The sequence below is a fragment of the Cyclopterus lumpus genome, chromosome 8 (assembly GCF_009769545.1).
Source record: "Cyclopterus lumpus isolate fCycLum1 chromosome 8, fCycLum1.pri, whole genome shotgun sequence".
Classification (NCBI taxonomy): domain Eukaryota; kingdom Metazoa; phylum Chordata; class Actinopteri; order Perciformes; family Cyclopteridae; genus Cyclopterus; species Cyclopterus lumpus.
The window spans coordinates 15,478,472-15,550,560 of record NC_046973.1 but is presented as its reverse complement, the minus strand read 5'-3'; the positions used below and the strand labels follow the sequence as shown (position 1 = coordinate 15,550,560).

Genomic DNA, 72,089 nt, shown 5'->3' with positions numbered 1-72,089 from the left:
AATGTATTTAAAGAGCCAAATAATAAAATCAACCTAAACGCTAGCGTATGATGAACAACTGCTATTGCACAGCAGCCGCCTCAGAAGATGCAGCCAGCCAGACCAGGAGAGGCCTTTTACTTTGTGAATGTTATTTATGTTTTCTTTTGTTTTGTTGTTGGGCCGAACAATGCCCCTTAGCTGTGATGTATTCACAAAGTACCACTCACTGCCTGTCGAGAGCTATAACTTAAATGTCGCATTTTTATTATTAAGCTGACGTTTCTCGTTTTTTTTATTTTTTATTACTCAAAACAAACGGAAACCATATTTCTTTAGTTTTGACAACCAAATGCTGATGGCAACCATCTCTAAAAGCCAGTGTTGAGCCCCGGGTTACGTTGAGGGTAAGGTCATGAGTTAGAAACAGTACTTTGGTAAGGTTAGGCTAATATCGAGTTTCTTGCGTCTTCTTTTGCCCCCATCATAAATACCACCACTGTATTTTTGTTTTTTACATCACTGTACCACTATATCCATTTTGCCATATTATTGGGAGATAGCAAATGTACGCAGCTTTTATCTGTTCAATTTGAGGTCTAAGTTACAGTATATTTTGAAGTGCGTCTCATCATCTCCTAAGAGACCAACAAAAACAACTCTCCAGTGCATTTTCAGCACTTGTTTGGTTCCTAAAGATTTTACAGTAATAACCCATCCGTCGTGGTTAGTCAAATACTCAGTGCCGTGCTGCGGAGATCGAACACGCCCCATTCAACAGCAGCGCTGCTAATTCAAGTGAATAATTCCGCCACGTCTGGCCATGAGAATTATCTTCCCGAGCGAGAGCGATCATTCTTTATGTGAGATGTGTCTCGGTTGTTTGACCATTATCGTGATGCACATATAAAAGATACAGCTGTCAAGAGGCCAAATGGGGAAGCTAAGTTCAGTACTAGGTCAACAACGAAACAACTCACGGTAAAGTGACAGAGCTGTCGACAATAGCTGCATTTCAGATGCACATTAGGGAGAATCATTAGGGGAGTCACGGTGAATGTCATATTAGGAACCCCTGTGTTCAAAAACACTGCAGTGCTGAAGTTGTTGTTATTATTATTCTTGTACATCCACAGTGTCACCTTGGCTATCTGTTTCTTGAAGACAATACAATACATTCAACTGAACTGCCGGTTAAATCATGCATTAGTTCAAATTCATGAAATAAGACACTAAGTAATTCTCCCGTCTCTGGTGAATGTTTTTTGCCTACAACGCCGCTCCTCCCTTATGAATCATAGACAGTGGAGCCCAGAAACTAAGGCATGCACATATTGTGGAGTGCTAATTAATGTCCCAGCTACCCCGTGTGTTTGCAGTTTGAATGAGAGGAAATGGGGCCAGCTCTCTTTTCAATGGAGCTGTACTCGGGTTCTGATTGTTGAATAGGCAAGCATAAATTGAAATTGTCCACGATGGTCATTGTTGAACTATTTGAACAGCAGCTATGAGAGCGTTGAGTTAATGAACGGGCATCACAAAGGATGTTTGTATTCTTTTAAGCATAGCAGCCTCTCTGATAGAAGCAGTATGAAAACGATATTTAACGAAGCACGCAACGATGCGTGCTTGTGATGCTCTTCAATTACAGTATGTTGCATCGCTTTATGGATGGATTCGTTCATTTAAGCCACGAGCCTGCGAACGCGCCCCGACTTTTGTTCACACATTTCTACTTAACGCTCAACATGTGTTGCCACTATCACAATGAAACAAGGGGTTTTGAAGATAACCAGAAAGCAATCAACATTTGGCAGCACTTGTCAACCAGCGAATGATTTATGTCCGATCGCGAGCTCCGGTTTGCCTCTCCTCCTGCCAGTCAGCGCCTGGCGTGTTGTTGCGAAGCAGAGGTGCTGCTCAGGGTTTGATTGGAGTGGCGTGGAGCTGCGGCACATGAAAAAAGAGCCAGTGTCACCTTGTCACTCTCGGGCACGCTGCCAAACGGCCGACGGGGTGTTGGAGCGGGCATGTTGCCGAGGAGGGGTGTGTGTTGAGCGCTGTGGTGATGAATCATTGTGATTGTGCTGCTCCACTCCTCCCCTCCCCCCCAACCACGTCTGTCCCACACCCCACCCTCCGCCTCACCCCATCACTAACACTGTAATTATCCGCCTGTGGAGGGCGGGACATCTGCAATAACACCAGAGTTTGAACTTTTGTGTGTGTGTGTGTGTGTGTGTGTGTGTGTGTGTGTGTGTGTGTGTGTGTGTGTGTGTGTGCGTGCGTGCTTAAGATGAGGGTGGGTGACTCACTGAGGAAAGGAGAATAGTGTTGGAGAGGGTAATTTAGGGTTGAATTGGTAATCCTGTCATTCTGTGTCAGCGAGCGGCTCCATCCTTTTTATTACTGAGTCGTTTTCCGAAACAATTCAGCAGTTCGCACTCCTCCTCGCTCGTCATAAAGTTGGGAGCAGGTGCAGTAGCTCTTGCATTTTATCCGCAGCGTTCGGTCGGAGGACCTGCACGGTTTTTATCTCGAGCTCTCCCCGAACCCAGAGCTCTGCCCCTTAGAGGCCCGCGCCCACTCCTCAGCCCACGACTGCACTTCCTCGCGATCCCGCAGCAGATCAGGCCGGGGGGTTCATGTCGGCCGCATCCGATCAGAGCCTGAGGGTTGAGTGTGAAGAAGTCACGCACAGTTCAAGGTCCGCACGGAAATAGACGCTCCCATGGCAGCGGGGCTGTCACAGTAGCCAACGCTCTGTGGCGGAGAGCTGGCTGGAGGTGACCCTGAGGGACTCGTGGTGTTGTTGGCTAAACACGTGCTCCGTTGCAGCGATGGCTGCCGGCCATCGGGAGTGATAGTGATGGTTTCTGATGGTCGATCATCCAGCAGCTCTGGACTTAGAATGGAGCGCTGCATATTCTGTCGCGTTAAACACCCGCACAGATTTAGGAAGTAGCTGGTTGACCCGAGACCATTTCCAGACAGTTTCGATAAAATGCTCTGCACTTTTTGACAGGTGGATTATGTAAATATACATGTTAAGGTTTGTATATTTTGCATGTGGCATCACATTCTTACACTACAGCCGAGCTACTTATACACAAGAAGGATGTCACTGGGAGTATATGATTTGTTCTCTTACAACAAATATAACTATTAATAATACAACTATTTATATTTACTTGATAACTATAACTCATAATTGGCATTCATTTGGAAAATAATAGACATTTACTGGTTCCAGATCCAACTTTTGAGAATTGTTTGTGTTTCTCTGTGTTATTATCATTGTAGACTGAATATTTTGGGTTTTTGGACAAATAAGCAGGAGACTGAATAGTTAATCTAATTCTAAAAACTATTATAAAGATGATGATTATTATTAATAATACAAATAATCTGAATGAAGACCATATTTGCCATCCGATTCCAATAGTACAGCATGAAGTCTGTTCTTGGGTTTGACTTTTTATATGATATGAAATGCTGTTTCACCTCTGAGGCTCAAACTCTCTGTTGTCGGCTGTAATCAACAACAAACCATAAACGCTACATGTCCCGTAACCCCATCTATCTTTAGATTGGGTTTGAGAAACAAAATGTGGGACTGAAACTTTCAACGCTCTTTCCTTCTGGTGGTCGAGCCTCAGCAAGGTCACTGAACTGCAGCGCTAATTATCACCTGAGGGCGCTGGCTCTCCTCCGGAGACTGGGAAACCCCCCACCCCCCCGCCCCCCTCACCTGTGCATATAGGACCCGGGGCGAGTCAGTGTCGTGTGTGTCGCTAGCATGTATGCAGGTCACACGTATGTGTTGGCTTACATTACATGTATTCATGGGGAATGCATGTTCATCAGCATGTGTGTTTTGTGGATGTGATGTGAATGTGCATCGTCGTGGTGCTGAAGTCTACTTAAGACAGCTGCGCTATCTGTCTTGCCCCCCCCCCCCCCCCTCCCGATTCCTGTGAAATGAGACAATGTGAGAGACCAGCCGACATCTCATTTGAAGACTAATTAGGTTATTCGGAGGGCGTGCATTGCATTAATGGTTTAATATGTGCTCTTTGAGATGATGAATATTGAGTCACATTTATTCTGCACGGGTGAGTGAAAATACATAGTGTATTAATGTGTGTGTGGAGGGTAAATGTTCCATTCAGGTCCTGGTGGAGGCAATCTGAATATCTCAGCTTTAAAAATGATCACAATGTAATTGGCGGGATGGACTGTATTTTAAACACTGAGCATTGTTTGCTGACACACAGTTGATTTCTCAAAGACAAAAACAACCAACAACAACTGTGAAATCCGTTTCGACTGCAGAGGCAGAAACATCTGTGAAGACAGGAGTGTGAAGATACCAAAAATAAATAAAGATCTGTCTTGTTGTCTCCCCTCTCCAACCCCCTCACATGACAAGGTTAAGCGAAGGTTATACAGCTGTAATGTGATGGCTGACTTTGTGCTGGGTTAATGTGTGGGCCGTTAAATAAGCAGAGCCACATGAGGGCAGATGACACGCAATACATGTTACCCCGGCTCAGCTCGCCCGCTAACACAAGAAGGGGCCTTGTGTTGACATATAGAGAAAAATGGAAGGAGCATGAAACAAAACAGAGATAGAGGTGGTGAGGGAGAAACTCCCAAATGGGCCGAAGGGTAGCAGGAGAGAAGGCAGATCCTCCACACGACCTCCATGGAAACCCAGTGGTGCTGCCTGGAGCACACACATTGGCATGGCATCCAGAGGATATGGAAATTCACTCATGTCAGCCATTATCATATATGGCAGCTCATGGATTCGATATTTCCTGTCAGCTGAGGTGGTATACTCAACCATGAGCACACTGCGGCGGAGCAGAAAGTTCTGAAATAAAGACAAAGGGGTGAAAAAGAGGGGGAGTGAGGAAAGAGGAGACTCCGACAGTGATAACTTCATCGTATAACCTTCTCTGTTAAGCCATCAGTCTTTCTGACTCATGTAATTAGCACACAAACCACAGGGATGGAAAGAGCTAGCATCAATTGGTCCCTGTGAGACTCTGGTCTCAGCCTACAAATAAGATATTGCCGCATAGGCAGTATTTTACTGAAAGCAAAGAATAGATTGGTCTCCTGGCAGACACAGCAAATATTTCATACATGTCTGCGGCTTAGAGCCCTGTTGGTATTAGTACGCCTAAAAGTTGTTGGGAGCGTGTATTCCTCATGAGAATACTTTCAATTACTTCAAACACACACACTCGGGCTCTCGCAGGGATTTCCACACACATGCCACCAAGAGACACAAAAAAAACCACAGGAAACAGGTTGGCGTCAGCGAGGAGAAATGACACGGCGACTGATTCTTTTTGGTTTTGTTTATGGAATCGGCTAAATCCGAACCAAATCTGTTCTATTAATGAGGGAAGTGAGCGTGAGACTGCATGGAGGCCTCCCGCTGCCACCTTAGGAAGCACGCAGCTCCACACAGGACAGCACACCCATCCTCCCTGGTAGATAGGGCTTGCCTGGCCCCCAACCCCCTGGGGCCAGAGATGGACTAATTGAATAACTAACAGAAGATCAGATATTTGGCTGACTCCAGCTCATCAGATAGACAGGAATGCTTAGACAGCGCTGCCTGATTGGTGGACAGCAGACTGTATGGAAGCTCGCTGGAGAACACAAGAGCTGAAGACTGGAGCTGATGATGGGTTGTACTTGTAGACTAAGCCACAGCACAGATAGTATAAGAGCAGCGGATGAGACAAGAGGCAGGGAAATCTCACAAGGGGACGATTTACCACCATTTCTGAGTTCTTCTTATCATTTAGCTTAATGACTTTAATGATTTGTAGTAGAAACATTCTGAAAGCAGTTTAAAGGCTTCGGGAATCAAAGGAAAGCTTTTCGAGGTCTGGGAGTATTTTGTTTTCTTTAAGGAGGGTGGGGTGGGGGGGCAGTCCACACAGGGCTGTGACTGCACCACCGCATCCCAGCTCTTTGTCTTTGTTCCTGTGAAAAGGACAGGACATGTGGTGGCAGTGTGGAGGAACTAGTTTACTTATTCATCAGGTTTTCAAGTTGTAGCGGACGCAAGGTTTCTCAGGGATGATAAATGGCATCCGAAGGCCCAGGTGGATGGGGAAGGAGAGGAGGTAAATAATGGAACAGCCTGACAAACAAAGGAGGCTCCATGATGCATTGTCTGAATGTGAAACAAAGCCACAGGTGTGGGTGTGTGCGTGTGTGCGTGTGTGCGTGTGTGCGTGTGTGCGTGCGTGCGTGTGTGAGCAGGACTGATGGTTGCTGAAACATTGTCTCTCCATCGACCGCCAAGCCCCTGCAGGACGGTTTAGGTGGCTTTTGAAGTGAGCCTTGCAGCAGCACCTCTGTGAAGTGAAGCCTGAGCATTTGGGCAGGGATAGAAAATAGAATAAATAAATATATAAAGGAAGGAGCGTCCCCACCCAGAGTGGAAATGTACCTCTAATGCAGCAGGAGGAGGAGGTGGACAGGAAAGCTATTAAGGCTAGGCAGGGCCTGGGGTCCACTCAGGTTTTACACCCCTATTCAGTGTGTATTCCTGATACACTCTCTCTCTCTCACACACACACACACACACACACACACACACACACACACACACACACACACACACACACACACACACACACACACACACACACACACACACACACACATCCTCTCCACCTCCTGTTCCAGCTCCGTTCCGTCTGAACTCTTTCTCAGCGCTGAGCTTAGCAGACTCAAGGAAACGGTTCATTTAAATGTACATAATTTGCTCTCGGAGGCTCACTCTTGGTCTCACTGTTCCCCTGTGGCGCCACAGAGAAACAGCCCAGGAGAGACAGACAGAGAGAAAAGATTTCATCATGGAGGAATCCAGTGGCCTGGACAGAAACACAGGCTGGTAAAAGCCAGGCACAGTGAGAGCTTCAGGTACACTGGGCATTTATCCCCTGGAGACTTTGATGCCAATACATGTTTTCATCTAGTCTCAGCAAAAGATTTCTCATACTGGAAAAAGTCCAAACAAAACCCTGAGCATCAACTACTTCATGAAGGGTGTAAAGAAAGCGTCTAAAATATGTCTTTGTTTATGGCAAGCGGGATCAATACAGTGGTGCTGCATGAAGCAATTGGTCGACAGAAAAATAATAATACACATTTAATATAAATAAATGTTGAATGCATTTAATCATTTTTCAAGCTAAAATGTATAAAAAATGCTAGTTTTCAGCCTCTAAAATATGATTCCTGCTTTCTTGCACTTCCCTAAATAGCCACTCGAGGCTGGACCCAAAAGCGAGTCAATCCACAAAGATCCTCACGTTGAAGTGACCAACTGTGGAAATACAATTGACCAATTTTCCTCTCGTCTTATAAACTGAGCGATGAATTGATTAAGCGTGAAAATAATCTAAAAAAACTAATCGCCAATCGAGACGAATACATCTTTGTGAAGACAAATACAAATGCAAAAAATGGAAAGACCAATAAGTAATACAGTTGAAGAGGTAAAAGGAGGGAGACAGGAAGAGTGGAATTGGAAGAGCGTGAGAAGAGATGTGGCCTTTGTCAAAGTCAACACTTGGCCTTTTGCGGATCAGAAGGTGATTGTGTTGGCCGTGTTGCACAAGCCAGTGTGAGAGAAGCACACGGCGCCAGATATCAGGATATCAGTCATCTGTTTGCTTGTTTCCGTGTGTGAGGGTTTTCATAACCTCTGGATTTATACACACACACTGACTGCATTAGCTCGATGAGTGGCGGATCCTCGAGCGTTTGTCTGTTCTTCAAGAACAAAGCAAATAAATCCTCATAATTGATTCTATTTGGACTGAGTCAACTCACATCAAATCACGGGTAAACAAACGAGAGGGATCTACGGGATTAAAGACGTGCTTTTTGTACATCTTGTCAGCATGACTTTCTGTCATTGTGATCGCGGATGAACCAACAATACAAGCGAAACCGTGGCCAACTGAACTTGAGAAATTGGACCGCACTGCCAGTATAAGTGTTTGACTCGACGCGACTTCCCCAACCGTCCGAACGTCGCACTGACACAACTTGCTGTCCTGTGATCGGGACTCTTGAGGGCGTCGTGGTTTTCACACTCCGTGACTGACCCGTGACAGGGGGGGGGTCACGTTTGACTCAATGTCAGCTCCTTCGTCTGGAATCCTCAGCGGGGGTCTCCGAACTACCTTTCGTGAGAGGTTGCGCACCGTGGCGCAGTGGTGCTTGTTGACATTGTCAGCACACTTGTTCACACAACAACCCGCTCAAGCGCCGAGGTGCAACACCGGGCCAACGTGGAGTTCCCTCTGATCTGGCAGATTTGTCTGGGAGCTCCAAAAAAAAGAATTTACGGGAGAAGAAAATGTTGTTGTTGTGTCGTGAGAAATATAGGCATTAAGGGCAGACGCTACAGACGGAACAAAACTAAGAACTAACATGTCATGAAATTTCCCTCAGTTGATTACTTTCTTTAAGTCAATTATTTATAGTATTATTAAGTGCGATGTAAAAGTATGTTTGAATTTCCAAATGTGTCATTATCTTATCAAATATGCTCATTTTCATACATGTACAGTACAGATATTAAGACATTATTTGAAGCCGGGTTCAAAATACTCATCTTATTTATGAGAGTCAAAGGTTTTTACAGAGGGGATTTTTCTCAGAGTACGTAGAAAAACTCATTTGAGAAAACGACCTTTCAAATTAACCTACTGTAAATATCACTACATTTTGCAAAACACTCCCGGTGAACCTCCTCAGTTGATTACTTATATAAAATGTCAAAACTATAAAACGTAAAAGAGGAGATATTGACACACGCACAAGACAATGCACAAGACAATGCAGCAAAAATAAACACCTGAATGTCTTTTTTGGATGCTGTCTTTCCACTACTCTGAAAGAAGACATTATGGAAATGTGGAAATCAAATATAGCCCAAACTCTCAAAAATTGACCAGGACATCGAAAAAAAATATATGTTTATGTCTGCAGTATCTCACCTTAAGACCGAAGGAAGACAGGTGGGGAAATAAATGTGTTCATCAGTGAAAAGGTTCAAGAGTTATTAATGTGCTGGTTCACTGCTCACAACTTTGCAAGGTACGGCTGAAATAAAACATAAAGCTGGAGCTGGAAAAAACACCCTGATATGTGCTGTCAAACATTCACACTTCTCTCCCGAGCAAAAAAAAAATATATATATATATATATATATATATAGCCCACTCACCCTGTTTGGACAAGTGAGAGGGTGCTTTTTAAACTGAAAAACCCATATGATCTCTATTGTTTTGTCGCTCCTATATTTATTCCACTTCTATTTTCAGTCTTTCTTCTCTCCACAACAACGAAGTGTTAACCTGCAAACTCATCCCCTCCTGTGGCGGCTTGATGATAAATGAGCATATTAGACTTTTCATATAAAGCACGGAGAGGCAAATGTCGTCTGAATCACAGAGCAGCAACTACTAACAACTAGATAGAAACTGGTCGGGTCATGTGTCGATGACTACTCTACAAATGCCAATGAAGTCATGGAAATTAGATATTTATAACTTGCCATATGTTAGATATATAAATAAACCCTGAATGTGTTTTTATGTCATCGGGTTGTCTGTCCATCTCATGAACGCGATACCTCGGGAACGCCTGCGAGGGAATTTTTTGCTCCAAATTTGGCACAAACATCCACTTTCACTCAAGGTTGATCTGATTAGAATTTGGTGGTAAAAGGAAGCTGTGACCTCACAAAACAGGTTTTTGGCCGCAACCCAAGAAATCATAGACTAATTATTTCACACAGTTGGATAATATGATAAATAAATGAAGAAGTGATGACATTTTAAGACAAACTAAGTAATAACATTACTTCGTCCATCGAAACCCTTACATGTTGAGACTATGTACTATATATATTTTATAATATAATATAATATTCCATACAGTGCAAAAGCAATGCTCCTTTTCTACCTACGCAGATCAGTGTGTGTCCTGGGATACAGAACACTACTGTAAAAGACGCTCGGCCAATTAATGAAGATTCATTACCTCTGTTTGCAACTTTAGCTTCACACATCTGAGAAACATTTGCTCGCATTAAAAATGTTTAGGAGGCATTACTTAAGTAACCAGATGGTGTAGATGTGTAAATACGTCTCACAGTTATAAGTAAATATGCAATATGCAATTTGGAGTCCAAAAGCAACTCTCATATGGTAAAGCCAATTTGTATATACTCTCTCTATGCTATGTATATTAGGATGATGAGCATTTTCTCATCTTATTAAGTTTGTAACTTTAGTGCAAAATGAGCATAAGAGATTCAAGTGAAAATAAATGTATACTGAAAATATTTCCAGCTATTTACTGACAATGTTTACATGCATGCACACAGAATAATCAGAATAAGGAAATAGTTTGATTTAACTACTGATATATTCCCATATAAATAATACTTATGAATTCATATATTCTGAGACATTTGAGTTATTAAGTGATTCGTTATATGATTCCATTGAAAGACAATAAATGTCCATTTTTAATTATTGCCCAGCCCTATAATAAATAACCTGCTGTTCAACATTTGACTATAAGTCTCATAGATTTGGCATTGCTGTTTGAAGATCATGACACTGACAGCCTCTCATTAATGAGGAGAAATGTGATACAATCTCTATTTCATATACAAATGGCAATGGCATATGACAGATTTTGGTCTGTGCTGAACATTGTGCAGGAGGAGAAGGCGCCTGACGGAGATCGTGTCACAAATGTCTATTATCTAGAGCTGGCTATCGGTACTTCATATCTTAAAGTATCTACCGAAACAACCCAGTACCCAGTAGCATAACTCCTCTATTCAAACCTGTAATCGATTTGTACCCAGATATAGAATATAGAATATATTTAGAATCCTTTAACGTGACCATTGCTTGGCCCACTACCTCCGCAGCTAAACCCATACGGCCAGGATGGCCTGCCTACTATGCTTATGATTTTTGATATCAATTTTAAGGATGCTGAACTTGACTTTACATTGGTAACTGCTGGCAAGTGCAAGGTTGTTGCTAAGTATAGTCATTTATTACATTTCCATAATAATTAGTCGACATACAAGCCTGCAGGAACAAAGTCAGCAGCTGCATCACACAACCAGAAAAACACTGGCTGGCAACTGTGACTTCAAAGTACAATTTATCATTTAGAAAAAAGAGAAAAAAAGAATTGATTATAGTCATTTCGATTTTTATTGACAACAGCTCTATTTTTACACTCAAAAAAGAAAGTGTTACATGATCGCTTGGAGCCGATATGTTCATGCATTGTGTACATTTGGCTGCAATTACATATTGCAATAATACATTATTTGAACACAGTATTGAATAAAAAAAAAAAGATTCAATTAATTTTGCCTGCTTGTTCTTCCAGTTAATTGTCTATCTATTTATAGGGAAACATGTTTGGAAAATATATGCAGGAAAAATACTTCTACATGTAATGTATGTAATCTGTAGGTGGAGACCATTTGATATGGTCATAAACTCAACAATAAAGTTATTTTTCTCTTTTATTTCCAGATTTTTTTCCAACTAATCCAATCGTTCTTGGCTCTTCATCTAAATTTCCAGCAAATGTCACTGAAATCGGTTTAATTTTTGAGATATCCTGCTAACTAACCGCATTACATCGTACTGTGATACGATCCGATACAATGGTCAATTAATAAATACTACCTTTGAAAATCTACTCAGAAGTACTTTAAATATACTTTGGAGTCCAACACAAAGTCACCGCAGAGTACGGCCTAAAAATGTGCAATAGTGCTGAGTCTACAACTCAAAAAAACAAAAGCTTGGATTTATTGGCTATTGAAATGCAATATGTCATACGGGTGTTTCTATATTTCTGGTCACTCGGCACATGTTCAACCAAACTGCACCAGGTTCAACCAGTTTCAGGAGCAGCTTTGTCTGTCCTCGGTTTTGACTAACCGAGCTGCATCAAAAGTTTTTACATGCTGTAAACTGGCCTGAGAGTGGCCTTACTGAAGACTGACCGCAGATCCCCCAAATGTTTTGTTAGAATAGTGTTCGCATTGCCCTCTTTCTCTGAGTTTGGTGTCATTGACTCATATTCTTTGCAGGATAACGATCACTGTCGGAGTCTATTCAAGTCACGTGGGACGTTTCTCCCCGTGCATGGGAGGGTCGTGTCAAGGAGGGCATCCGGTGTAAACCGAATATTTAATGTCAAATCCAATATTCAGATCGTAAAATCTGATTCCCGCACCGGACCGGGTTACCAACTAGATGGAAATATGTGGACAGCCCCGAAAAAGGAACAGCCGAAAATAAAGAGACGGGTATAGTGTTATTTTCGGTTAGTTTTTTTGTCGCCACGGAAAATATTTTGCAGCATCTTTTTATAGCAAACGCCTGTATGAATTCGTACTCAATTAGCTGTAGCAAATAAGCTGGCCTTTGGCTGAAGCACTCCAGTCCTTGCCAAACCTTTGCTGGCTGTCATGGCAACGGGTGACACTCTGACATTTTCAGTCGGGTGCGTTTATCACCTCACACCTCGCTGCTATGTGCGCCTCTGACATTTTGGAAGGGACGTAGCTGGCGCCAGGCACCGAAGCAGCTCTGCTGCTGGCGCTGGCGGTGTCCATATGTGTTTTGTTAATAAACATCATTTATTAAATGTTTGGATGTTCATGTGCACGGTATGTATGCCGATCAATGTTGACATGTGACTTGTCCCCGCTGGAGCTGATTTCTCACTGAACTTGTTGCATCTCGTCGCTATACGCGTCTTCACGAGGGAAGTGTTGAATTAAAAAAAAAAGATCCAAACAAGTCGTTGTACCATGTAGGTTATCCATTATGGAAACATTATGAATAACTCAGCCGCTTTTGCATGATTCATCTTATCTCATATTGGATGCACGTGTCAAAATAAATCTCTATTCTATTAATGTGTGTACGTGTTCAAATGTGTGTGTGTGTGTGTGTGTGTGTGTGTGTGTGTGTGTGTGTGTGTGTGTGTGTGTGTGTACAGTCCTTGTACTTAAGCCTCCAGCCCAGTAATTGAAAATTGAATAGAACAGTAAAGTTGTTGGCTCATGGCTCATGGCCTAATTTGGCAGATGGCTCACTGAATCTCTCCGTGGAACCATTCCCATACGTGTGTGTGTGTGTGTGTGTGTGTGTGTGTATTTCTTGCTTGTGTAACCCCTCAGAGACAAAGACTCCTCAAAGCGTCCTCTTAACGACTCAAGTTTGCATCAGGATTGGAAGTAGTGCGCCAGGTACAGGTGTGGGGATAATGCTGTTGGTTTAGTTTTTGTTCTGTCCTCCCCCGTGGTCTCCTTCACCTTGCAGGGGCTCATTGCATCGCCTGTTTATTTGAAAGGTTTTCTTATACCAATCATTGGTTTAATGCATTCGGTTAAGGAGACGTCATCTCGGAGGAACAGCTTCTATTTTATTTATATTGGTCTAATTCTATAGATGATCACGACTGGTGGCAAACAAGCCAGAGTATCCAAATCGCGGTATTCGGAGGTCAATAAAACGTTGGTGATAGACAGATGTTTACAACAGACAATACTTTCACCATTCACCTTTGTTTTCTCTCCGAAATGGGGCTTGTCTAAAACCTGTATGCTCATCTGACTCCTTGTTTTTAACTTTTCCAGAGAATTAGCTTGTTGAGAGGGAGAAACAGAGAGAGAGAGAGAGAGAGAGAGAGAGAGAGAGAGAGAGAGAGGGCTGTGTTTACTTTAAACATGTGGTATGCGAAAAGAATAATGAAATTGTCATGCCAGACCCCCCCCCCACCACCACCACCTTTAATTGGCACGTCTCCAGAGCAGACACCACAGACAACTGATCGCTTATAGCGCGCGGCGGAGGGGAGGTGCGAGATGCACGTGGCTCTGCGCGCGTGATAACGAGACGCCGCTCGTGCACCTGGATACCTTTCACTTGAGCCTGAAAGGTCATTTTCAGCCCCAATCTATTCATTTGTTTCCACTCATGTCGTGCGAGCGCTCGTGTCTCTTCGTGCTCATCGGGGGCCTCGCCACATTTCTTCGGCAAACTCCTGCTGGTCGGGGAGCAGGTTGTGTGTGAGCGTCTCCCAGCGCGTCTCGTGGCGAATGCTCCACGCTGACACGTGTCTGTATGTGTTAATCACAGATGTCTCTCTCTGGCCTCCCCCAAGACCTCCCATGGCTCTTTGCCTGTCTCCCTGCCCGGAGCGAGCGCAGCACAGGTGACACAAGGCGGCGTGACTAGCATGTCACACATCCATCAGAAAGCAGCAGGAGAGAGCAAAGCCAGCTAAATGTGGGTGGTTATTACTCAGTCCAAGCAGACTGCCCCAAGTTATGCAAGAAATCTGTCGGCTTTTGTGTTTCCTCAGAAGTTTGGCATGATTACGTATTTTACGGTTGCGCCGTCAGACGTCCTCGAGAGGTTCTGTGCGTTATTCACGATATCTTAATTTACCAGCTAAGGGGACTACTTCTCTCACTTGTCAATATTTATTTTATCCGCATGCTAATGTCTGAAGCACACCATGTAACGGCGTATCCTGGCTGCGTGGGAGTAATGTGGAGGGTAATATCTCCTCTTTGACATCTGGCTTCTGCAATTCTGACCTTATCCACCTCGGCGCAGCGCCGTGGACCCTGCAGCTCGGTCTGATGTCCGCTCACGCACGCAGCGGTGCACGCAGCAGTGGTGCACGCAGCGGTGCACGCAGCAGTGGTGCACGCAGCAGTGCACGCAGCAGTGGTGCACGCAGCAGTGCACGCAGCAGTGCACGCAGCAGCGCACACGTGCACACATACAGATTTGCTGCAATTAGAGTCACATGGTGTCAACTTACTGCCTCCCACGATTCGAACCAATGAGGTCATTTTGTAGATGAAGAAAACAAATACTTCCATTTCTGCAAGTTGCCCATGCACTCCACAACCCGTCCGTATCTTCCTGGAATCAAACAGTAGATCGAATCTGTTTCATACTGTATAGTGTCCTCAACTCTTTCCATCTCGTACATCGCTGTTGTTTCTTCAGATTCCAAGCCGTTTATTTCCTGTTTGCATGCGAAAAGAATTGACTTGAAGCAGGCAAAGTCATGCTTGTTGTTTCAGATGATGGAATACATCTAGATTAATTAAAATGACAGAATAAGTGACTGCAGCACCTACTACTGTATCAAAAGCAAAAGAGTATTTTCACATAGTTGTAGTCCTCATTCTACTCAAGCGTTTACACATCGGGCTGCTGTTTGACTACAAAGATGTTTGTTTGTCTTGGCTACATAATTGAATTCCATTAATGGAGCAAGCGCTGCCTCACAGCCAAGAAATGGTTTGATCTTTGTTTAAAGTGTGTCAGTTTTTTAGCCCTATTAGTAGTTTGTTCTTCTTTGGGGTGTGTGCAAAACACTGGGGAGGCAGTGCTTTAAAAGGCCACTAATGCACTCAGCCTGCTGAAGGGGAAAAAAGGCATGTTGGATGTTTGTTTGTGCTTTTTTATCTCTATTTACAGTGAGGTCTCTGGGGATGCGGCACTACAACATGTGAGCATATAAGGCGGCGTTTTCCACTGTGAGGGAGGAGGAGACGGAGAATGCGAGGAACATTTACCGCATTGCATCCCGTCGGTTTCTGCCTGCGGCGCGTCGGGGGGGCCAACGCAGGCCGCGATCAAACATTTACAAAGACTGAACGTACAATGGGGTGTCGAGCGTAAGACAGTCCTGGCGAGAGAAAAAAAGAAAGTATGGAGGTCAGAGGTGTCCTGAAGTTCTGTGAGTTAACTTTTCCATTCTGTTGTGGCCAGTACCACGTTGATGCAGTGTGAAAGAAGTGTATAGAAGGCAGCGGAGCGGCGTGGTGGGGGTCACGGGGTCACGCGGTCCGAGGTGCAAATAGGAGTTTCGGGAGCTCAGCTCGGGCCGCCTCCCCCCCCGGCTGAGGGAGTGACTGCAGAGTACACCTGGCCTGGCAGCTTCAGACCATTCAGGGACAACTGGGAAAGGCCTCCTTCTCAGACGCAACCCGAACTGACAAAGGGAATCATGTGCGATCGCGGGAGCAAACAGAGCGAGGTTGACACTGTTAATGTGTGACTGCACTATAATGCAGAGGTGTCTGTGTGTATCCGTGTGTGCTTGTGGGTGTTCATACAGGAGAGGCTGTGGGGCGGCAGGAGCAGGCCGGTCTGGTAACAGCTGTCTGCTTCCCTAACCTTTGTGTTTGTCATACCATGTTAAAGACACGGCACGGGGAGGAGAAGAGAACATCGGGGAAATAGAGAAAGTGAAAAAGAAAAAGGTCAGACTTGAACATAGAAAGAAAAGGATGGCGCTCGAGTGTCCGAATAATAAAGTCATCAACGTAGACGGAACACTTTTGTAAACGTTAGCTTGCCGCCAACATTTTCTGCCAACACGTGCGTCTTTGACAGAAGGTTGAAACCTTGGCGTTAAAGACGCTTAATACAATTAAATATAACCATCAAGATCACATTAATCAACACCTTGATTTAATCAGCGTAAAACAAATGAGAGAGCAGAATTCAGAAGACTTTATCTCACACCTTACTTGATTAAACGTTACAAACATGACGTTGGCATGCAGTGCATTAGAATAATTACACAGAAAATATTGAGCAGAAAATTGGGATTTTGGACACTAAATTGCCATTTTGCGTTATGAATGACAGGTGTAGAGTGGACACACCTGGGCCCAGTTTGCCCTCATGAGGAGATGCAGGTGACAAAAATATCCTGTTTTTAGATGATCAGCGAAATCATTGTTTTCTCACTGGAGTTCGGTGGCTTTGAGGAGAATACATTGATTGTATGATTAATAGTTTTCCCAATCACTGTTGATTTGATGTGTTATACTTTCAGTTCAACACGTCGTGAAACGGGCCAGCGATAGCTTTTACACCCGGGTGTCTTACTTCCATCATCATCGGAGCTGGAGTAGATAAATACCCGTGAGCGCTGCAGAGTCATTTGTATCGTGAAATTGTAACCTTTCCCACTGTAGACAAAAGCCAGATGTTAGTGGGTGTTAGTGGGTGTGTGTGTGCAATGTGTGCAATGCTATATACTGCCAAATGTTATTGACAAGAGAAGCAATGTACTGCATTAAAAAAGTAACTTATGAACAATGTGTAAGACTGGGTCAGCATTCAGTCCAATAGACATCTCCTCTCTGCACACACTCCTGGTTTCTGGATATTTTTGGCATGCACACTGTATTATTCTTCATTCTGAGAGTCGAGCTGCGACAATGCGAGAGCCACTTTCTTCCATGAGCCGTGTTGCCTGCCCCCTTTTGCGAGGCGGATGCTTTTTCTTTTTTTTCTTCTTTTTTTGTCAAAAGGCAAACATGAACAGGAAATCAATTTTCCTTTTTGCCCCTTTACTTCTTTCCCCTTCTGCCTTTGCGAGACGCTCTTACAGCTTCAAGTCCATTTGTGTTGAGGAGCGGCCACTCCCCACGTCTGTGTCGAGCAGAACATTTCAAACAGAATCTGACCTGATGTCAAACACTAAAACACAGCTGGTGGAAACTTCTTGTTCGGGCGATGGGTCCTGTTTTTAGTAATAACGTCTTCAAAATGACTGTGGAAACGATTTAGTGCCATCAAACGGGACGTTCTCATTCCCACCAGTGTGCATTAACTTGTTATGTGCTCGAGGGAAATGGATGAAATAATACAGAGAGGGGTGACTGGCTCCCTTAATGGCAAAGTAGTGCGGACCAGCATAGCAGCCAGTGTCACATCCCATTCCTGCCAGATCTGAAGAATGTCCAGTCCTTGACACTTGTCCAATCCGAGCTAGCTCAAGCTTTCTCCTCCAGCTTCACACCGGCTAATCTCTCCTGACACCTCACACAGCCCCGACAGGGAATCACTCTACCCTGAAAACAATCCAGGCCCCCTCCCTCTCCGCTATAAATCGGCAACCAGCCCCCCTCTCCTTCTGTCTGTCTTCCTTATGTTTTCTCCTTACCCTCTCCCTGCCTATCTATCTATCTATACCTTCCCCATTACTTCTCTCTGTGGCCTACTCTTTCTCTTGTGTCTCCATCTGTCTTTGTCAAACTATATTCCGCTTCTCTTCTATCTCGCCCAATCTTTCCTCCCCCCTGTCTTTTCTCCTCCGTCCACACTTTCTCGCCGGTTATATCATGCCTCTGTTGATGAGAATCTGGGAAAAGACGCAGTGATTGCCGATTGAGGAATAGCCTGCATTTCCTTAAGGACTCATCAGCATTCAAGAACAGCATTTTACTCCACTGTGGGATGTTGCTAAAGTTGGAGGGTCTTTATCTCCGAGCGCACCTTTACAGATGGAGAGAAGCTCCAACGGATCACTTTAGGAGCATAAACACAGACATCTCTCCCTCGACACCCATCCCCCTAAATATACTTTCGTTTTTGGAGAGAAAAGAGCGATGAGGGACTTGCAGATAAATCTTTTTTTTTATGTTTGCACAAAATTCTCAATTTAAACAGGACGAGAAACACATTGTCAGTCATGTTGTTTGCACTGTAGTTCGTTAGTCTCTCAGAGCAAATGAGATTCTTTACAGATCGCTTTCCCCTAATTAGCGTATTTGGGATACAAGAATTCTCGTGAGACAAGTCACTCAAAAAATCCCATTTATTATTTAAATGTATTCAACAATTCCAAAAGATAAGATAGACAAACATGTCATAGATTTCATTTACAAGCTGTTTGTTCTTCTCGTCATATCTATAGCGGCTCCCCACCTTACAGAGCACAATCTCATTGGCTGCTGAGGAAAATATCTCTCATTGGCTGTAGCACAGAATAACTCTGAAAAAAGAACAATGGCACACGGCACATGCTAGAATGCACACGCTCACTGGTTTGCACATACGTACCCACACGTGCACACACACACACACACACACACACAAACACACACACACATGTGCAGTCATGATTGACCGAGTCACTCACCCAATCAGTTTAATTCTCAAGCAAGCTGCCAGGCCGCCATGTTGAGTAAATATTACCATAATGCATGTGTGTCAGTGAGTATGCAGCTAATGAATGGATGAAATCCAGTGAAGCTCAGTCACACTGAAACAGAAAACTCGCCCACTCACTGTTACTGTGCTTGAACGCCCCCTCCACCTCCCCACCATCTCACTCACTTATGAGTCTCTCTCTCTCTCTCTCTCTCTCTCTCTCTCCTTCTTGGTGACTTTCTCCCCCCTCGCCCCCCACTTTTTTTGTTTTTGTTTTTTTCTTCAGCACGAGAAGGCTCGGAGGTCAGCACATAGCACAGAAGAAGAAGGAGCTCTTCGACTAGGTCAAGATGTTGCTTCAGCAAAAGCACCTACATAAAAGTAGAACATTGAGGAGACGATTTTAACTTTTTAATCTGAATAGCAGCGGGACATCACTGTGTGCATGCGTGTGTGTGTGTGTGTGTGTGTGTGTGTGTGTCTGTGTGTGTGTTTATGCTTGCGAAGAGTGTTGACGTGGTTAGTAGTAACGATATTGTCATAATGAGATGTTTCCCTTTACCGATACATTGGGAGGTACAGTGCAGAATGTGTTGTTATTCTCCACATAAACATTATATATTTACCGTGCTGTACCCAGCGATGAAGAAAATCACCCACTGCCACAAAACACTGACAGCCTTAAAGATTTCTTATCCAGCTGTTAGATGTCTGAGCTGCATCACAAATAACATCTCACAAATCCACTGTCTCAGTCAAACAGGATATCTTCACAGGGGACAAATATATTATTTAGCTATTATTTTTTTATCTCCTTTTTTGTAGATTATTATGCATGTCTACAAAGTAAAAACACACTCTAAGGAAAAATTGCACGGAACAACACTACGAGTTTGAGTCGATCGAGTCCGCCTGTCGCCGCTGTGGAGAGAAGAGGTGAGGTCGTCCACTTTTTGCAGGGGTTTTCATTGTCGTTGATAATTCTGTGCAATGGAGCAGGTCTGAAGAGGAGAGACACTGAAAGCGAGGAGCTTGTGGCGAGGGGTGTAGAAAAAAAAAAAGGCCCACCTCCACCCCACGTCCCACTCCCCCCCCTCCCCCCCCCACACTTAGTGTGTCCTCAGGAGCTTTGCATCCAGACTCGGCTACAGAGCCTGGACGTCTTGGCTGATGAATACGAAGCAGAGGTGTCCATGATGATGGAGTGAATTGGGAAAACTAGAAAGCATTCCAGCTCTTAACACACACTCAACCATCTCCCCCCCCAACCTCCCCGACCCCCCCCCCCCCCCCCTCCCCCCCAACTCCTTTCGCTCAATCTCTTCCTGTCTGACTGTCTCTGTGTCTGTCTGTTCTCAGTCGGCGTAGAGGATGAAGCCGGAGAAGGTGCTGTACTTGTTGTTGTTCCCTCCGTGGGCTTTGCCTCCGTCCAGTTTGATGTATATCTCGTCGCCCGCTTCCAGATGGAGGATGACGCTGTTGGAGGCGTAGTCGTAGTTCTGGTCGGCATCTTGGGCGATGGCGCTGGCACGAACCTGGGCGAACACGGAGGAGAAATAGGCTTGTTAGCGACAGCACACATCGGCCCAGTGACTTCATTCATTTAGGAAGACACCACAATAGGTTGTCCTCCTCTCACACCAAGGCTGCACAATCCTCTAGAAAATCATCCGCATTTTTTGGCAGAGAAATACACGTACTGTTCGGGAATTAGAAGAGTTTTTATTTAGTATTGATTTTTTTGCGTTCATGAGAAGACAAAGCACATTTCACGTGAATAAATTCCTTCCAGAAATGTCAGCTCTCCACCAAAAGCTAGTCTTCCATGGTGTAAAGATATTGATATCTATTGATATGGTTATTAGATATTCTGATGACTGACTAGAAAACAAATGAGACCAAAAACTATAAACCAACAACCTAAAAACTGTCACATGGTCTGAAAGCATCCCTGTGCTGCTGCACCACCAGAGAGTCACATTCCTGAGAGAGAAATCTTTTGAAATACAAAACATCAAAAGGTTTTTCATTTTGAAGTGATGTGAGTTACTGGACACAATGGCACAAATAGTTCTTCATATAGATATTAAACCTACAGGTCCAACCAGAGGGTCAGTCAAACCTCAGGCCTTTCTGTCAAGCAGATTTATGGGTTCAATCAAGCCTTCCACGGAACACCTAACACTCAACCTTGGAACAAAAGGTCCACAGGAGGAGAAAGTCTCAGAAACGCAACAAAAAGGCTGGCTTTGTGGTGGAAATGACGAAAACATTTTAGAAAAGAAACATAAGAAATATTTTAAAATATATAGTGAGGCCTAACAAGAATATTTGGAAGTAGTTTGCATGTAGAGAATTGTTTTGTTTATCTCTGCTTTCGTGAGTGTTTGTGTGTGTGTGCGTGCGTGTGTGTGTGTGTGTGTGTGTGCGTGTGTGTGTGTGTGTATTCTGCCAGTCCGGCTTATAGGAGATTTTGGAGCGCTTTCTAAATAACCTGTCCGGGTGAATTTAGACCTTCACGATGAACATGTTCTCTCTCTCTCTGGGGAGGAAAGTAGCTGCGATACCAAACAATGGCTGTGTTTTCAAGCGTGTGAGTGTGTGTGTGTGCGTGTGTGTGTGTGCGTGTGACAGAGAGACTAATTGTACATATTATATATAATACAAAATAGCTCCTGTGGCATCTTTAAAGAACTGGTTGTCATCTTTTTGCAGAATACAATGAGCAGACAATTTAAGTAGTGTGAGTAGACATACAACTAACATACAATGAAGGACTGGATACGGCACACAGTGTGTGCCTTTGTCTGCTGAGGCCTAGTTAAATATGATCCTCCACAACAGTCTTAAACATAAACCTTATTCTGGGCCGACACAACGAATACTGAGAATGATCAATATCAGCAGAACCAGAGATATCATCTTTTTTTATTCCATGCACTCTTTTTGGTTGTCAAAATCTGGCGCCTACATTACCCACAATTCAACGCTCTAATGCTCTACAGGTCTGATAAACTCAGTCCGCTAAACTGACATCACTTGAGGCAATTTATCAGATTTTGCTGAGCCACAAAAAGGCTTTATATAATGTTTTCTCACATGCGTAGTAGTCCAGTAAATAGACCCGCGCGTACACAGACATGCATTCAATCAGATGATCGGCGGTTCGATCCCCAGCTCCTCCGGGCCATGTCCCGTAGGCTGTGCCATCGGTGAATGAGTGGGTGTAAATGGGTGAATGACATGTAGTGGGAAAGCACTTTAAGTCGTCAGAAGACGAGAAAGGCGCCATACAAGTCCATTCACCATTCACCATTACAAATTGGACATGCTGCAGGAGGATGAGCCTTAACATTCAGACAACCAAGGGTTTTTTTACGGCCAGTGTTCTATATCAACTTCATCTTAGTCCAGCTTGCAGGATACTGTAGCATCAAAGACCAGACTGAAGGCAAAAAGCCCCCAAAACAAGCAGGAAGTAAATGTGTCAGCAATACAGGCCTGGCAGAGCCTCTCCAGGCTGGTGGGTTTAAATGGGCCATAAACTGCTGATAGTAATGGACTGTAATGGAGGGTTCAGAACTAAACATTGACTTAATTTACATTCATGTTAATCTGCCAGGTAACCTTTGGTCACTTAAAACTGGCCATAAAAAGGGTGGTAATTCCTAAACGGTGCTCTTATTATAGATGCTAAATGAAAATGTTCACGTTAACCTAATAGGCACTGTTTCAGAGCAGAGCAACCGAATATGTGCCACTCTCCAAATGCTTCCAGTCTGTGCAGAATCTCAGTGCTATTAAACAATGGCTAACGAGGAGAACTGCTTCAGGCGTTGCTTAAATAGAATCCTACAAAAATAAATCATTATTTTCTCTGGAGATGAAAAGAGAAAGCACTGTACATGATTTAGAGTACCCATTGGTTAAATAAGCCAATTAGTCACTTAACATGGTCAGTAAGGTTGAATCAAAATCAATAGTTTACGTGCACTTGATGTATTTTCTTGTGGCTCATTATCGGGTCTCCAAAGTCCATTGTGGCCATTTCTTTTGCGTTTCGAGCGGGTGTCGACAAGCTGACCCAACAGGCGGCATCGAGGATGGCCAATAATCAATTGGCCTATTAAAGGAGCACACACAATAAGCGTATTGACAATATACAAGCGGCCGAAATGAGCTTCCTCCGTAGGGTGGCCGGGCTCAGCCTTAGAGATAGGGTAAGGAGCTCGGACATCAGGGGGGAGCTTGGAGTCGAGTCGCTGCTCCTTCGTGTCGAAAGGAGTCAGCTGAGGTGGTTCGGGCATCTAGTCAGGATGCCTCCTGGACGCCTCCCATTAGAGGTTTTCCGGGCACGTCCAACTGGTAGGAGGCCCCGGGGAAGACCGAGGACACGCTGGAGGGATTATATCTCCCGGCTGGCCTTGGAACGCCTCGGGATCCCCCAGAATGAGCTGGAAAGTGCTGCGGGTGAGAGGGAAGCCTGGGTCGGCCTGCTGAACCTGCTGCCACCGCGACCCGACCCCGGATAAGCGGGTGATAATGGATGGATGGATGGATGGACAAATGTTATGAGAGGCCAGCTACTGACACAGATCTACTGCTTCGTTGTCGCCAAACCTAACAGGGAGCCTCTAACCGGTTCTCCTCACATTAAAATATATTAAAAATGAATATATTATTAGATTTTTGCCACAATTCCTATCAATGATTTGAAGATTTATTTCTGTATTTTTAAGTTTTTCTATTGGAGGTTTGTTAGTCCATTTTTTGTTTATTATTGCCGGGTTTTAACTCTACACTTCACTGCGTTAAGTCTTTTTCTATGGATTCTGTCAAGCTACGTTTCATTCAGGGAAAGACACAATTGTTTTTCACGCACTGGTCACTTTAAAGAATTTTTTTTTTCTTCCAGACTAGTGGAAAAAAAAGACACATGTAAATGTTTATTTTGCAAAACTGTCTATTTGCATCTGTAGATTTCTCTGTCCCTTTCTGTTACAGCATGTGATAGACCACGGCAAAGTAGTCCTTCCATTTAACGGCAAGCTGGTACAATATATAAAAAAGTCTGCTACAGAAAGCAGACCATTTCTCAAGAGAAGCATGTGAGAGTCTTAAGTGCTGTTTCCCCAAGCGGCCCAATGACAAACAGACACCAGAGGCCAGAGTGAGCCTTTGCTGCACCGCGACTATGAAAAGCATTGGAGTGGTAAGGTGCTGTACTGTGACTCCTTACATTGAAGCGAGCAAAGGCCGGGCTGAGTGCTGCAGTATGTTGGTAACATTGTATTACAGAACACCTCATCTTACTGCAGGTCTGCTGACATCCCCATAAATCAACAGTGTGAGTGCTGCCACAGTGTTGAGAAGAACAACTATTTATGGCCAATATTCATATGGTTCAACATTAAATACAACACGGAGCGTGTGGACTGCAACATTTTCCTCAAACTTTTTTCACCGTAATAGAAATATACCTTTCGCTCAGAAATATAGCCTTCAAATTATTAAGCATTTAGTCGTAAAAGGAATATTTTTGCTAGATTTCTTGTGGACTCGTCAGACGTTCTCAGAATGGTTTTCAGAGAGAGAACAACGTTTCTTTCTCAGTTCACCGCATCGCACTATGAAGCAGAGAGGAGTGAGGTCGACTCTCCTTCAGCCATCTCAATGGGTTTTTTGTTCGTGATTTAAAAAATAAAAACTCAATGTTGTAGCGGAAGATGAAATGAGCAATGACGGGGCTTTACAGAACCTCCAGTGTGACCCTGACGAATTGAAAAAGAGCGTTTGTGCACGACATTGGGAGATTCATATATTCATATACAGCAACATATCAGTCCCAATGACCATCAGACTTTACTTGAAAACCCTATTTATGTTTAAAAGAGTTCTGGAGGGTGTCTGAAACTTTTGAACATGCCATTGATAGTGAAAGTCACGTTTGTATTAATGTGAGAGTGCCGTACCGGCTAATCTGAATAATTAAAACGAGGAGAGGTTTTAAGATGAAGGAATAATATGGAATATTGTACTTTTTTTATTGTTTATCCTATTGATTAAATCTAGCGCAGCTCATATCGATGTGCAAACAAAGCCTCCTGTTCTGATTCTGAGATGCCGGCGTCCAGAGCATATTAATATGATTTGATGCTCCCCGAGCGTGCAAAGTCAACAACATCCTATTAGAGGGTTTGCGCCTTGGGTTGGCGAGGGAGCGGCTGACAATGGCTCAGGAGGATTTGTCAGTTGGGATTTTAATGAAACTTTTTGAAAATATTTGCTTACCAGGTGTTCACACATGGACCTGGGAACCTCTGGCAATGTCACAGATGTGTCATACCTTTAAATTATTCTATTCATTTGCTCTTTGCGGAATTAAAGCCATCTTTCTGTACATGATTTGTGTTTTTTTCTTTGATAAGAGGAGGACAATATAAATATAACTTTTTCCTTTAGCATAGACCGAATGAGCAACGCCCTGATGAAAGCAAACTTCCCTGGAATCCTTCCAGTCCTTCCACAATGATATTTTCGTCTTGTTTTGTTTCCTTGCACTAATGGTTTCTTATCCTCTTCTGAGACTAACTGCCTAGTCTGGGCCTCCTTTGTTTGCTTTCAATGATCAGCGCGCATGAATAAAGCCTCACTATTTTTGAAATAATGATCAGAGAGCTCCTATTGGAGCTGTTTTCGCTGCACACTAGGAACTTAGGGATATGAGGTTCAGAGGCCGGGTATGGCAGAGAGATGAGCGTGACCTTGACGCTGAATATGCAGAGGAACTTTGACAAGGCAAACAAAGCATGAGGCTGCGAGCGCCGGCTCCAGCCATGGTAAATGGGGTGTCAGGCGATGTTGTCTCCCCTCTGGCTGCGAGCGCGTGTTCGTATCCGTCACTTCGTCAACATGATGGCTTTGATTGAATAATATTCAGAGTGGAGACACAGAACAATTCAAGGCTGTGCTTGGGCTTTATAGATAATGCGTGCCAGGGAAAGTGTGGATTCTCTTATCGTGTGCACTGTATACAGTAGCTGTGAATATGAACATAGCAGTAATACAGGCGTTTATGTCAGGAGACTGAGATGAACTTGCCCCACATTTTGCCTCTGTTGCAAAGGCATTCTACATTATTTTTCCCCCATGCAGCTGCAGTGGGCTTCGGTTTCAAACCCTTTTTTAGCATGCTGTTCATGAAAAGCGGGACAATTTGAAGATGTATCTGTTGTGTCTGGTGCAGGAGGAGCAAGTATAACGTCCCACTGGGACATCTTACATGAGGCTATGTCGCCGTGACAAGGACATGTCTCGCTGACAGGGATTTGTTGACTTGATGTTGAGCCTCCATTTTGGATCAACGGGTCTATTGGTCCTCTTTAAATCAAAGTGTACTGCCGTCTAATTGTGTTTGAACATTCCAGCCGTGAACTGCATGCCTAATAGCAGCTTAGATAGCTTGTCAACGCTATTGAGTCTCGTTCAAGACACACACACACACACACACACACACAGACACACACACAAGATGCAATTTTACAGAACTAATGAGAACAGGAAACTACAATGGGGTTTGCGAGAGAATTTTGTCAGAAAGCGGCAGGTCTCCCCTGTGTTACCGGTCTATTTGTCGGCAGAACTTAAGTGAAAACATGATAAGAGGAATGAAATGGTAAGAGGAGATTTGCCATCTGTCAGACGAGAGTAGGAAAAGGCTTCCTGAATTAATTTCACCAGCTGTTCTTTTTGTACCAGCTCAGCCTCCTTTGAAACAGAATGACTTTGCTGCACAAACTTCTCGCTGTTTATGGATTTGCTGAATGGGGAATCTGGTATCAGGCATTAGTTCCTCACCAATATTCAATCCAAATACTGTAGAAACCATTCAGAGGCCAGAACAACTGTGTTGCAATTGTATCAGCGGGCCGACAAAGAAGGAATCAAGACAGCTCCTCTGGAAAGAGCCACTGAGGCTTGTCAGAGGAACCAGTGGTGGGGAAAACTTTGACCTGCGATCCAGCCTCTTTTCTCTGTTGTGTCTGACTCATCACGCTCAGTTAATTACTGAGATACACACCGCTGTGTGCCTCCAGCCCCCAACACCCGAGACCACAATCACTGCTCCCGGCATTGTCTGAAAAGAGACTTTTACAGCAAAATGTTCAACCTTTGTTCACACTAAGCCTGTTTTTCTTTCAGTGTGCTTCCTAGTAACCCTGAGGCACTGAGATTTCCCCTTTCTTCTTAAACGAAAAAAAAAGAAAGACTCCTTTAAAATGAGGGGAAGAGAGTTTCTGTACAAGTGTTGGATGAGAGGCAGACTGTCAGCTTTGCTATGACATGCATTTTTCATACAGTAGCTGATTCATCCTCTCTCTTACTGTCTCACCTGTTTTCTTCTTCTTTATTTTAAGGGGAGAGGTAGAAGGTGTTAAACACATTGATTTATGTAGCAGACTGTGAGTCATTTGAAGCCATTGACTTGCTGCTTTCCCGTGAAGACGGAGAGGATAATTGTGGGTGTCACTGAAGACTGAATTCGGGGGACGGCTAAATGTCAGGGGCGTGGGGAGAGACGGAGAGAGAGATGTTTGCATAAGAGGGCCAGGGGCACTTGTCCATCTCCCATAGGGACCTCATTATAATGAAGAACTATTGTGAGTCAACACCATAGCATCCTTGAGTCAGTCGGCCACAGGAGACAATCCATAGCCTATTTCAGACCGTATGTTTTCGCTCTCACGAATACACGAGACATTATAGCAGTATTTCATGAGCTACTTAAGCTGAGATGCCGGAGCGGTGAGTGTGTGCACTAATGTCTCTCTATCTGTGGAGCTCAATGTAAAATGTTTTAAAGGACTACAATTATTACAAACAAGTGGTGGGCAGTTTCCGAGGCAAGTTTGGAAACTTCACCAATAAATGATTTCCTTGCCCGTTCCTGCAGATGACAGCCTGTGTCATCTTGACATTTCCAATCTGTGTGGTATTTCCTAACAACATGGGCCAATTTTCATTTGATAGCCCTCGCACCTAATTAGACCAGCTCTAATGTTCCACTCGGCGGAGTGTCAAATCCAATGTCCAATTACACCGCAGATCAAGGCCAAAGGTCCGCCTCCGCTACCTCTCGGGCTGATTATAGAAGATATGCCACAGTATACATCACACAGAAAGAAATGGGTCTGTCAGAAGGAGGAAAGAGAGACGCACGCACACGTACACAAACGGGAATCAATACCGCGGGCAAAGAGGCAGAGGGACTGAGGGTGGCTCTCTCAAACCCTGTCTGTCTCTTCCAGACAGAGTCTCTCTGTTACAGCGGGCGGACACACAGAGGCCTCTCAGTGCCGGAGTCACGCCACGATGAAGAATAGCAGGTCTGAACATTACCAGAATTTAAAAATCAATCAAGTCCAAGTGTTGCTGTACGTGTGCGCGGATACCTCGTTTGGACGGAAATTGCAAAACACCTCAAAATCAATAAAGAGCCCGGCCCATTTTGAGTGACAAGCTGTTGAATGTAATATTCACACCTTTCATTAGAGTTTATAACCAAATCAAAGAGAGCAGGCCTGGTCCAGATGGCTCTGTTCCTACTTTTTTGATGTTGAGATTGACACCACACGCTAAACACAATGCATCGGTTTCACCTGGATACACAGCAGCAGGATAAACAGTATTGTGCCCCCCAGTAGGTGTCGATGATGAACTGAGGGGTGTGAGAAGGAATTGACACGCGACTGAACTTGAGCAACATTTAAAGGTAAAAGAAATAATAACAAAAACAGCATCGCTTCTCTTTTCTTTGAGACCAAAAAACAAAATCTAAGAAAGGGATGCTTTAACGTATTCTGTTCTAGAGCAATGCATCACTTGAAGGCAATGAAGAATACTGATGGCATTGTGTGTTCACAAATCGATTCTGTGATAGAGCAATCTGGATTTCTGTTGTGCTGCTTTTTAAAGAAAAAAATTGAAAGAAGTTTTCCTTTTTAAGATGAAAACGTTATGCTCCTTTTGAAAAAAGTGAGCGTCTGCAGACCTGACATAGAGGAGAGATGGAGGGCAGTGCACAGTCGGGGTGAGTTGAGGCATTAGGTTAGGAGGGTGTGGTGAAAGGGGAGGGAGGGGGGGCTCTGCATGTGTGTGTGTGTGTGTGTGTGTGAGCATGTGTGTGTGAGGAGGAGACTGCAGCGGTAATTGCTAAGGAAGAGCCATGTGCACGAAGGACGTTGAAGCTTATTAAAGGAGGAGACAGAGTGATTATTCACTATGGTCCTCTTGAGAGGCTGACGCTGAAGTCATTGCTTTTAATTAACTCTGAAACGGTTTTGCGGATTAATAACAATATTAAGAAGGGAATGGAGAGTGCAAACACGTCCTGGATCGGATTCAAGCTTTTTTTAATTACAATTAAATAGACTTGATGGCACAATAGCACAATAACTATGCCTTGGTTGTCCTCTTTTCTTTATCCTCCTCCTACTGCATCCATTCAACTTGTCTTCATTGTTGCCGCTGCGTCTCCCGCGACGTGTCCGACACAGGTTATGACAAAGCATCGATTTACTGGAGAGGTTTTAGGATCGGTTGGAATATTTGGCACTCTGAGTGAGAGAGTGGGCGGCGAAGAAGCCAAAAGAGTGTGCGGAGGGCAACTTGGAAAGTGTGTGTGGCAAAGTGTGCCAGCGCTGAAAATAGATTTCCTTTTTGTTTGTTTACCAGGAAGCTCACTTTTTGGTCTAGCTTGAAAAGTGTCAAAGTTTTGAGGAAAAGTGCTGGGATTCTTGTGTCGCACTCTGGAAGTGGAAGTGGAGGAGAAGAAACAAAGTAACCTATGGATGCTGATGGGAGACACAGCTTGTAAGAGCCCCTTGAGTGGGAGGAGCACACGCTGGAATGAAACAGCACTGCAGGGCCTGGAAACCCATCGCTTCACTGAAGCCAAAAGATGATAAAATACGAGTATTGTCTACAATTCTCCAGTCTCCCCTGTCCCGACCCACAGTGTGGCTTTTTTTTGCAGCCTTAATGAGCTGAGGAAAGCACCAGTGTAACTGTAGGAGCTTCACTTTGACTCTCGGCACCTCATCAATGATGTATCGTAAGTTGGCCAAACATTTATAACCATTCACAGTCACTTACACAGACTGAGGCTCTGGGGCCTTCTCCATCAGCCAAACACTCGAGCTAATAAACACCGCGGCAAGAGGACGGCGTGTTTCTGCATAAGCTGGAGAAATAGACCCGGTTACCACTTTATGAACATTACGCGGGTCTCTGGAGATGCACATTGCGTTCGTCTAACTTAAGTACCTCCGCAACCTCCTCCTGGGAACAGAAGGCGTTTTATAGGAACATATGCTCTTCTTCCCCGATTTATATATCAACGCTTTTACGCCCACCCATAAACATTACTGTTGAGTGAGACATTATATATAGAAGGCATGCAACTCCCTTTTTCTTGCTGGTTGTGAACTTGGCGAGGGTAAAGGAATTGCCCTCTGGTTGCCTTGGTGAGACTGCAGCTTCACCCTACACAGCCGATGTCAGCTCTTTATTTATTTATGATTTATGATTTATGATGTGCACATATACGTATACTTACACTGTAAGACCCCAATATATTTCTGCTTTAATCTAATTATCTGTCTATTGATGTGATTTTTTATATGAATACATAAAGAAACTTGAGAAAATAACATTATTTCACAACCAGCAGATGGGGAAAAAGGTCGCAGAAGCTGCTGGGACATGATTTGAAATGCCAGTTGCAGGATCAGATTTTAACTTTTATTACATTACATTTATTACGTATCTCATCTCATTGCAGAGCTCTGTGTCTCTGACTGTAGAATAACTTGACAGCGGTGAATCAGAAATCCCAAAGTGTTCATGAAAAGGGCTACAAATGATGTGTTCCCTGTGCACTGTATCGTAAGTGGGATCTCACTTATGGTGTCATATCACATTACAGTACTGCATCTCCATGTGTATAATTCCCTTTAGGTGTAAAGATTATGGTGGAAAGAAAGTGCAGCTGAGAAATAAAAATTAGAGAAGCATGGCAATGTGTGAAATGCAATAGGCCACCCCTCAACTTCTACTTCCTCTTGATTTATTATCACATAACAAATACACTTTAACGCAGAATTAAATCTTTAATAAAATATGTTAATGCTGCATGTTTTTTGAGCATATCACTGAAATTGTACTTGCTGGATCAAATGTAAAAAACGTATTGTAGCATAAGCCTTTTAAAAAAAAATGTAAGTGGTTAAGCAGTTTTTTCATTCATTCATAAATGTTTTCCTTTTTCACGTTTGTCATAATACGGCCCAAAAACTAAAGGAAAAGCAGTTGCAGCCAGAGCAAAGAAAGAGAACACCCATCTTGTTCTACCGGCAACACGTATTTCAGAGCAACTTTGAATGACAAGAGATCTGACGGCTGATCGGAAGGCACACATTAACCAACCTGAGAAGACCCTCCGGGGCGCAAAATAAAGCCCCATTAAAACGATGCATCAAAGAAGCCGAGAATAGATCATGTCGACGACTTAATGCATTTAACGCGACTGCAAAGACGGATGAGTGCAGCGCGGTGGACAGTCAGCACAATCCGGTGGACTGGCACACACACCGGTATGTGCACAATGTCGAAGATTCCCCACTTCCCATTCGTTTTAAGCCACTAAAGCCCACATAGTCTAAAAGTTATATGAGATAAAAGTAACAACATAAACGCAAAGTAAGAGCTTGCACACGCCGTTTTGTCTTTGATAGTAATAATTGTAATAATAATAGCTTGACTGTTAAAAAACAACAACTAGAAATTAAATAGAATAACTCGTAAAATACACGAAATGTCGTAAATTCCTCTAGATATCAATCGAAATTTAGAAAAAAAGCGGAATTGCCAAAAGTTCTACATTTTACTGCGTAACGGCAAACAGATCGGCGCGCGCTCCCCCCCACGCCCACCCACCCGCCGGCTCAACCCACAAACTGTGACCGTCCTTTGGAGCGCGGAACACGGCAATGTCAGGACGCATCACGCGAAGAGGGGACGCGGGCTGCGGCCAGCCAACACGTCGCTGTCTCCAGGCGCGCCGAGCGCCACAGCTGTGCGCTCTGGGCTTTGGAGGCACACGGCAGATGCGCACGCTTGCCTCACAATGTCACTTTTTATTCCCTGGTATTTTTTTTGCATGATCGGTTTCCCCACGGTGTTGATTTGTATTTTTTTTTCTAAGAGAGAGCGCCTCAGAGGAAGCAGCGAGGGACAAGAGGAGAGCACCAGGGCAGTCAGGCAATGCTAACACTAAAGGAAACTCTTTAAAACTTTTAAAGCACTAACCTGGCCATTCTTGCAAAGGTCTGCCCACATGCTGGTGCCATCTCCTCCTCTCATCAGCACATGGTAGATGAAGAAGTATGTGCCCGGTATGCTGCAGATGAACTTGCCCGCAATGCCATCGTAGTTGTTGCCTAGGTTGGTAACCACGTCGTCAAACTTGAGGATCTCGTAGCCTTCGTGGGGGTTCTTAAGCCCCGCATAGAAGGCCACCCGAGGCACTGTGCTGTAGGTGGCCGTGCTGATAGCTCCGTTCCCCCCCAGACCCAAAATCCCAGTCCGTCCCTGATCCCCTCTGTCACCAGGAGGTCCCGAGGGTCCCGGTGGACCCGGTTCTCCCGGTGGTCCCGGTGGTCCGGGCTTGCCTGGCCTGCCAGGCTTCCCCTGTGGGCCCTGCAGTAAGGTGGAGGGTGGAAGCACGTTGCCGTGGTCGCTTAACGCCTCTGCCTCAGCCTGGAGACCGGTGGAGCTGGTGCTGCTGGCCGGAGTGCCCTTGTTCAGGTAGGGGTCGCACACCATACGACAGGTGCCCAGCATCTCATAGTGGCTGGCATCGGTACCCACGGAGCTGACGAGCACGGGGATGAGGACCACCAGCACCAGGACCAGCATAACCCCTACGGCAGCCGCCACCAGGGTCTTCCTCCCGATGCTGAGTCGGGGAAGGGGCTGCGCTGCCAGCGTGGGTCTCCCGGGGGCGGAAATGGTGACTGCTTGGTGTGGGGAGCCTGTCACCGTCGAACGGGATCCAGAGATCCCGAGAAGAGCTGCAAGAGGACCGGCGAGTGTGTGAGGGTGAGACAGAGACCCACATACACTTGATACTCCTCACTGTTCCGCTCAGTCACATTAAAGTAGGCATGCAGTCACTCACACATGCAAAAAGACCAACGGAAACCCAAGCATACACAGGGAGACATTCAGCCCGTACTTAGAAAACACAATCTGACTTGTGAGAAGAAGCAAGAAGGATGCAGATCCCAGAGGAGTGGAGTGAGAGACAGAAAGAGAGAGACAGAGAGAGAGAGAGAGAGAGAGAGAGAGAGAGGATGAGAGTGGGTGAGTGTGAAAGATACAGAGCAGCCACTGGATATGTGTGTGCATGTGTGTGTGTGTGTGTGTGTGTGTATGTGTGATGAGTTTGTGGTGCCGGATTCTCAGGCTTGGCTTTTTATACGGCAGTAGCAGCGGAGCCCCCCCCCCCCCCCCCCCCCCCCCCCCTCCTCCCCTCTGCTCCCCCATCGAGTGAGAGGTTGGTGTGGTTACGTCCCCTTCTCTCTCTCCGGCTCACTCAGAGGAAGAACTCTCATCACACAGCATTTCTTCTCCCTCCTTGTCCCCAGTCTTGATGCCCTTTCTCACTCCTTGGCTTTCTCCTCTCTCTCATCAGCATCCAGACTCTAAAAATAAAGATGGAGCCGTGGAAAGACAATCTTTTTTTTCTTCTTTTTTTTCCTGGAGGTGGGTTCTCGAGAGTCATGCATATATGTGCACAGACACAAGGCAACATGTAATCTGCTATACCAGGCAGTGCTAACACCTTCTCCAATAAAAAAAGGTGCTAATTACAAAAGTTTATGCCAGGAAAGGGATTCATAAGCCAACAGCTTGACCTGCATAATATAAATTAAACATTACAATAACACATAAGAACAGTTTTTAATGGTCTTAGTGGCACGTCACATTAAGGAAGCACTGTTTAAAAACGTTTTAATGGTCTTGGCACATCACATAGGGTCACTTCTTCCGACAATGGCGCTCCTCTTCGATTATTTTATTCCCCTCTTCACCACCTGAATGCATTGACACCGTTTCTTACTGGTGTCTTTTTTTAGTTATTGATTTCGTGTTTTTTTTTTATCAAATCAACGGTCCTGGTTTGGAGAAGAAAAAAAATCTATATGCAGCAGTGATGTCATTTGTTTGACATTTTCATCCATTCGAGTGATGAATGGTGAAGTAAGAAAGCAAATGACACAGAATGTAGATGGCAAACAAACATAGTCATCATGTGAAATATGTGTTGTTTTTGCAGAGAGGTCGGTCTCCAGTGTTTTTGGTCTCGATACAGTTCAGAACACAAAATGGACAAATCACTCAAGTTGGATGGAGAGAATATGGCACGTCTGTCTATGAACAGCTGATTGGTAAAAAAGGGTCAGCCTCACAGAGTCAATGGTAACAATTGATATCTCTGGCTGGTACAGCTGGTAGCTCAACACCACACACAATCTAATGAAGATTAATAATGAGGTCAGAACAATCTATATGATATAGGGTTCTCCGACCTGTCCCTATAAGAGAACCTCTTTCGGTTCCCGATAGGACCTTTTTTTTATAGGTCCCGCTTGGAACCCTGTAATGGGTTCAACCTATACCCAACAAAAAGAGTTAAAGCTAGAACCATTTGTCTGCCGACATGAAAAGTGAATGTATGTAGCTTCCCCCCCTCATTTTAAAAGAGACAGAGAGAGAAATAAAAAGAAGACAGAGTGATTGTGCGAGCGGGAGAAGAGAGAGGGACAGCGCTGCATTGCTGTGAATGGAAGACAAATTATTTTCTGATTTGTTTCATAGCGCCTACGTTCTGAAGCACAGATAAATAACTATCAAACAATCAACAGACGAACGCTCTTAGTTTAATTTTCTTCCTCAGCATTTCATTAATTACACTCAGAGTCTTTCAGTATACAACAATGCAGCATTGCAAATGTCATTGCAGTGAGACAATGTGCAGTGTTTACCCCACGTGACCACCGGCGGCCCCCTGCCACAGTCTCGTCTTTGGACCGCTTTAGAAACGCCGACAACAATGGGCCGAAGTTCTTTGAAAAGTAGTCCCAGGACTAAGATGAACCTCTTGATGGAAACATGGCTTAAGGGTGTTAACCAGAGCCCACCTATGTTGCCTCAGACATTGCATATATCGTTCTCCAACTTAACCATGGGTTTAGTTTAACAGGTTAGCCTGGGGCTAGGGGAACCACGGTCAGCAGCCGCGGGCCTTATGGGGGGGGGGTGAAAAGGGTAATGGATAAAGGCTTAATGGAACCTGACAAAGAGTTATTGTAAGGTATATATATATGTATATATACAGAAATACACATATGTCCTATATGATGATGCATACAAGCCATATACAGTATATGCTGTTTGTTCATAGTAGTTGTTTATCTTTTCTATAGCTTTTTATGTTATGACGTGAACACATTTTTGGATTAATGGGACGATGTGCCTTCAAGGAGAGTCAACAGGATTTTAATCCACCAGGTGTTTTCGATGATCAGCTCCACCTCTCTGTTTAAAGTTGTACTCATCAGTGGAATTAGAAGGTGTAGTCATTAGTTGGAATATAAATGTGCAGATTCTTGGCTTTCACATGGTTGCCCATTCCGGGTTTAGATCGGACTGTTTGTGCCTGAACTGGATTGAGCTCTTGTGACGGATTGAGATGGATCAATGAGCAGGATGCCTGACTATTTGTCATCACTACACTTGACATATCTCCATTTTTTTGTTGCTGCATTTCTCTCTCTTCATCATCATTAAACTGCAGTTGCAAACTTATGGCATCACGAGTTGGCTATCTAATTTATCACTGAGCATAGTCTGTGGACATACCCAAATAGCCGGCACACCAGGTGTGCCTGCAATGCAAATTTGCCTGTTTTGTTTTACTCCTCATAACAGAAATGGAGTTTGCCTATATAAGGAAGCACACATTCCCTAAATTGGTTTTGGGGTTTGTTTAGGGGGCCATTGTTTGTTCTTCACACCTGTCGGCTATAACTGCCAGTGAGGTCACTGTGCCCCAAATCTCTAAATCTCTGAACCACAGAGATCAATGCACACGAGGGAGGACAAACAGAGAGCGGTGGAGATGAAAGAGAGATGAGATAGACGTGGAAGACAAGCAATAGAGAGGCAAAAGGGGAGCACGAGGTGCAACACGGTGAGGGAGTTTACTACCGTGACAGCTGCGTTTCATATCAGTGGAGATGGTTTGCTTGATCTGTTGGAGCATGTGGAGAGAGAATCCAGACTGTTGTTGTCAGTCGTGATAACACCTATTTTAATCGGAGTGACATTTTGTGAAATCCTGATTTGCTGCGTGTGTTAGAGACAGATTTTAATGCTAAGTTTTCTGGATGTCCGATTTTTTTAAACAGTGAGGGGGTAAAGTTCGTATCCACCGCGGAGGTTGGGGTTGTAGCCCCTCGGGTGTTATTCGTTCCAGCCAACACATGTGGCATTGCTGGCAAGTTGGGAAACCAGACACGTTCTTAACCTTTCCTTTGCACTGGTTGGTTGTAGCACGGCTCAATGGGGAGTGGACCTGGGGCGATAGTGTGACACACTAATGTGTTCAGGTATTACAGAATAGAAGAAAAAAATGTGAGTACATTTTGAAATACATGCATAATGTGTGCTTATATTGTGTTAACTTTGCAGGTTTGGTCATTGTTTTGGTATTTTATCCTAATTAAATGCTTTAAACTGATTCTTTTTTTCAGAGGATGTGAACACAACCGTGACATACATCACCTTTTAACTTATGTTTATTTACACATCCAGCAGTAACGGAGCAACAGTGGCATTTATTTTTGATCCAAGCTTAATATTCAGTCCTTTTAGCTCTGTTTTTGGTCTCCACCGACTCCTTAAGAGAAATATGTGGCTATTTAGCTGCTAAATACAACACTGTGTTCACCGTCTAGTCAAACTTTGTGTGTCTGTCTGCTGCGTGGCACTGAACAGGTAGATATAGTTTAGTAAAGCCAACACAAGTCGCATGCCCTCTGCCTCGAAATAGACTACATATGGTGTAGAATAATTGACAATCTCATTTTAAATAATTATGCACTCACCAGAACCTTATTTGAGTACATATTAGACTCTAAAATCCATCTGTGCAAGCCTTAGTTAGTGTATTGTGATGACATATTGAAATTAAAATATATAATTATAATAATATAATCATATAAAACTATCATCTTAATTTAATGTTGTAACCAATAGAAATGATGGCCAATCCTACTATGATGTGACTGCTGTAATGTTCATTTCTATTGAAAAAGAGCTCAGATACAGCACAGCTGATCGCACTGTGATGAAAGAGAACGCTTTTGAAACGCAATAAGTGAGCGGAGGGCAAGAACAGGAAACCACAACCTGACTGTGTCCAGACATCAGCCACATCCAAACACACCTCAAACGCTTGTAATCGCTTTGTTGTTCTCCCTGGGTACAAAGAGACGGGGAGAGAGAACAAATGTGTCTCCAAATGTTTCAGAAGTGCACAAGGGAAAACCACAAAACATGGAAGAGTCAAAAAAGAGAAGAAGAAAATAGACTTTCAAGGATTTTATTTTTATTTATTTCTTTCAAGATAAAAGTTGTACAGGTCAAAGAAACAAAAACAACATCACAAACACAAACACACACACGCAAACGCAATAGATGCCTCATCTCTAGTTGAGTTTGTGTCTCTGATTGCTTCCCTTGTGTTGCTCCTGGCCGAGGCTTATCAAAGAGCTCCTTTCATAAGTGCCAGGATCAAGCCACTGCTGTGACTGCTTGGCACCCACTGAGGTGGTTTAGAGAGGGGGGTGGGGGGGACAAAGAAGACAAGGAAGTCAAAAATTGAGGATGGTGAGTGAAGGGGAGATGGCGCATTTGTAAAGGAAAATGGGAAAGGAAAAAGGCTAAGATCGGAGGGGAATTGCCCACGGCATCTGCAAAGTATCTATGAAATACGAGCCTGTGTGCGCGTGCTAGAACACAGAGGAGGGAAATGTGTGAGTCTGGGGAGGAGTTGTTTTATACATGTGCGGAGGAAATTAATTTGTATTTGCTTTAAGCCCTCCCTGCCTCAGTGATTTCCTGCTGACGCGCTCTATAATGCACAGAATAACCAGGTGAATGCAGAAACAGTAAAGGACATGACTCCAGAGGAAATGAGCAACACACACACATACACACACGCAGAGACACACACACACACACGCACACACAAAGAATACCCTAAGGCCATGTGTTCCTCCACACTACAGCAGCCACGGTTCCACCAAGCCTGACGTCTGCCCTGTTTACTAAAGCATGCGACAGCGTCGCATTTCTACAAGACATAATAACTCTGACTTTGCCGACCGGGGCTCATTCAATTAAAAGGTGAGTCCGCCTGGTGTTCCTTCACGCTCAGGGGGCCATGTTTTCACGTTGGATCCGGATACCAAAGCAATTGCGACGTGTCGTAACCGCTTGGCACGCTATGTCACATGTGCCGTCTAATCAGCCTTATTGTGTGCAATGAGCTGGTTACAGTTGCATGCTATGAATGCAAGACCATTAAATGTTTATTAGCTGATGACGCTCACGCTATCAGCATCAGCCAAGAGGAGGATACTTTACATACAATTTAGTGAAGATGTTCAGCTGCGCTTTGTCACCCTTGAACATGGTTTGGTCTTTAACCTCTGTTTACACGTTGTCTTTTCTTCCTTCACTGAGCAGCAGAGCTCTGGGGAAATTGTTGTTTAACTCTTTGTCCTCCAATTCTGCAGAATGAAAGAGAGGTGAGAAATGGCAGGCTGGCTCTCTGACTGACCTGCTGCAGGGCTGGCTAATATATCCAGGTATCATAGTGAATGTGCTGATGTGGTGTGTTGTATGTGCATGTGTGTGATTCACGTGTGCGTCCCCTTAGCATGCGGCGAGCTGGTTGTGAAGAATAAGCGTGCGTGAGCTTACGAGATTTGTACACAGCCAGTACAGTAATAAGTCGTTAGAACATGAGAACTGTCACTAAGAACACTTCCCAGAGAACCGCAGACAGGGCTTGTGTAAATGTCAGCCAGATCCATCGCACAATCGTGATGTGACTTGGCGAAGACGTTCAATGACCAGCCAAGAATTTAACTTGACACGAACAAGTGCGTGCGAATATGTGAGAAAGTAAAAGATGTCAGTGGACATCGGTCCAGATGTTTTCGGTTCGCCGTGCTGTAATCTGATCGGTGGAAAGCGGCGTGAAGGGGAGGTGTGTCATTACAAATTAGGGATTCTGATTCTTTGGAGTTGTTTGAACTTGTTGTAAGGTTGTATTCTTGAACGAAGCGAGAACACGGTTCCCGGGCGGTTGCCATAATTCGAATCGTGTCTCCATCTTCATTTGCCACAACAGTTGTGCCTTCAATCAGTCTTGACTCCTCTCCCTCCAGGCTCCCCAATGATGAGATGACCTTTCCACCTCGGGGCAGGACTGCAGCGTCACTCACAGCATGAACTGTAAACTCATCTATTCGCTAAACACTTCAGAACACAGAACACTCTCCACTCTGCCTTCCTCCTCCTCTTGCATCTGATTTGAAACCTGCTTTCCAAGAAAGGTCAGAATATATGTATATATGGGGCTATACATATTGCAAATATGATGTATCCTGGGACTATGTATACATATATATATACTTACATAGTCTCGGGATACATCATATTGGCAATATTTATAGCCCCATAAACAACTATTACCATTTGTCATTTAGCAGTGTATATTATTATTAAGATATTCAGGAATTTTATTCTTCTCTCAAAGCACTTTTGAGAGTTTTTAACTGGTTATGAAACAGTCTCAATTTATTACTGGTGCCTTTTTTTTAACCTACATAAACAAACGAGGCCACCAGCGAGAAGATCGGCTATCGTGTCATCGGGGATGATTCCCCGCGAAATCGGACAAAACGAATTGTGTTTCCTTCAGCTCAGAGTCCAGTGGGGCAACATCATGGAACCTTGACTTAAAAATGTGTCAGTAAAACATTGTGCTGCTTTGTGTCAATAGCATAAAACAAGTAATAAAACATGTACTTTCCCTTGCTTCTGTGACCAGATCCACGATGTAGCTTCAGGGTCATGAAACTCAAAGTCTGCACATATCTTTGTGTCTGCTGTCTGTGGATGAGTGATGACTGTGGGCCCTATCTCAACCTCGGTGGTCCAGAATCTGTCAAGTGGTACTAGTGCTTTTATTTTAGTGGTGAAAGTAGACTGAATTCTGTAAGCATGTCTGTACAGTTGTACTGAATTGATATTGTAACCCTGAGAGTATGAAGAGCTACCTCTATACAAGACTCATCCGAGTTAATGGAACATGTTATGATCCCTCTGATAAGCTGTGAATAAATAACTGTGTTTCATAACTGAAACTCAAACAGACACCTCACTGTATTTAAACGGAAATGTGTGACGTAAATATGTATGTCGTTTGAGTGATATTTGGTGGAGACGAGTGAGGATTTTGTTCGTGTTACCCTCTTTTCGTGTGTTTGTCCTCCGTCTTGTCCGACCCAGGGGGGGGAAGTCCCTGGGTGGTGTCCTTCATCCAGGCATTGAAGACGAGAACCTGTCAAAAACCTCAGCTGGAGTCCAGTGAGGCGCTCTGTGCTCGGCTCTTGCTCCCAGCAGAAGAAACCACAGAAGAATATTCCGTCCTCGGGAAAGGGGACCAAGTTTTTATGGATTAGGCCACTTCCCCAGAGGTGAGATAGTGGGGGGAGATGAAACATGTTACTAGTGAGGTGTGGAATCTCTGTGTCTAACAAACAAGCTTAGATCTTGTGTTTAAGACGACGTGTGAAAGAAAAGGTGACTGTGATAATACAACATTTTTATCTCATCAATTTGATGGAAGTAAGCTTTGGGAAATACACATATTCCTTTTCTTGCTGACAGTTATATGAAAAGATCAATGCCTGTCATCTTGTTGGTTCAATCCGCAAAAAAGTCTGTAAAAATGATAATTCTCTATTTTACTGGGGAGTTAGCTTTTTCTTGGCCAGGACGAGTGGCCTTGCAATCATAGACTGGACTTAGTTGCAGTTATTCATGTGTTTTCCCATCATCTTAAGTGACAAACATACTACTATGATGTTTTGAACAATAGTCTCATTTTTATTTTTATTTTTCTTCTGACTTTACTGACTAATTTGATCATAAAATGTATTTACTTACATGCTGTGTTGTCCCCTCATTAATTACCCTCCACACAAGTGAACATTTACAATCGATAAAGATTGAGTAAACTTTATCATCCCTGAGGGGAATTCTGTCATGGGCACAATACAGTCAGTTGCTTTACATTCAAATTATTATTTTATAATTCATTACTGTAACTTGGGCAGAATTACAAATACATTGCTTTGTGGTGATATTAATATTAAAATCACTATGTTATAAGGTAATAACTGCATTCCTCTTTTAGTGCTGCAGCAACAACATTGCACAAATACACAAAAAGTCAAGGATCCATATACGGAAAACCGATGCATATTGATATCCCCACATATGTGTGTGTTGGTGCAGGATGTGAGTGTGTGTGTGTATGTGTGTGTGTGTTGTGGGGGTAGAAGCAATAAAGTTGTTGGTAGAGCATCTTCTCACCGTCACAGAGGGATTAATATAGCGCGAGTAAATGTTGACTCTATATCTATATAGAAAATCAACTAGAAATGAAATGGTCTTGTAAAACTCTCGCTGGACTTAGTGCAATGTCACGAAGAGTCATCCTTACTGCTGACCCCCATCACCCTCCCCCAGCATTGACCCTTTCACAGTGAGGCACCCGTGGGCCCTCTGACCTCTGACCCCTGCCAGCTACCTGCCCCACCCTGCAGGCGCCACCTCAGGGCACAGAACCATACACACAGCATTCAGTCAGATGCAATTAGTTTGTATTTATGTGTATGATGAATCTTGATGAATCATGTAACATGCGGAGGGAATTTGTGATGAACTCTGAGAAAGGTCCTGTCCCTTAAGCTGCCATGTCCCACCGCGGGCTTCCCAGCCCAGATACATCTTATAGGGAGGAGAGAGTACAGTGAAAAACATCATAAATATGAACATCATTAATATGGATCTGGGAACAGAGAGAGCACTTCCTGAAATAATGAGAAACCGATGATTAGTAATGATGTGCACATATTTAATATGAATCATTCAAAAAGAAGTGTGGGAGACGTTGTGTTTACCAAATTCACATTAAACAATGTATATATTTGAGTTTTTATTGCACTCTCTGGACAGCTATGAGGAGTATAATGCTCGTTCATAAGAGACAGCACCCTCTGCAGAGTATACTGCTGACCTTGACCTTGTATGTGTCTTTCTATGATTCAGATTTCTGCTTCAATTTTTTTTTTTTCTCGAGGGAAAAAATAAAAGGTTTTCATTTGGCCTGGCTGAGCATATTTTCCAGTGAAATCTTCCGAGATTCATGAGTGAGCTGACCACCTGACGACACACCTGGATCCAAGAACGTTCCAAATTTCGCCCGAGAGATTAAGAGAGAGAGTGAGAGTGAGAGAGAGAAAGAGACAGAGTGAGTCTGAGGTGAAGTGCAAAGGGGAGCAACCCAAGAAGCAGTTGTACCCTCCCCCCTCATCCCTCCCCCCTCATCCCTCCTCCCTCCTCCCTCCGTATACAGTATGGCAGTTAATTTAAATTCTGCAAGGAGACAACCCATAAATCACCTCCATTCTGACTAATGGCTTCTGCACTGAGGGAAAACTCTCGCCTCTCTACCTGGAGACATTCTGCACTGGAAAAAATAAAGGCTACACTTGGTTTTTATGTGTATATATATATATATATATATATATATATATATATATATATATATATATATATATATATATATATATGAGTGCTTCACTCAGACAGACAGTTTTTGAAGGAGTCAGCACCACGACTAACCTCTCTACGTGAGAGCAGCTTTCACTTGAGGCAGAAATTCCCCTGTGTTAGCCCATAATTAGCTCCCAAAACTGCAACCGTCTGACGTCAGAAGTGCGTGACACCAAACTAACCTTGGACTGGATTCCAAAAACACACCCTGGGTTAGCGCACAAGCACAGCTCAGCCAGATGTCATGAAAGCTTCTGTCTATTTGTTTTCTTATACTCAAAGGGGTCGTACTTCAGGGACTTTACGAAGTTACTTTTATTATTTCGGAGCAAATGTTTTCTTTGTGTGTGTTTTTGCAGCAATATTCAAACATTCTTTTCTTAAAGAAAGTTAAAAAAAAAACTTGCAATATCTGTAAATGTATAAATTATTTGGATTTGAAGATGAGAAAACATTTCTTATTTTTAGACTTATTTTCATTTATTTTACTTCCATCATTTCTCATACCGTTGAAGTCACTACTCGGTCATGGCAATAAACTATCAACAATATTATGAACAAAACTTTCAGTGGAAGAGTATATTTGGGTGGCAGTGAAAACACATTATTTATTGTTATTAGTCATGGGTTGTTACATGGAAACAGAATTTTCTATCAAAGCATTTTTGACTGTGCTCTTCTCTCTGGTTTAAAGTGGACGGGGCTCCATCTGAAAACAGTGATGTAACATTTTCCATTTGCCCATCACGATTTAGCACCCTTTGGATTGGAATCTGATGGTTGATGGTTTGCTCACTGTCAATCAAATCTGATCCGTTTTTGAGTTTCTGAATGTTAAAATAAAAAATACATACATTTTTAAACAACTGATTGTTGCTTATTCCATCCATCCATCCATTTTCAATACCGCTTATCCTCATTAGGGTCGCGGGGGCGCTGGAGCCTATCCCAGCTGACATAGGGCGAAGGCAGGGGACACCCTGGACAGGCCGCCAGTCCATCGAGGGCACATGTAGGGACATACAACCATTCACTCTCACATTCACACCTATGGGCAATTTAGAGATCAATTAACCTGCAGCATGTCTTTGGACTGTGGGAGGAAGCCGGAGAGCCCGGAGAGAACCCACGCTGCCACGGGTGCTTATTTAGCCATAATATTTAATTATATTAGAGACATTATTAAGTGTTTTCAGGGGCTTTGAGTGCAGGCTGGCTATTTACCGAGTGGGGAATAAATATGATCGGCATTTTCAACCAGCCCACCCATTTTAAACAAATTCATACCATATCATATATGTGTAGTGCACAACTTATAGACCAGAAGTTTTTTTGTCTTTTTTGTGAATTTGTGGATATTTATAAACAATGGATAGAGTTAATGGGCTGCACGGTGGTGTAGTGGCTAGCACTGTCGCCTCACAGCAAGAGGGCCGCGGGTTCAATTCCCGGTCGGAGTGGTCCTTCTGTGTGGAGTTTGCATGTTCTCCCCGTGGCAGCGTGGGTTCTCTCCGGGCTCTCCGGCTTCCTCCCACAGTCCAAAGACATGCTGCAGGTTAATTGATCTCTAAATTGCCCATAGGTGTGAATGTGAGAGTGAATGGTTGTATGTCCCTACATGTGGACTGGCGGCCTGTCCAGGGTGTCCCCTGCCTTTGCCCTATGTCAGCTGGGATAGGCTCCAGCGCCCCCGCGACCCTAATGAGGATAAGCGGTATTGAAAATGGATGGATAGAGTTAATGACAACCTCGGAAAGACAAAATTATGCTGAATCTAAAATTCTGTGTATCAAGCCTCTGTGTTTGGATTCAACTGAGTTAAGGCTCAGTAGACCAAGCATTTATGTGTATGTGTGTGTGTGTGTGCACGCTCAGTGATGTCCCCCAGTAATGTTGAGGGTATCCTGGTCAAGCTGCAGCAGACCGGGTGGATTGAGGACAGGATGTGACTGAGAGCTCCCGGTCGCCTGTTTGCCTTTTTAGTTAGTTCACAGTTTCCTGTCAGCAACGCCCTTTGCTCTGGGATGAGACATGTTACCTCAGGGCACAGTTTGCTCCTTCATTGCCCCCTCAAGACCTATCACGACTCATTTGAGTACAGTGGTGTGACAGTTACGAGAGATGCACCAAAGTCTCGCCAAATAAATTTGTCCCATGATCTGTCTAGATATATCATGGACACCAATAGAAAACAATTGTACCTTTTGGAAATACAGCACTAGAGTGGAGCGATAGCTTTCTCGTGGTAACAACAAACAGCTGTTGTGTTTGTAAAAGAAGCACAGAAACAGAACAGAAACACATGCGCTATTTCGTCAGACCGAGATCCATTGAGAGACCAGAGAGGAATAAAGAGTCTGCTTTCCGCTCTGTAATCCGTCACACATTTAGTCTATATACCCCAGATGAAATGGGGCTATCGCTTGTGCGGTGACCTGGTGTAACCAGCTCCAGCCAGCTTCGCCTCCTATTTCCTCCCAGTAACAAGGAGCTCTGATTGAGACATCTGATCCCACATGGGGGTCATACATGTGTGTTAAAACTCAACGACATTCTTTCCTCCCTCCACCTTCCCCTCCGGTCCTTCCACTCTCCTGCCTCCCTCCTTGCCCATCCACCTCCCCCTCCAGATTTAGAGGAGGTTTGACGCTGTGGGGTGAGACACAGATCGCCCGACTGAGGGAGAGTTCCAGTCCTCTGGACCACGAGAGTCACGGCTTCCCCTCCACGCTTCCATGTCCAGCTGTGGAGGACAGATATGAGCCTCTGACTGTAAGGGCCCGACCACTGTCACCAACATGCAAACCCCCTCACTGCCTCAGCATCACCACCTCCCTCAGGCCTTAAACAGCTGGGCTATGTGGGACACCCAAATGACTGTAGCGGCTGCAGTGGCTCACTGCAATGATCCCTTGCACTGCTCACCTGTCCCACTGACCAATAATGACCATGATCAATCATGTGTGAGACTCCACTGTGAGAATATCTCACCAGATACGCGTTGAGGTAGGAACCCCCTACCAGCCAAGCAGGTGTTGGGTTTTTCAGTCAGAAAAAAAAAATGACAATCAGGGTCACTCGGACAGCACAGAGGGCGAGGTCATTGTTCCCATGCACCAAAATGTTTCTCATAATAAAACCCTATCTTTTATCCCGTTGACATGAGTTTTCCCTCTCCACTCTGAAGCCCCGGTCCTGTAATCCAATCTCATTAGCCCAATGAATGGAAGGCGCTCTGTGTGAATCCATTAAGAAGGCTCCCCTCTCTGTAATCTCTCTAACCCAGTGGGATTAATCACCCACAGAGAACAGAAATCGATCCATTTAATCACTAAAAGATGTGACAAAAACGCTGTAACTGGGCGATATGGTGGGAAATTATCAGCCAATTGAAATTCATTGGAGAGAGAGGGGGAAGAGAAAGAGAGAGGGAGAGGAGGAACAGAACTCGGCAGCACCTTAATGAGGCAATCATTCCAGTTTTTTTTTGCTATGTATTTGCGCAAAGAAAGGAGGCTTTTGATTTGCTCAGGACGCTAGAAGTGTAGGAAGCAATACAGAAAACAAATCAATGATTAACAAAAAAAGACGATGAGTTTGACCAAGACAATCCTGTCATGTATTACCAACAAACAAGGCTTTCTTGTGCCAGTACATCATGTTCAGTGCATCCGCACGGTCAGCAGAGTGTTTGAGAAATGCTGCCGGGTTGTTATGTTTCAAGATTTGATGATGCCTCCATGAGCCTGTAATGAGAAGAAATGAGGGTCGCCGGCCGATGTTAACCCACTAATAAAATCTGTCTCTCTTTAAAGGGTGTTAGAAAACCACAATTACCCCCCTGACATTTTTTTACTACATGATTTATGAACTGAATATTGCATCTCCCTCTCTAACCCTTATTCCGGCTGCGGAGTAATAAAGGGAAGTTAAGGGGCAGTATTGATCAGCTAAAAACTAGTCTTTGATTTGCCACAGACCTGCGGATGAGAGGAGAGGAGACGAGATGAGAGGAGACGAGATGAGAGGAGACGAGACGAGAGGAGAGGAGAGAACAGGTGAGCAGTGAGGAGAAGAGAAGAGAGGAGAGCAGACTTGAGGAGAAGAGAAGAGAGGAGAGAAGAGCAAAGCTCAGCTATTGATGAGTTTTTCTCTCCCACGGCCCTCCACCATGCAGCCCTTGGCCGTCTGGACACCCACCACGTGTGAACAAGCTTTCAACTCACATCATCTTCTCCACTTCCACCTATAATTGGCCATATGTGTCACCAGCACCCTGCTGCTGCCGCTGGAGGAAGGGAGAGGGAGATCATAGCTTTGACAAGGTGATTGTTAGATGGCTCTTGCTTTGACATGACAGGTAAGCCTTATCTTGGCAGACACTTCTTGAGCCCTTCCACCACTTCAATTAGTAGTAACCGGTTGTGGCAGTAAGGATTGTGTTAGAATGCAACACCCTAAACTTTTAGCACTCCCTTCACATGTAGTCCGGACATAATGAAATATATATTTTGTCTCGAGAGGATATCTCTACTAGCTCTGCCATGGACAGAAAATGTACTGTAGATCATCTGTAGGCCAACCACTGAATAAGTTGAATACATAATGCCCCAAAGCCTCCCGTGGCATGTGGCATTCAATGAGCATTCATTAACCTTTACCGCTGCTGCAGCAGTTACCTGCATTAAGTAAGGCTGTGTGGGTACACTGTTCAGACAGGTTATCAGGTAAATATCATTGGATAGAGAAACTCAGCTCACACAAACCCCAAAACACTGGCGAATTACACACAATGTATGCGCCAGATTCGTCTTCTTAGTCTCTGAATTTCACTGGCGCTGAAATTGGCAGTGAACGTGTCATTGAGGGAGAGAGGGGAGAAGGTCAGAGATTGGAGGAGGGTTCGTCCCTCTTCCCTAGTCTGAATGGCAAATGCCACAGCAGAGGAGTGCCGAGAGTGCAAGAGAAGGGTGAGCGGAGGGGCGGGCGAGGTTAGCAGGGAGAACGGGGAGGGGAGGTGAAGGCGGATAAGTGGGGAAGGCGTGAAAACGCAACTGAGACGCTCCTGGGCAGATGCTAAGTCGGTGGTCATCGTCATCTTGCCAAGCGGAGTATAGCAGAGACAGCTGAGAGCTTTGCCTCCATGTGAAGCAATGACATTATCAGAGGTATGGATTGCCAAGATGCAAATGTGGTTCTTATTTATTTTATATTTTTATCAGTAGATTTAGTGATATGATTGGAAAAGAGTCTGTGTCGATTCTCTAAAATTATGTTCTTCTAGTCCTCCTTCCTTCTTACATATATTATATCACAAATATGGAATTGTGACCATTTCAAACACTTGGCTTCAAAAATAACAGTACTTCCATAAATGTCTGGCTGCAATCTCAGATTCAGATCGCTTTAATTTTCTGAAGATTATAGCAGAATAAAAGTACAAACCATGGGGTCGAGATGGCAGGTTCTTCATGGCAAACTAAAACACTCAGGCAGAGTGGGGTAGATTGGATGGTTTGACACTGTTTATTTTTGCTGCCAAGGGCCTAACATCCCAGAGTGCACAGAAACTCCTGTCAGGATGACGCGGTGCTCTCTGTGCCATGGCAACACGTGTCTCTGCATGCGGCGCATCGGAAAAGGCCGGTGTTTGTTCGGGATGCAGCGATGCTGTGTTTGTTCGGTCCCTCGTCTCTTCTAATCTACTGATTATCTCACAGTCGGGCTCCATGCGTCGTGACTACCCAATAAGTTAACAATGTTAATGAGACATTTCGCTCACGGATAATAAGATTGTATCTTCACCTTCCGACATAGGATTTCAACGGGTGTGATGAGCCGGTGTGTACGGTGTATAATTGTGGATGCCGGCATCCTGATGGCTCGTCTATTTGAAGAACATGCCACCTTCTCCTGTGACTGTGTGGCTTTGAATCCCGGCTTGTGCACTGATATCTTGTTTTTTCCTCTTTAGTCCGCTCCCACACACATTTTTGATTTGTCTGATCACAAAAAAAGAAAATGTATTTGCGACTGCAGCGTCTTTAGATGGAACACTTACTGTATACTGTATACTGGATTGTTTCAGTTTGCCACCTCTTGTGAAGAAAAGTCTGCTTTTGATCAAATCTCTGAGCCTCCTGTTCCTGGATCCAGAAATAAGTTATTCACATATTCATTCATTTGTTTGTTTATTCACATACAGCATAGTCTACCTGCCCCCTAGTAGTCAATAGAAAGCAAGTAAAGACTGAAGAGATCAGTATGTTTCTGTCCTGCATTTGTTGAAAGTGTGTTTCTCCTATATTGCATAAATGATGATGAGTCAGTGTGTGGTCTGCAGGGCCAGATTCACTGTGCAACCCTTGAACATGATGAATTAAAGTGTCTTTTTAATATGAATATGGAAGATTTCGGGGCGTTAACGATTTAATTTGAGTTTTTGAGTTTTTAAAAGTTACATATTTACCCCCTCTCAGTTCCTCTGCTAGCAGACAGCACCCGAGAGTGTCCAGCAGCTTCAGGAGTGGAACCAGGCCGAGGCATCGGGGAGGCGTAGTGACGTGGCTTCATCTCCTTCTAAAGGAATGGTAGAGGAGGGCACTGGCACCATGTCTGGCATCATGACTTAGTGAGACACACGGGACCACTGGAGACACGCCACCATCTGGTGTCCGTCATTGAACCAGCTTGACACCGTGACAAGAAAGACGGAGGCTTTACAATGAATGTCTGCTTCTCTGTCTGTCCTTTTGCGTCAGTGAGCTGGACTCACAAAGACTTGCAACCGCCACGACCACCACCCCTCCCTCCGCATCTCTCTCTATATATCTCAGTCTGGTCTGAAGATAGGCGAGAATCTGCTGTGGGATTACTGAACTGTAAGCTGCTAATAATGTTGAAGAGCCTCCTGGGCTCCCAGTCTCAAAGCAACGGTGCAATAAAGCCAGGAGCTGAGAAATACATGGCTGTTTAATGGAAAGTGAAGCTTCTGAGCTGCTGTGCTATATTTACAGGTAGCCTCTCTGCCTCAACTATGTGCCTCCTGTGCTTGTCTGACTCGCCCGCCCGCCACCTTGGAGGAGACCTGGCATCTGCTGTTCCTTGTGACTCCCCTCCAGAACTCCCACGCCACACACACACACACACACACACACACACACACTCTGCGTGCACAGGCGATCCAGCAAGAACGAGTGCGGGCGCAGTCATTCCTGTTGCTGTTGAAAGTGACACTTGGTTGTGCAGCACAAAACAGGTGACAAAGAAGGAAAATTGTGGTGTTGGAGAAAAGGGGAAGTATGGAATTCTATCCTCATCACAGTTTGTTGTTTGTTGTGCTTAGTGTTGCTGCCCAGTTTCCCAACTATTCAAATCTTGCCATTTAGTTTGTACCATCTGTCTCACACCGAAGTCAGAATAGATATGACACAACAGGGCCACTGTTTTGTTGTCTTGTTCTATTTATTCCTCGATAATGAGAAATCAGCAGAGGGACTGGCATGGTGCTCGCTGCCACCCATGCAACTCCTTCCTCGGCCATATGGCTTGTCTACAGGGGGCTACTTGACTCTTCTGACTCTGTGGCACCAGAAGCACGGATCTTGATCTCTCCCCTTCAGAGGGTTGTCATGAATCCACGCTATCATGCATCCGGGTTCACACAGAATAACTTTGTATGCAGTGTCTCTCCTGGATACTCTTCTTTCTTTTTTTTTAACGGAAAGCAGAAGCAGAATTGGTGAGGAAACATCTTGGACGAGTGATGGCGCCCCCCCTGGGGACATGCTGTGGGATTTAGGTCATGATAATTGTCCTTCGTCTTTGCGGCACACTTTGTACACACGCGTTAAACCCGACTTTGGCCTTGTGTGCGTTCGGTGTGACGCGTCTCCAAAAAGAGAAGATAGCGCTGTGTGACTAATTACACACTCTTGGATTGTTTGAAGGGCCGCCGATTGAGGATGGCATGCATGCGATGTTTAATTCAGCATCCCGCCATGAAGACTTTTAAATCTAGCGTCGGGCCGGCTCTGCAGCAGCAGGCTCTGGCCCAGACAAGATTTACTCGTAATCCCCAGTGTCCCAAACAATCATTTGCACTTTCTCTATCAGTGCAGCACTGTAGTTTGAAAGTGTTGAACATGAAGCAATGCACCCTCCAGTATACTGTCGTAAATACACATTTCATTGAATTAGAAATTCAGCAAAGGAATGTCGGGAGACCGGAATGTTGGGAAACCGGCCCAGTTCAGGGATCTCTCGGCTTGATCTCTCCCACATGAGTCTTTTTGTTCAGGGTGAAGACTCGTCCATGACACCCAAGGGTGGCAAGGGTTAGTAATTGAGAAAGACATCATTACACAAACCTTTTGTCATGCTCGCTGCATCTAAAAGTTTGCAATGCTTATAATACTATAAAAAGCATTAGTGGGTAAATACGGGTTTTTTTGTGTTCGTCACATGTTTCAATATTTCTATACGTTATGGATGGGTTTTTTTACCCCCGGAAATATTGATCGTTGTGATTGATTGTGATTTTGTTTTTGTCCTTTCTCACTTAATAGCAATTCTTAAACAATACTGCAGGGTTTTCTTTTCAAAATAGACCAATCATTGTTTTCCTTTCTAAATTTAAATCTAAATAACCTCATTTTCAGGACAAGCTAATCACAAACAAAAACCTCCATAAATAGTTGGTGGACTGATCTGACAATTCAAAGTAGACTTCATCATCTACTCCAATTGTAGTTGTCACAATAGAACAACTTTGGCTTTTTCAACCTCTAGCCAATAAAGGACAGCCAAGAGGAAAATGAAGATTATTGAAAACAATTAAAGATGCCAAAACGTTAGTTTACATAGAGGCAAACACCATATACTTTCTATACATTACATTACTTTGTGTTTATGACATTTCCGCATTAATATTATATAGAACAAAAATAACGTGTATCGTCATCATATCACCCCTGTACCTCTCAAAGATATGTGTTTGTATTTTTGCTTAATTGAAACCATTACATAAAGAAATGCTCCAAATCAGTGGAATACATGGGATAGCCATAATGCCAGGGATTTGACATTATAATCTTCCATAAACACAAAGCTTTCTAAATACCCAGGTGGGCTTATAGTTATGCCATTTTAATATATTTTTGTAATCTATATTATACTTTCTAAATATATGTTTTTTTCTTTTTTTATGGAACCACAGAGCTTTGTCCACTGGATTGTGATGTGCACATGAAATATGGCTTGTATCTCTGGTCAGGTCCCATTCCCCTCCTGAACACTGAATTCAAAATATAGTCATGTGCCCAACCCAACCGTTCCATATGCATTAATCGTCATAGCTAGATCGGAATTTAAATTCAACGGCATCACGCAATGCTGCTTCTGTCGACATGCAAAGGAGCAAAACAGTTCCGAGACCATCTCATCTCTCAGTGCTCAACCATCGGTGGAATACGAAGAGAAAAGGCGATTTGTTTTTCCCCATGATGAACATTCGTTTCACTCCCTCACATCTGGAAGAGTCCAAACCCCAGCGGGTAGCCACCTCAGGCCTGCACAGACTCACTGAGCAGCATGCCCCGGCAAGACCAATACCATCACAAACAAAGGCCGAGGCCCCGTGGAGCACATATGCGGAGAGAAGGTCACGGGCCATGCTGAACCATCCGAACACACACAGCATCATCCGCCCTGTCTGAGACCACGTCTTGTAGAGCTGCCCCTGGTTCAGATTCTGGTCGCTTCGTGGCTGTCTGGCTACATTACTGTCCACCTAGCACAGTGTGTCCTTAAGCTCAAGCTAATGAAAATGTATGGAGACATTTCAGTCACATCAAATCTATTAGGCTCGAGGGCTTGCGTCCATATCTCCTCCATACGCATCGGTAGTGTTTTCCCTGAATTTGATATGTTAATCCTGATGTACTTTAGTGAGGCTGCTTGGATTACAACCCCACTCAGACACATCACAATGCAAAATGACTTGGAGCAGGGTCAAACATACACAGTGTGTGTCCCGTGCGAAACTAAAGGTAAATGTTGACATTTTGTCTGTTTTGTAGTTAGTGTTTTGGTTTGTCTAAACCTAACTCTCTGTGAAGACGGACGTTCATTTAGAAACTCTGCATATAATGAGTTTCCACTCATTATATGCAGACGTGTCCCTGACACGTCCCAAACTGACGCTGCAGTAGAGTGTCAGAGTTTGAAGTTCAGGGCCACTGGCTCTGCGTCAGTGTTTGACGAGTTGGGAGTGAGAATGTGTTGCAGCATCAGGCATTTTCATTTGTTTTGTACTGATCATTCAGCTGAGCGTGTCCAGCCCATACAAACAAGCCTTGGGGGTTCATCTCACGGCGTCCGTTGCAGAAATCGGAATCAGAAATCAGAATCATGAAGTCAGATAATGAATGGTCCGGCAAACCTTTGACCCCCGGAAAGATAACTCACCCCACTGTGCAAAGTGATTATTTACATTTCAGTTCTGTGCCTCATTCATGTGATATTAATTCCTCATACTGCATGAGAAAGTGTCAGCATGTGAGCAAGCGCAGTGTGTGTTTGCGGCGCTGCACGCATCCAAACAAGTGCTCTGGAAACATCAGAGACGGTGTGGGCATGCTCAGCCCACATGCTCTCCTGAAGTTCTCTACAGCTTGTCTTGCAGGCAAAGCACTTAACCAGTTGCCAGTTAGTTTTTTTTTTTTTTTCAAAATAGGTTTAACTTTGAGGTCAGTTGTAATCTTTTTTTGTTATATGCAAATATGAAAAAAAAGCCCATCTTGTTCTAAAGTGCTGGTGTCAGGACCCTGCAGAATATCCCACTCAAACACAAACCGTGCTGATGTGTGCATGTTATACGCCCAAGCAACCGTCACTCCATGTTCTCTTCTGTCCTTGTGAGACAGCTGCTGCTGCTGCGGCTGTGTGCGCTGTGGTGGGACTCAATGGCATTTTAAACTGAACTCACCATCCTTACCTGCATCTGCATTGTGTCTCCAGAGCAACTGCTTTCCCATTTAACGGCTGACAATATCCAAGGTTTCTATTCATTTCCCGTCTTTCAGGCGGGAGGAAATGAATCACGGGGCTGTCAAGGAGAGGCACAGGAGCAATAACGGGACTGTGAGAGAAAAGAAACTTTGATATGTGAGGTTTACTCAGTCTTTATTTCTTACGGACCCTCGGGGTATGTTGTAGGACACCACACTGCTAGACACCGGCTGCTAAAGCTAACAGACCTGCAGGTGTAATTTCATCTGCCCATCTTTTTCTTCCCTGCCTCCAGCTTTTTCTCTCACTTTCTGTATTTGGCATCCTCCACCTCTCTTTTTCTTTCACACTGTGTGTGCCTGGCTGTCTGTCCTGAGTCACTTTCATTTCAATCACAAATTTCCTGCTGCTGTCCCTCAGTAGATGTTTGTTAAGAAAATACAGCACACATACAACGCATGCACACATCATGAGTACAAATTATGATAAATGTGTTTATATATTAGCCCTTGCGTATACACACAAGAATGTGTATTGAAAATTGCTTATTATGTTTTAAAATAATTGCCAGGATTAGGTGTAAATTATGACGTATCGTGTCCAGAAAACTAAAAAAAAAGTGGACATTTTGACTTGTTAGAGGCAGGAGATGAGAAATCAGAGGGTCACCAACATATAATATAATCCTTCCTCTGAGAACCACGAATGACTGCACCAAATTCCATGGCAATCCAATTAGTAGTTATCAAGATATTTAACTCTGAACCAAAGTGTTTTTGGAATCGGCTGACGGAGCCCTATGGCGTCCCCAGCGCTACCTCACTTCTTTGGCTCAAAAGACGACACATTGGACAAAGGGATGGAAGAATCTTAAAAAGCAGCACCGCACAATTGTGATTAATTAGCTGCCCGTCACAAGGGGGAAGATAGTGGGGACAGACATATTGCCTATTAGACCTGAATAGGAAAGATGGAGTGGGAGCCAAGTAAGGTGTCTGCTGCTGATGGCAGAGGACAATTCGCAGCAATGTATCCGTGATGTCAAACACAGAGTCTGCACCGCCGCCCCCTCCTACAACACCACCACACAGCGGAGGAAAGAGCAGAGATGCTTCACATGAAAAGATTTGGTCGTTGTGATGCAGACTTTGTTGACTGTGCATGCACGTAGTGATCTGGTTATGGCCAATATATTATTTGTATCTTTCATTCAAGTTACTGCCATTCACAGTGCCCAACGGATGATTCATTTGATAATTAAGGTGGGGGATATCGGGCTGATCTATTGTTGATCCATTTTTCACACTAAATAGATATTACATCCTCAATACATTTGCGTTACAGCTTCAGTTTCCCTTAAAGCCGATCTTTCAGTTATGATGCTGTGCTGGAACTCCCTTGGGTCTCTCTTAATATAAATATTGCAACAGAACTGCTTTGAGTGTTTATCTTTATGGTAGCTTGAACCTAATAAAGCATGTACATATACAGGAGATGCATATATGATAGAAGCAATAAAATATATGCAGTGGAATGTCTCAGAATACTGGCAGAAAGTCTTTAGCATGCATTACCACGTATTCCCATGGCTAGAAAATACATGGAAATCCATAAATAACTTTCAGTACATATTTAGGGTATGAATATTTTGTATTTGTGTTGTGTTTCGGTTAATATTCAGTGCACACAATCACAGATCCTATGTATGCCAGTAGCTAGGGCACCACATTGCACATTTTTCTCGCTCTCCTTCAACAATGTGTTGGTTGGTGTGAGTTTTATTACGGTGCTTCACTTTCTCGAGCGCTCACCTCTGTGACGATACTGATATTTTAAGGGCTGCCATCTGCACAAGTGCCAAAACAGCCTGGGAGACTAGATGTCCATGGATCAATCTGAAATTATTCCCCAGGTCCCTCTGGCTGAAAAGATGGCCCGTTCACACATCCCCCCATGCCCCCCCACCCCCATGCCCCCCCCCCCCTCTCCCATACACACACTTAATGATTTTTGTGAAGTGAACAAAACAATTAAGTAAAGCCTGCAGCATTGAAGTCCTTCAGTTAAAGCTCAGACGCCTGTAGGGAGGTGTATTGGAGACTGAAGACAATCCAAAAAATCAAACGGCGAGTGAGTCAAAAAGGCAGTGCGCATTTATCCTCTAGCCTCAGGCATTTGTGTAGAGGTTACCTCTGAGGGATCTCTTCATGTTCTGTGATAAACACCTTTGTTCTCCAGCACACGCTGTGAATAGAGGCTAATACCTGTGAAACGTCTCCATCTCAATCATCAGAGAAAATGATGGACACAGTTTATCCGTCCCAAAAAATATTTACGTTTCTGGATCTATATTTTCTTTCAGAAAGGAGTTCATAGTGCAGGAGTCAAGTGTTTCTCCTTCAAGGTTTCCTGGAAACGTGTTAATATGTCCTAGTTGTTTTGTTGTAAAAAAATGGATAATCGCATTTGATAAGAAAGTCAGCATGAAAGGAACTAAGAGCTTGCTAGACTGGTCCAGACTCAAATATCTTCTCTCACCATGCCGGCATCAGCTTCATCCTGCAGGTCTCGAGGGGAGAAACGCACACAAACAGAAATGAGACGAGGGTCATCACAGTCACATCATCAAGTTCAAACCACATACCATCCACTTAATACTCTATGTATGAATATGCACGACCATGATTTGTCTGGCCCAGCCAGCTGTCTACTTGTTAAATTCACTCTGAAGTCTAATGGAAAGCAAAGTCATTGTTTGTGTGATTACACGATTCAGGAGATCCATCATTCGGCAAACATACTTCAGCTTTAAGTTAGCTTGTGGGAGCAGCAGATAAGGTACGTTTGAGTGTGAGCTTGGATCTCAAGGTCAGACAGACCCCAAGGTGACTGGGAAAGCTGTGAGGTCACTCTGATGAAGACACCTGTTGGGCTGCTCAGATGGTTCAAGGTCGGACAACATTATTGTTCGGACTGTTTCCGTGAGTCTTGATGGGAATTTCCCCTCCACTGCCGTCTGGTTTCATCTTTCGGACTAATAAATAGTTTCACCAGGACTGACGCCAACCTGTGAGTTGGAATTTCTGTGTTTTTATCTCTGTTGAAAATGAATTCTGCCGGCCGCAACGCCCATGTGTGTGTGTGTGTGTGTGTGTGTGTGTGTGTGTGTGTGTGTGTGTGTGCGTGTGCGTGTGTGCACGTGTGTGTAGGCTCACTGTGGAATTTAAAGTCTGGTGAAAGTTGATATGTTGTGAAAAATTCCCTTTCAGATCACATGCCAAGTGTTATGATGAATCTATTTAACAATAAATGTTTTTGCAATATAAGCTTTTTTGTTTGAAAGAAAATACATTTTTTCAGATTTTTATGTCAAAAATCTAATAACCGTTTTGTTTTTTTGGTAAATCTAAATATGATGAAAGCATTGGTAAACTAGTACCGACCAATTGCGAACAATGACATCAAGGCATCCATTCATCAATCAATCGAAAACCTTTAGCATCAGACGAACATCAGGTGCTGTTTTGACAGCAGCCGCTAGATGGCGCTGCCATCATTTTGTGCCGAAAACGTCAATGAGCCTGTGGCCTCTTCTTTTAGATAAATCCACTTTCCAGGACGAACACTCATATAATCCTCATTAAAATGAGAATGTCCTAAAAGTTGTTACGTTCACTATGAGTAGAATGTGCCATATCCGGCTACCGGCTTCGTACCGCATGTATTAAGGAACACATCGGCTGTAATTCGTCACTTCTTCTTATTTTATAATGCACCTATGGGTTGTTTGTGGTAAAGCTTCTATAGATGTATTACCGCCTCTGTTCCCAAAGAAACGGCTATCGGTCAGTAGCTAGCAGCACAACACAAGCGGACGTTGACGTTAGAAGTAAACTGTAACTAACAGGCACACAAAGCACAGGGCACAACTCTCACGTGTCCCTGGTCTGGGGTCTGTTGACCATCTGTTTTGAAATGTTTGAGATTGCTCTTGAATTTCTCAGTGCTCAATTTCTCTGGCTTCGATTTAAGGTAGGCCCATTGTTCACCATCGTACCCATTTTTATAGAACTGCTTTTGATGTTGTCCTTTTATGCAGTTTTTTGTGTCCCCTATTTTAGTTTGTCTGTTCTGCTTTATTTTGTATTTGTATTTTTCTATTCCATTATTGTGTTGTGGCATGGTCTCTTTTCCCTCCTGTATTAGTTTTACTTTTGTATATACAGTACTTTGTTGGCAGGCGTTTTACAGGCAAATTATACATTTTGTTTCGTTGGAGGGTTTAAGCTTGACCCAAATCAGGTAAAAACTAATTTTAATAGCTAATTTAGGAAGCCACACACTCATTTAATTCTAAAGTTATTTATTATATTCAGTGTTGAGGTGCTATTCTCGCTAACCAAATAAACTACAAAAAAGAAAAACACTGAGACAAATGGACAGCCAGTAAGAAATTGTATTAGAAAAAAAATGCAAGGGACATAAATATATCACAATTGTAATAGAGGAAAAGAAATGCCATCGAAGACAGCACAATAAACAGCAATAACAGCAGGTTACAGGTGGCTCAACACCAATAATAATGAAATATCCAATCCAGCTCAGATTTGTGAGATCTGTTTATTAAATTTATGTTGGCTTCTGCTCTTATTTGAGATCATCTTTTTCAAGTTTAGCTAAACTCTTGTCATTTACAAAACAAACAAAACACATGTTTGATAAACCTCTCACATTAAATGATCATGTGTTGTTCTTATTATGCCATAATAGTACTGCCCAATTGTTTGATGAGTCACGTTTGTATTGTGCCAGCACTTCTTGGACTGATCTAGTATATTTGCAACCATTGCCTCTTTTAAAAGATTTTTTTTTGCCCTGTCCATATGGAAATTAATTTCTGTTACTCCTGGGACAATGTGTTTGGATCTGAAGCTAAATATGCTCGGTGCTCCGAGAGCCACTGGAAACAGGTGTTAGACGGTCATGTTATGCTTTGCAATGTGTCTGATGGATTGCTCACGACTTGTGAATTGTCCAAGGGAGATGTTTTCATATCGCTGCTTGATTGTGAATCAAAAAGCTTCTTCTTGTCCGCCGTGTGTCAGGTCATGGGTCAAACTGGAAACCACATCCATGTGTGCACGGCATGAACCCTGAAGCACAGCTAAACCCATATTTTAGAGCAGACTGAGACCCGCTGATCTCCGAGTATGTTCAGTGTATTTGTGACATTTCGAGGAGCCAAAAGCAGGACGAGTACAATGTTGATGTTGAAGGCATCCTTGGAGCACCAATGTACACGGTGCATGCTTGCTCAGTCACTCTTTAAATACCAGTCCAGCTGATTATATTCTAGTCCAGCAAGCTGTGGAGAGAGTTGTGCAGATATATATGTGGGAAATGAGCTCCTCTCGTGTAACTTGTCTCCTCTGCAGCTGCCTGAGTGGCGTTGCAGTGACGTTTTCAAGTAGCTCTTTGAAAGCCTACATTCTGCACACACCTGTTTCACATGGTACTGCATTTGAGCTCTGATTGGTTGAAAGAAGAGAAAAGGTGGAGCGTTTTCATGTGGGCACTTTTGTTAGGAACCTGTGTCAGGAGAGTTCGAGGTGTCAGTATTGATACCATCTTTTAATTGTGCAGTTTGTTTTATGGGGCATTAGTAAGAATGTGCTTTCGTTCCAGTCGATACTGGTGTGGCCATGAATGTGCCGGCATCTGAGAATAGATCAGTGCCTGCGCCTGTTTTTCCTGCAGATGTGTGGGTGTCTGACATAGACTGTATATGAGAAGTAAATGTAACCACCACGTTGTCACCCATTGGTTTATGGACTGCCGCTTTGAAACCTTGAGTGGCATTTTGGCCTTTGCCATCGTGGTTTATTGTCTATTTTACTTTAAATGGGACCATCATTTACAGAATGAACATCATGGTGCATTGAAGAAGACTTGACACTGGCAGTTGATACTATAATCTCATGGATTTACAACGTTTACCACGGTAATAAATCAAGTGAGATTCAGGGTTATTTTCTCAACGCCATGCAATCCGACTACTTTTTGCAACCAGAAGAGTTTCCCCCTGGTGGCTGTTATTAAGAATAATTGTTGATCAAAATAGTATGTTTATAGTACCATTGTTACACCATTGTTACACCATTACAAACAAAGAATCCTCGCTTCATAGTTCGGTAATTTTTCTATTTGGGAATTTGCATTCTTATAATGCACAAAAAAGATTTTGATTATGCTTTAATGTAATATTACACAAATCCTAATGTAATATTATATTAAAGTAGGAATGCAAATCATTGTGAATTCTAGGATTTGTTATGTATTAAGTTCACTTAGGCTCACTTTGAAGTTCATCCTTATTCTCCAGCGTTTATTGATCCTTCCAGAATCTTTCAGTTTTTTTTGACAATTCCAGAAACCCTTTGAAGAGTCCTCTAAAACCAGGTATGCTATACATCAATAGCCTGACCACAAAAAGCCATTACTGCACCTCTGGCTATTGATGGTCTGGGTTATCCCAAGATCAGTTTAGATGGAAGAGGTAGGCTAAGTCCTGTATTGGAGTACTAGTACGACTGACATGACGTATTTGACTGTACGAAAAATGTAACCACTAAAAAAAATCCTAATTTGCACCTCTCCCACATGAGCATGCAAAAAAAAAAAAAAAACGTTCCTTCTGGCTAGAAAGTCTGCGCCTCACTCTCTCACTGACAAATGATCTTGACCCACAGAAGTAGCATAAGTACAGATACTCACTTCATCACAGGCACACGAGAGAACGGGTTAAGAGAAAGAAAATAACCATGGAAACACAGAGAAATCCATTGCTGTGTGCCCTTTTAAACTGTCAACTAATGATTTAGGATGAGGTGGGATGTGGGGCACACTCGCTTTCAGCCATCACCTCAGGAACACGCAAAATAAGACAGCAGGGAAGTATAGGAGGAGGGCGCAGAGGAAGGGTTGTGGGGAGAGTGTGGGAACATAAGGGGGGGGAAGAAAAAAAATCCATATCCATGCCTGGATGCATCTGTCCAGCCCGTCACTCTGAATTCATCGTCAGTCAAAAGCAAAATGTCACACCTTTCTTCTGTTCACCCAGAGCTGCAGACTTTTAATTGCATGGGCAGAACATAGTTAAATCGAAGTGAGGCTGCGGCGGGGTTGAGAGCGAGGTGCGCCGGGAACAGGAGGGCCAGGTGAGGGATGATGGCAGCCAGCAACAACACAAGAAAGCAATAAAACAGATAAATGATGCCAAGACACACAGCTACAAAGAGCCCACCACCACATTCTCCCCTCACACAGCCGCCCTTCTCACAAACACACCTCTCCAGAACCAGCTGCAGCTGGAACCACAAACACCCACCCCAACACCCGCCCATCCCTCCATCTCCTCTCCGGAGGACCGGACAGCTCTTATTGAGCACTCGTCTGTTTACAGATCAAGGCTTCCCATCGGATTTTGGATCAATGGGATTATATATTTTTTTATAAAGCAGGACGAGGCTCTGGAAGGTGAGGGCGGCAGGAAGGGCGGCACAGGGTCGTGGGTGTGTGAGTGAAAGGCAGAGGGTCGAGCCGCCAAGAGAGACACGAGGCCCGCTGGAGGATGTGATGACAGAGCAACGATTTGGGGAACGAGAGTGGTTAGGGTGAGGGGAGAGTCAGCGGGGGGGGGAAGTGGGGGGGGGAAGCCTACGATGGGATAGAGGGGGGGGAGCTCATTGATCTCCTGTCCGTCTTCACTTCAGAAGATCAGTGGCAAACAGAGGCCCTGGTGTTTATCATTTAGTCAATGCGAGGATGAGGACGTTCTGTCTGGGGACGTGGAAATGGCAAACTCTGCGATACAGCATGTTTGCATGGTGGAGATATCGTCCCAAAAATGTCTTTGAGAGAAAACGTGGCCTGCACAAAGGGCACGAGTCAAGAGGTTCTCCAGAAAGCACTGCGAGCTGTTAAAAGACAGAAAATATATAATACAAGTGTGGCAGAATGAGCCCACAATGGGGAAACCAGATTTGGTTTAATTTCAGTCTTTTGAAATGCCGTTGAGAAAATAAAAAAACACACACTGGGTTGTTCCCAGTGGGATTTCCATTTGTTTGAAATCATAATCTGCGTGTCGCACGTGATGCGTATGTTTTCAGGTGCATGTGTGAAGCGCTCAGCAGCAGCAGCATGTGTTTACAGGCATAAAGTATGTTCTGCAAAACAAAAATTGAAATCAAGAAAAATAGTCCATCTCCCAATTAAATAGATTTACTGGTATAAAGGTTGAATGTAAAGGATTGCGGGACAAAAAAAATGAGACGGAATGTGCTTACTTGAACCATAAATGATGAATATATTTGCATATTTTGAGTGATCAAATGCTGAAGCTTCAAACATCAGAGAGTGCTATTTTAAAGGAGAAAAAAAAAAAGTCGTGAGATTGAGAGAGATACTGAGAGACAAAGAGAGAGGGTCCTTAATTACTGGCGGCTCTCCAGAAAAACCCCTGCGAGCCAGTTTAGTTGCCGGCTGTGTTTTAGTCATTCTGATGTGTATTGCCTCAACCTTCTGAGCTGTGTTTTCACTCCCTCGTCCCCATGAGGTGACACAAATGTATTCTCATTGCACGTGGTGCTATTGATTTTTCTTCGGTGGGAGAATTAATCCGCGGTTGAGCAAGAATCATCTTAGAAGCAGGCGTTCATTTCCACTCTCACCTCCAGTGCAACGCCCCGGATGTATTTCGGCACCGGGTAATTTGAGCGGCTGGATGCGCTGGCATGCTCTGTCAACTTAAAGCCCCCATCTTCAGTCCTTGCCCTCTTGAGAAAACACACAGCGGCCCACATAAACATGCACGCGCATGCATGCACAGACACTCGCGGACACACAGATTAATGTCAAGGACTTTCCTATTTAAGAATTCTAAAACATTTTTACATGCAGATTAAAAAGCACATTTGGTCCGTGCACCTATACTCATGCTGTGGGATATTCTGAGAGCTCGTCCCTTTTATTTCCTCCCCTCTTCCAAGTGGCACCAAATGTAATCCTCCTTAATGGATGTGTAATATTTACACTTATTCCATAATCGCTTCAACATTCATTTACGGAGCCATATTTGGTTGTTCGTGTCCCTGACAGCCTATTTATCAAAAAGTAAATGTGCAGAACCTCGCGCCCCCTGCAGCAATCAATCAATATGCTCCTCTTCCCGGCTACCATCAGTGGAGATACGTCTCAGGCCAAAATTAATCACTGTGAAGTTTGCATAACCCCCCTCCGATTCCCCCCTCCCACCCTACCCCACCCATTACACCCCGTTTGAGAACCTTTACCTTTGAAGACCATTTTGATGACTGAAGGGATTAATCAGAATCTCCCATTCTCAAGGCTGATGAAATTGTAAGAGTTTATGTGGCGATATGATGGAGAAAAAAAAAAAAGAGGTATTTATATTCAGTGATTGGATCTGGCTTAACTGATTTACATTCATACTTTTGAGAAACTGTCCACGGCTCTAAGTCGCAACATCCGGAGCAATACTGCCTTGACAATCTGAACTGATCATCTTGTGTGTGTAGGAAATATATGAAAGAATCCAATGGACTTCAATAAAACCTTTCTTTTTCTGATTATTGCCCCACGTTTCGAACTTGAAGGGACCCGCTGAAATGAAATGTTCACATGAACAATGTGCAGCTGTTAAATGTGCAGTAGTTGTACATGTTTAGTTGGGTTGTTGTGCATGCTTGTTTCTGTTACATTACAATATGAAATTGCAGACATCATTTATTTCAGGGGTAGTCAAATAATGGCATGTGGGCCAAGATCCGGCAAACTTTTATCTTTCATGAAAACTTTTAAATGCCTTTTTCTTGCTAATCTACGATAGATGGCAATATAAATGCAAGGCTCAGGGAAATCCCAATAAATATGGTCTAATAGGTTACTGCCCCCACATGAAGAGAGCAATGCAAGCAGAACCTTCTCTACCTCGTTCTACACCATGCAGGCTAAGAATACTCACCTGGGAATTTTTTGCATTGAAACTATTAATACCAGCAGATATTCAAATTTGAATTGTACTTTACTCTTGTATACAGCGCAGTTTAATTAACTGTCCAGGGCTTTTATTGTGAAATAACACGCTGCCTTTCTAAAAAATATATTATTGTTGTGCAACTTAATCACACAGAACAAAAACTATAAAGGCTTTAAACACTGAGCATTGGACTGATGCTCTGGTAAGTTAATCAGCTCTAATTAACTTACCAGATGATTAACATCAATAAAACATAATAAGATACGTAATATAAAAATATATATATAATGGACTTTATTGAAATAAAACAAATCCCCTTTTCAATACTAACACAGTTTAATTCGAGGGATTTAGTCTGTTTGGCCAGAACACATTTCTATCTCACAAATGCAAATACAGCAGACAACAGATAATGGATCAAATCAACAGTTCTTGTATTAAACCATAAATGAAGTATGCCACTGTTTAGTGTGGGTAGATAACCTATAAATTACATTTCCAGTCTTGAAGTACAACAGAGAACAGATGTTCACATATATGAGTCATTTATTTACCAAATGATTAAAAAGTCTTAAACTTAGATACTTGAAATATGTGTTTATCCTACTTACTAATAGAAAGGATTGCATCTGGCCTCAGATAAATTACTTTAAAAAAATAAACCAATAAAATATATTGAAAACAGCTTCCATTTTTACCGCGTTTGTACAATATTGGCCACCTCAATGAACAACTCTAATTTCTAAATTTAGCATTAAAACACACTATAATTGAGATGTAAGCAGGAACTCCTCCCATGGGTACCCATATGTGGATATGGTGTATTAATCACAATATAGTAAAGAAAACTGTTAAAATGTGTATTCATAGAATTAGTTATAATTGTTGACGAATACTGTACATTAATAAACACTTAAAATGTCATTATAGCTGCAGGAAACTATTTTATAGTGTGTTTTGCCATCTATCAAACATTTACAAATGTGTACATGTTCCCTATACACTATATAGGAGGACTACAAGTAAAGTACATCATCTTCTACCTATATTACATATTTCAGACAAGATAAATATCCATCTTCTGAGACAGTTAATAAGGTAGCTATTTCTCAATTTCATACTGATAAAGCTGGCAAGGTTATTATAATTATCAACAACATCACACAATATTACACATTCAAATAATGATATTGTGTCTACCAAAGACCTTTGAAACCAAATTGAATTCAATATGGCATTCTTGAAACAAACACACCACAGTGACTTGCCCTTTTCATCAGATACGCTATGTTCTTTTCATACCATTATGCAAATAGTATGAAGATATTTCCAAATCAGTAAACCCTACTCTGAACAAGACCACATGAAGTCGAAGCAGATATGTGTGTGTTATTACATACATACATCACGCAATGAAATGTTAATCATAAAAATATATAAATTGGTGGGGCAGTAATAGCTGGGGTTTCTTCGAGAGGGAAAGCATTTTTTAATACATTTTACATTATGAATTAAATATATATGAAGCTGGGAACTGTTTTATAAAATGATTGGTCTAACAAGTGGAAACTATAAAAGCTCTGCATCAAGACATCAATGATCAGGTATAACAACAGAAATTATAGATTAAGACAGAACCAACGTGAGCTTTAAGGATGTGTCAATCATTTTACATTATCTGCCACTAAGGGCCATATGCAGGTTTGAATGGGATGGAAGAATAATCACAAGACATTAGTGTGAAACTAAAGCTCAACTCACTCTTAGATTGGTAGATTTAAACACACATTTAAATCTGTCAAAGGCTCGCTGTGTAAACCATGTAATGTTTGTATCCAGACAATCGAAGAGCAGACACAATGTAATGTCTTATCATTCTCACATCTGTGTGGCAGCACATCTGCATAAGCTCAGCGCCAGAGGAGCAATTTACCATCACGGCTGTTTTCACGCATCCTAAGTGGCCAATTCTACATCTATGTGCACTATTATGTCAATATCACATTTGGGAGTGAACAAGTATTCGCGGGTAATGGTTAAAACTTTTTTTTTTTAAACCTACGCATTACACATTAAATTGTCATTTTACTAAATGTGAAATTGTTTATGAAATGTCAGACTTAATTATACTGCTTGTATCAATAAAATAAGTTTATTGCAGCAGATTTGTGATACTTGTGTCTCTTTGATATGGTGTTAAAAATAAAAACGCCACAGGGTCAAGTAATAAGCATGTAAACTGACAATCGAGGTTGATAAAATGATGCGTTCAAATGATCACCTTTATTAAGAATACTGATACAAATGGGTGCGGAGGAGGCTCACTGTTTTTGTTGAGGCTTCTTCTTCGTGTTGGGAATGGGTCGTGAAAACCTCTGGCAATTGCATCTGATCTGAGCACAAATATCATAAGCCAGATTAGAAAACCTGCGACAGTCTCATATTTCTACACATATTGTTATATGCTATCAAAATTGTTTGTGAATGATTAACTGACATTGTTTTTGCAGCAGCTGCTCCCCTCTCCTAATCCCTGCTGCTGCTCATCTGATTCATCTATTGCAGACATACTGTTCCTCACCTGCCCACCAGGTCACCTGACACGTCACCTGCCTGCACACGTGCGTCTCATTGCCCATTAGTCTCATGAGATACCAGTTAGGTCTGAAGGGCTGCTCACACCGGGATTTAAAACAAAGACATTTTTCCGGCAATTTCAATTGCGCCATTGACACCATTGAGGGGATGGAGAGCTGAATAACCCACAACAGAGGAAGAGATCTTTCCATTGTCTTCTTTGAACCTCGTCTGTCTGAGTCAAAATTGTTTTGTTTTTTTCTCACTTGCTTTGCTTTCGAAGCGTGACACTTTTTCGGGGGTTTTAGCTCGTAAACTTTGCATTCACCCGCCGGCAGTTTCTCACCAGCGCCCGATCGGTGTTGCACATGTGCAACTCAAATGAGAGAAGAAAGTGAAAGTTAGCTAGTTTTAGTTCTGGAAAAAAAAAAAAAGATTTACTTTTTTCACCACCTGCCACAATCGGGAAAGGTAGTCGCCAGATTTACTAACTCGACATGGCAATTTCACTTTTGACATCCGTATAAGGAAGAAGGAAGAAGCTGAAATTCACCGCGCAAAGTTTGGGAGTCGTCATATAAAATCGAGCCGGATATAGAGATTGGTTTCCAAAACATGACGCCAAAGAAAAAAAGAAAGCTCAAGGGGTAACTACATAACTAAATAACCAAACTAAATGCCATTTAAGTGCTACTAAAGTGCAATCTTTATATATTTTTTTGTTTTTTAAATAGCAGTTTAGAACTTAAATAGCACTTACTTATAGGACTTTGTAGCTCGGCTTTCTCGACTTTCTTAATTCTTATTGTTCTGAGTTTGTACTTGTCATGTCCAGGAAACTGTCATGTTAAATTAATCAGTTTTGTGTCTTGTGTCCATGTTGTCTCGTGATTTCCTGTTTTATTGTGAAAGTCAACTCTGCTCTTGTTTCAGGCAACTTGTTCCTTCCCCTGTGTGTTTCTCCTCTGGTCTGATTGTCTGCCTCGCTCCTGATTGTTTCCACCTGTGCCCTCACCCTGTGTATATATTGTCTGCGTCTCCCTTTGTCCTGTGCCAGTTGTCTTGTCTTTTGTGCCAGAGAACCAGCCATTTCCATAAAATTCACCAGTCACCAGGTTACTTTGTTCATGTAGATTTTCTGTTTGTTTGTTCCAGTTAATTAATTAATTGTTGTTGTTGTTACTTTGCCTTGAGTCGTGTGTATGGGTTCTAGTCTTTGTTCGGTCATGACAGTACTCATGGTTGAATGCACTTATTGTAAGACGCTTTGGATAAAAGCGTCCGCTTTATGTAATGTAATGTAATGTATCAATAAAAGCACGATAGAATAAGGTCATCACGGTATTGTCACTGTGGAAAGCAAACACTTTTTGCACACTGCCTCACTATTTGCTTCAGCGTTCGGTTTTGAGTCAATAATTGCTCCGAGATATCTTTAAGATTGCACACATTCCACCGTCTGACTCTTATTGAATAGGAACTCGTGTGTGTGGGTATGTGTATTCTGAGTTTCAACAAACCAGTAACCTGACCCGTTTCTTATATAAAACAGAGCGGTGTGAAAGGAAGTGAAGGTGTCTAACGGACAAAAGAAGAGACTTGAATGACATGAGGTTGAGATACTCACACCGCAGCCCCTAGAATTACCAGCCGCGACAGGTAGTCTGTGTGTGAGTCCTCATGTTCAAACTGTGGTTTCCAGACACACCGACTGGCGGGAACGATACCACAAAAGCGGTTTTGAGTACTTTGAGTCGGATGTGATCCGATCGCAAGATGGTCTCTATTAAATATGGTTTCATCTTTATCCTGCATTTATTTATGTCACCATAACACTTTAGATGCCTCAGTAAATAGAGATGACTGATATTCTATCCTTTGTACCCTTGATTCCTTAATTGCCTCTTATTAACTGTTCTCAGAGAGTGCAAAGATGAATCTACAGCATGATTAATAATTTACCGGCTTCATAGTTCTGATGAATACACAATTGTCAACTTTGCTATTTCTAGATTTTTACTGCTTATGATCAATTTGAATGTAAAAAAACTATTCTTGACCAAGTGTTATGAGTCTGTTTCTATCAAATCTTTTCCATTAGACTTCTATAGCTCAGGATAATTAGTATTGCACCTACGACTATTTGAATGCAGCTATGCCCTTTTTTCACAGGACATAATGAGGGGCATGCTGAATATGTAATGTTTGACAGAGATTTTCTGCTATGGTCACTGGCTAACCATCAGAAAGCAAACATTAACTGGCAAAGTCTATGTAGTGCAAATGCGTTTTTACAAATGCATGTTTGGTGCCATCTGGTGACTTCAAGCATTGGAGTTAAAGGATTTAAATCAAGTTCAAGGCGCCCGATGCACGATATGGAACAGCTGCCATACTATTTTACTTGAATCGGTCTGTGGAATAATGAACACATCTCAAAACACACTAAGTTTTCAAAACAAACTTAATTGGGAAGACCCTCAGGCCCTATAATCTTATGGGCAAATACAACACTGCAGTGTACCATGCTGTGTTACATAATACATTGTGCTTGTGAGTGGCTCCTCTGTGGAAAAAGGGAGTGTCTCCTCTTCTTCTCCACTCCCCAGTGGGAGTAGTCGACAGTAAGAGAATTAGGGATAAGAGTCATGCAGTGTGTAGAAATGTGTGGCTGATGTTGGGAGGTTCCCTCGGGAATCTGTCGCTAGCCATCACCTGCAACAACAACATGTCATCTTGAGCAATAACTGGAGGAATGAAGTCACATTCTCAGCGAGTCAGAACATGAGACGTTCCATAACGATCTTTATGAAATGCATGTCCTGAACTGAGCCGCAAATGGTCCCGTGACAGCAAAGAAGGGAGTGAGTTAATTTGAAAATTATAAAATGATACCCCTTCACCTAATAAATGAACGGAAGAACAGCATTTGTGACGGAGTAGAGAGTCTGAAAAGATTTCACAACAATGTGTTGCATTGAGTTACACTTGAGGGAAGCGCAGTACATTTTCTTGAAATTGTCTTAAATCCTTAACCCTTCAACATCCATTATCCTAGTTAGGGCCGCAGGGGTACGTCAACATACAGAGGTTATATACCAATACCACCCCTGTCTGACGTGAAGGCAAATATGCTGACACAGATGTTGTCCAATTTATAAATGAATTATTTTGAAGATTTTCCTAATTAGAATTATTGATGAAGTTTCATATATATATATATATATATATATATATATATATATATATATATATATATATATATATATATATATATGGGATATTAGGTGGCCCCTCTTTGTGAGAGATCATTTTTCCATGCGGGATGATGCATGCACACTGCACGGTGGACACGCCTGTGTTTGTGTTGGAACAAGTACTGTGGAGTTGTAATCACACAAGGGAGACTCCATTCACCTCTCTGCAGTATCTGAGAAAAAGTAAACCGGACGCTGCTGTTTAGCACAAGTTGCGTTTTTAAACTCCAAAAGGTGAATATAATTACTTCAAATTCTAGTAAGATTATAACTTTTACTTGTAATCGTTTTCTTGGTTATCCTATTCTGTCAGATAAGAACAGTTTCATGTGAGCTATATACAGAGTGGAGAACATGTGCCGTTCTCAGGAGTTCTGTAATTTAGGGGAAGAAAATCTGCTTGGTTTGGCTATAACAGGGTAATATGCCATTTCAACAATACAAGATTTGTATTTTTCTTTTGACCCAATGTGACTTTTGACCGAAATAGTCCGTCTTATCTTCTCATCTTGTATATAAAAGGAAAGTATCCCCTCCCTCACAGCACCTGCTGACTGGTGACCTGTTTGCGGATATACTGTCGTAATCTTTACGTTCCGTTCCTCTTGCAGCCAAGATGCCAGAAACCGCAGAAGCTGTGTCAGCCACTCTCACCACCAACAGGAACTGCACCATAGAAATATCCAACGTCAGCAGTGGCCACTGCCTCATCAACCCCAAGTAAGTCAACAACTGTATTTACCAATCTTAATACATGTAAATGTACATCAAGACACACACACGTCGACTGAAACAGAAGTACAAATTAATGAGTGACCTGATACAGTGCATGAAAAGAAATAATGTGATGATTGCAGTTAATAATAAATAATAAGTAAAATCATTCGCTTTTTTTGCTTCATAATGCATCTCTAACATTGTTTTATGCATACTATCATGGCTTGGGTGTGTACTTGAGTACACACTTTCCTTTTCAAAAGTGCATTGAGATCGCAGCTCTAAATCAGCATCTTGATACTAAAGAGTAAGCAGTAGTATCCACAACTTGTTTTCTCTTTAATAGTCATAGATTAAACACAACTTTCCAGCTCAAGGCTGGTATTCCAATGTGATTATCTAGATGTTAAATAAAGCTATCTATTTAACATAAATTATTTGATTTGGTTGCTGTCCATTCCTCAACATTGAAGTCTGTCGGTTTCTTCCACCACTGCAAAAGAAAAAGGGGAAATGACTAGAACCAAACAGTAAAGTAGATAGAAATGACCCACGTCTTTGGGCATTTCTACCATACATTTATCTAGCTGTGGCAGGACAGACCATATCTTGGATGGGTGGTTTTCATGTGTGACATCACTTTGCTGAGAACATCCACCTATCCATCATGCAGTGACACACACTGCCTCATTGCACATCGCATGCAGGTACACTCATTGTTGCTTAGAAGTCCACCGCAGTACTTGCACAGTCACACTCCATCCATCAGCATAAGATAGTTCAGGTACCCTGGGAAGCCCAACACTTGAAAAGTACTCTGACAATCTTCTACAAAACTTGCAAAACTCTTGTTTTTCCATCAAAAGTCTGGGAAGTGTGACATGAAAGTTATCAGTTGACCGGTATTGATGGTAAAGATGTTGACTCCCGCTCTCTTTGTACAGGGTCTACATGTCAAGTGGTTTCTGTCACTCCCCGCCCCAGCCGACGGTTCGTACCTCCAAGACTGAAGTGTGCTCCTTCACCAAGGACGACAACACTGCCACGGGCGCTGTCGGCCTGCTGACCTACGACCTGTTCAATATGCATAGCCGGGTTTGCTCCGAGCGCATGGCCATCATGTTCTCTGTGCCCTTTGACCACAACTTGTACAAGAACCGGCTGGCCGTGGCCGTGGTTGAGCATTCTCGCGCCTGCGACAAACAACTGTACAAGCAGCTGTATGATGGGAAAGACCTGAGCGGCCTCACCCGCTCCGAGACACACGGCTGTGGGCTGATATACCAAACTTCATATTTCGATGTAAGGGCTACAATGTCTTCTATTGGCAAAGCCATCGTTAAAGTGGAGCTCTATGAT

General features: G+C 43.2%; 2 protein-coding genes across 2 annotated transcripts in view; one reads left to right on the top strand and one right to left on the bottom strand.

The window, feature by feature from the left end:
- Positions 1 to 20,419: 20,419 nt before the first annotated feature.
- On the bottom strand, positions 20,420 to 33,059 carry LOC117735188 (C1q-related factor). The gene is made up of 2 exons (XM_034539673.1): positions 32,433 to 33,059; positions 20,420 to 20,599 (listed from the first exon to the last, which is right to left on the bottom strand). The coding sequence occupies exons 1-2, from the start codon at positions 33,039 to 33,041 to the stop codon at positions 20,420 to 20,422; spliced, it is 789 nt and encodes a 262-aa protein (XP_034395564.1). The 5' UTR covers positions 33,042 to 33,059.
- Positions 33,060 to 70,115: 37,056 nt separating this feature from the next.
- LOC117734458 (bryoporin) overlaps positions 70,116 to 72,089 on the top strand; it is a 2,243-nt gene continuing 269 nt past the window's right edge. Inside the window, exons 1-3 of the mRNA XM_034538444.1 lie at positions 70,116 to 70,247; positions 70,625 to 70,733; positions 71,675 to 72,089. The exon at positions 71,675 to 72,089 is cut by the window's right edge and continues 269 nt beyond it. Coding sequence (XP_034394335.1) covers positions 70,630 to 70,733; positions 71,675 to 72,089 — 519 coding nt within the window. The 5' untranslated portion in view covers positions 70,116 to 70,247; positions 70,625 to 70,629. The remainder of the gene's footprint in view (positions 70,248 to 70,624; positions 70,734 to 71,674) is intronic.

What these genes read in the sequence shown, in the direction of transcription:
- LOC117735188 (XM_034539673.1), bottom strand. Translation starts at nt 33,041, where the DNA reads ATGCTGGTCCTGGTGCTGGTGGTCCTCATCCCCGTGCTCGTCAGCTCC. An exon ending in ACCTTTGCAAGAATGGCCAG is followed by an intron (nt 20,600 to 32,432) that starts GTTAGTGCTTTA and finishes GTGTTCGCCCAG; the next exon opens with GTTCGTGCCAGCGCCATCGC.